General features: G+C 39.7%; 3 protein-coding genes across 6 annotated transcripts in view; 2 read left to right on the top strand and 1 right to left on the bottom strand.

Annotated features, from left to right (window-relative positions):
* LOC125232007 (alanine aminotransferase 1) overlaps window positions 1-8,100 on the top strand; it is a 32,156-nt gene extending 24,056 nt beyond the window's left edge. For all 4 annotated transcript variants that reach the window (XM_048137615.1, XM_048137616.1, XM_048137614.1 and 1 more), the window contains 5 exons: window positions 605-687; window positions 2,377-2,433; window positions 3,095-3,238; window positions 5,515-5,629; window positions 7,753-8,100. In XM_048137615.1, the coding sequence (XP_047993572.1) occupies window positions 605-687; window positions 2,377-2,433; window positions 3,095-3,238; window positions 5,515-5,629; window positions 7,753-7,901 (548 nt within the window). In that variant the 3' untranslated portion in view covers window positions 7,902-8,100. The remainder of the gene's footprint in view (window positions 1-604; window positions 688-2,376; window positions 2,434-3,094; window positions 3,239-5,514; window positions 5,630-7,752) is intronic.
* A 9,746-nt stretch (window positions 8,101-17,846) lies between these two features.
* Window positions 17,847-18,749, bottom strand: LOC125231960. Its single transcript, XM_048137566.1, has 3 exons — window positions 18,503-18,749; window positions 18,124-18,435; window positions 17,847-17,883 (listed from the first exon to the last, which is right to left on the bottom strand). The coding sequence occupies exons 1-2, from the start codon at window positions 18,747-18,749 to the stop codon at window positions 18,146-18,148; spliced, it is 537 nt and encodes a 178-aa protein (XP_047993523.1). The 3' UTR covers window positions 17,847-17,883; window positions 18,124-18,145.
* An 8,188-nt stretch (window positions 18,750-26,937) lies between these two features.
* LOC125231860 (alanine aminotransferase 2-like) lies at window positions 26,938-48,856 on the top strand. The gene is made up of 10 exons (XM_048137441.1): window positions 26,938-27,079; window positions 34,398-34,487; window positions 35,004-35,098; window positions 37,334-37,524; window positions 37,871-38,073; window positions 40,334-40,456; window positions 41,349-41,555; window positions 42,123-42,266; window positions 42,807-42,921; window positions 48,418-48,856. Exons 1-10 carry the CDS (start codon window positions 26,966-26,968, stop codon window positions 48,582-48,584), a joined length of 1,449 nt encoding a protein of 482 aa, XP_047993398.1. The 5' UTR covers window positions 26,938-26,965; the 3' UTR covers window positions 48,585-48,856.
* Window positions 48,857-72,089: the final 23,233 nt, after the last annotated feature.

Here is a 72,089-nt window from a genome sequence, read left to right as displayed (position 1 = left end):
CAACGTCAATGACAACAATAATGGCGTACATTGAAGCTAATATTTATTTTGTATGAAAAATTAAAAATTTAAAATCTTCATAGTTTTTAAAAGTCACTGAACAAATGTTGATCAGTATAAGGAGAATAGCCTACAGTTTAATTCTTCGCCTTTGTTACAGGCCCCACTCTGTATACGTCATACATTGAACGGATTGACTAAGTGAGTAGGGTACTCAGAAAACGATATGAATAATATACAAACACTTATACAGAAAACAGCCGTGACTCAAGAATAAAATAAATATATGTGCTCATCACACAAATAAAATGGCCTTACATAATAAATAAATAAATAATTTTAATTTAATTTCTTAATTTTTTTCCCCGGGCTTTAAGCGCCGCCCACCCCCTCTCGGTTACCTCACAGTTACCGCCTGTCAAAAACGCGAACAGTCAACCTGTCATATCTCACTTATACAAGCATGGTACGCGTTCACCTACACGTGCTTAGAATGTGTGCTAGAAACGCACCTCTTTCATATATTTGATCGCCAGTGTCCGAGATGTGCTATTGGTGGGGCCAGATCCAATAAAATTGTAATTTTTCCTTTTGTTATTTGCAGGTTACATGGGCGAGTGTGGTCTAAGAGGCGGGTGGATGGAGCTTGTCAACTTCGATAAGGGCGTCCAGGCCAACCTATACAAGGTAATATAATCCGTTTCCATAGTTTTACAATCATACAATCATACAATCACGCCTGTATCCCATAAAGGGGAAGGCAGAACACATGAAACTAACTAAAGCTTCAGTGCCACTCTTGGCAAATAAGGGGTTGAAAAAAAACGAAACTGTGACATTGCAGTGACAGGTTGCCAGCCTCTCGCCTACGCCACAAATTAACCCATATCCCATAGTCGCCTTCTACGACACCCACGGGAAGAAAGGGGGTGGTGAAATTCTTAACCCGTCACCACACAGGCAGTTTTATTTCAAAAATAAGTCCTTTTGAAAAGACACTTCTCATATGAAATATGTGGTTACTACACTTATTAAATTTGACGTTTATTATAACAGTCACGAGCGGAATACAAACTCCATATTTCTTATATCCCAATTATCACAAACGTATTCATATGTAAACCACACCTCGGACACTGGCGATCAAATATATGAAAGAGGCGCGTTCCTACGCACACAGTCTAAGCTCGTGTAGGTGAACGCGTACCATGCTTGTATGAGTGACATATGACAGGTCGAATGTTCGCGTTTTTGACAGGCGGTAACTGTGAGGTAACCAGCGGGGAGCGGGAGTGGCCTAACTGTACGATAGTACTCTTATTGTCCCAGATTTGTAAGAACCTCTTTTTGACACATGACAGCGTCCACAATACGTAAACTCGCGCAACCTAATGAAATTTTAAATAAAATCCTGTAATAATATTTAAAAAAATCAAGTACTTAAAAACAATATATAGCTATGGCTAAAAAAGCTTATAATAATAAAAAACATATTTTCACCGCCAAGATATCGCGTAAAATTAGAAAACGGCTCATCAAAACTTATATCTGGAGCATAGCTTTATACGGCTGCGAAACGTGGATTCTGACCAAAAAAGAGAATAAACGGCTAGCCGCATTCGAAATGTGGTGCTGGAGAAGAATGGAGAAAATCAGTTGGACAGAACGAAGAACTAATGAAGAGGTTCTGGAAATTGTGGGAGAAAAAAGAAGACTAATTAAAGAAATAGAAAACAGAAGAGGCAAAATTGGTCACTCGATACGACATGATACCTTCTTTAAAAATATCCTAGAAGGAAAGGTGAAAGGAAGACCCAGGAGGAGTTTTGTTGACCAGCTCAAGGAGAAGGCCGGTGTCATGTCGTATCAAGAACTAAAGAGGAAAGCGGAGAATAGGGAAATATGGCGCATACTCCATCGACAAGAGCTACATTAGCTCTTAAATAAGAAGAAGAAAAACAATATTTAGCTTACTTTAAACATAATCTAGCACATGTTACATTTTTGCGGATCTTCGTTAGTGAGTATTTTACGATATTAATTTATCACGCAGGATTTACTTATTATATCATTTATCATTCATTTTTATTTTTAAACTAGTGCTGTGGCAGTCTGTCATTTCGATTCAAATGACATTTCAGTAAGTTGATAGAAATCGTATATTTGTAAGCGCCTCCTTGTACATAGGGCCTAATCGATTCAACCAATTCGAAATTAATCGTTAGATTTGGCAAACGATACGTCTTAGCCACATCGCAACATACTTCAAAACAAATGTGTCAAAAATGTGAACTTACAAATCCGGGACAATATATACTGTGTCTAAACTGGCATTGATGAATATGAATTTAATTAAATATAATGTTATCTTTTCAGTGCATATCAGCCATGCTGTGTCCCACTGTACTAGGACAGTCGGCGGTAGATTTAGTCGTAAGTATTTATTAGTTTAACCTGCTATTTTGAACGATATCTTTATTCATTTCGAACAATGTCTGTCTGATCCCAGGAGCCACAGATAAAACTAGTTTGAATAATTTTTTCTGGTAATATTTGTTTGAAAGTGGTTGAAAAATATATAGTTTACGTTCTAGTTACAAACACCAATGTTGTCATGACACCTCTGAAACCGATAGCATTATCGCTGACGGAACAGACAAAGAACTAATACCTACCTTTTTTAAATTCGCAAAAAAAGTTCTGTTTAAAGTCACATACAGGTCGAACGCGATTAATTAACATTATTTTACCTTTTTTCCCAACGTTTCGGCCAGGTTGCACTGGCCGTGGTCGCGGAAGACTCCAGTGCAACCTGTCCGAAACGTTGGGAAAAAAGGTAAAATAATGTTAATTAATCGCTTTCGACCTGTATGTGACTTTAAATATGTGTACAAAGCGCGAGAACTTAAAGTGATATAAGTTCTGTTTATATTGAAACAGTAGAAAATCACCCGAAAGTATTATTTTTCCGGGGTCAGTTAATTTTTCGCGCCTTTTCTTGTGAATGGTTGGGTCCATAATGTCCATATCTAATGGGGTCTTAATCTACTGACAAGTTTGGTGTGTCAGAGTGTAATTTATAATCTGTTTTCAGGCCAAGCCGCCAAGCAAAGGCGAGCCCTCTTACGACCTCTGGATCAAGGAAAAGACTGCAGTTTTAGACTCGCTCAATAAGCGAGCTAAGATGATTGCTGACACCTTCAACTCTATGCAGGGATTCAAATGCAACGTCGTTCAGGTTGGTTACCTGTGTAGTTAAATATGAAGTTAACATAAAAGACATCAAAATGGCCTTTACACGTGTCCAGTCTGTCTATCATGAATTGCGTTTTTACCACCAATTTGTGCTAAAACCTTTGGATCAATTTAGATCCCTGACACCTTCAAACCTGCGCAGGGATTTAAATGAAATGTTGTCCAGGTAAATGTCGTAAAAAGATAAAAAATAACTTTATTCATTCATTTTGACGACCGGTCTTGGCGCAGTCGGTAGTGACCCTGCCTGCTGCGCCGCGGTCCCGGGTTCGAATCCCGGCAAGGTCATTTATTTGTGTGATGAGCACAGGTATTTGTTCCTGAGTCATGGATGTTTTCTATGTATATAAGTATTTACATATTATATATATCGTTGTCTGAGTACCCACAACACAAGCCTTCTTGAGCTTACCGTGGGCCTCAGTTAATCTGTGTACGAATGTCCTATAATATTTATTTATTTATGTATTCGAATAAAGTTATTTACTACTCTCCGACTTACTCAAAAAGCCTTCCTTTATGCAGAGATCCAAATGCAATGGTATGTTAGTTAAGTTAAATATAATTACACGGTATCTTCAGAACTAAAATAGCGGACCAAAGTGCGGACTCTCCACGCTTATACTGCCCTTGTTGAGGTGTCTGTATCAATGTACCGTATTGTAACATTAATTTTGAGTAAGATTACATTGAGGCACTTTGTTCGGTCCTTGTTTGTATATTTTCTTTCTGCCTCTTGGAGACCATATACAGATGTATTAATTAAACATTAAACATGATGAAGAAAAAAAATACAGACTAATACAAATAAAAGATAGCTAAAGCAAGTTTAGAGTTGTAAAAGACTCTCGCTGTCAAGAGATCCAAGGAAAAAAAAAGTAGGTACACTTATTTTCTCTAGTGTGACAGCGAGAGTCTTTTACAACTCTAAACTTGCTTTAGCTATCTTTTATTTGTATTAGTCTGTATTTTTTTTCTTCATCATGTTTAATTTTTTTTAGATGTACTTTGACATTTAGAGACTCTTTACATCTCTAACATCTCTTATTAATCATAGTACCTTTATACTTTAGTTGAATTCATACTATTTATTGTAATTGACAACGTTTCAAAATTTTCAATGTCCCTAAATCGAAAACCATTTCGAGATATACGCTTGTAGATCACATAAATCATTTTTTTAATTTTTTTTCCGCATTTTTAGTATAAAAAATCTTATAAATAGTTTAAAGGGGAAGTGACGTCAAATAGCTGATTTAGAGCTGCCACTATATCAAAAAAATCTTCCAGTTGGGATGTCACTTGAGTTTGACAGTGAAACTTATCACAGTTCGTAGCAAAGATATTAAAAAAATCATGGCTTAGTCTATGATTCGTAGTCATTCACTAGTGGTTGACAGTGACACTTGACAGTCAGACATACCAGACTGTTTAAGCTGACTGTTAAAACTTTTTTTTTAGGAATGATTTTGTCGTTTTCTTAGGTGTATGAAACAACACATGTGACGTCACGAAGCTGTGTCTTGACGTTTGTAACTTACGCTCTTTCTGCTCGAAGCAGTAATAAAAAGGGAATTTCTCATTAAAATAGCAGTTTTTGGAAAAATAAAAAAATACGTGTATATTTTAGTATTGAGTTCTTTCAAACCAAACAATAAAAAGTAGTACTCAAAAATATGAAATGTTGTCAATTGTTGACATGTAAAAGTGCCCCTGTAGCCTGCTTGCTGAAGAAATGTTTTTTTTTTTTTTAATAAAAAAGTTATTATTCATAATTCGCCGTTATGTCGTATGATTGTCTTAGATTGCTCAATGTACATACGGAGCGACAGCTGACGTTCACTAGGAATGATATTCTCGTTTAATCTTCTTGACTTCTTGTCGCCAGGAAACCCAAGAATAATATAAAAACGTCAAAAATTGTAAAAAAATCGAAATAAGATGTCATATATTGAAAAAATGACGAGCACCACCAGTGGTGAAGGCCGGATTCGAACCAGCGTCTTAGCAATCCGGGCTAACGCCATGAACCCCTAGGCCGCCTCGCCAAAGCGGAAGCCGTCGAAATTTCTCTTCTATATGTCATCTTTGTAAGACTAGACGTCTTTGACCAACTGGGCAAGCAGTAGGTGCTTGCACCTCCTATACGATTTTGAATTTATACATAGTAGTGTGACTACTTAAAAACACAAATCAAAATATTTCTTAAAATAATTTGATTTGTTCCCATAGTTGTCCAAAATTGTGTTTATTTTTCAGGGTGCCATGTACGCGTTCCCGAGCATCGAGCTGCCGCCCAAAGCTATCGAGGCCGCCAAGGCGGAAGGGAAAGCGCCCGACGTATACTACGCCTTCAAGCTTCTTGAACAGACCGGTAATACCTCTGTCTAACTTCTAACAAAAAAAAAGATAAAAGACATTTATTCATGTCGCTCACAAAGGGTGTGTAATGATTGGTATAACTTTTTTTGGTATAGTAACATTTGATATATCAACATTTGGTATAAATTTAAAGGATATAATCACTCATTTGACATAATTAACATTTGGTATAACCACAAAATATCTACTTTTATTTTGTATAATCATTATTTCGTATAACACTTATTTATAATAACCGTTGTATGGTATAACTATCTATTGATATACGACTAGTATCATATAACTAGCGAACAGTATAAAACATTTCATGAATAAATTTTATTCTTTTTTGAAGGGATCACAGTTCTAACCTAACCTAACCTACTTTTCTGATAGCAGTACATATGTTTAAGGGTCACAGTTCTAACCTAACCTAACCTATTTTTCTCGTGCATGATGGATCTAATTTATTGGCAGCGCGTTGTGTGTAGGGGTCACAGTTCTAACCTAATCTACTTTTTTGGTACATGGTGGATCTAATTTATTGTATAATTTGTTTTTATTCTAACTGTGCTTTAGACAGAATTTGTGTTATACAATTTATTTATTATCGGAAATAAGCATTATACTCAAAGTATGTTATAATAAATGTTATTCGAAAAAATGATCATTATATTAAATAAGTATTATACAATTTGTTAGTATATTATTTGTTGTTATATGATTCAATAATTATATCAAATGATCGTTATAACGACTAAAAATATATAAAAAAAAGTTATATCGATCGATACGCACCCGCTCACAAACACGTACGTACATGTACACACAAGAAAAGAACAAACAAACAGAGAACAGAACATTAAGGTGCGCATCACGAAATGGACCCAATTCAGCATGATCACATGCATGCATGCAGCATGAAATACTCATCATCACCATCATTTCAGCCGTTAATCGCCCACTGCCGACCCTTCGTGTACGCCACTTAGGCACTGGTCCCACCGCGAGCTAGTAAACTATGAGCTATCGGCTATAAAAACGAACAAAAGATACCAACTCCCGTGTAAATAAAGGAGACACGGCGATGTTTATAGCTACTCGCCCAGCGGTGAGCTATCAATATCGCCGTGTCTCTTTTATTTGCACGGGATTGCTTATCTTTTGTTCGTTTTTATAGCCGATAGCTCATAGCTTACTAGCTTGAGGTGGGACCAGTGCCTTATCCCGGTCCTGCACGGTCAGCACATGATTGCCGCGAGAGTATGTCGCCTCGATTATAGATCACCCATCCTTATGTCATTAATACAGTTCAAAGACATATCGTCACTACTTTTAAAAAATCTCGTATCTCACGCTGTTCCTCAAAGTTAAAACGCAGTAAGTCTATGTGCATTCCATACATACTTACTACAATTTTATTTTCATTGACAGACGAAGATACAAGTTTTTTTTAAAGTAGTGACGTTTATTACTCCGTATAGACAGATAGTCTAAGAAAAAAACGTATCTCAGTACCATACATAAAAAAATACGGTGACCAAGATGGCGTTACACCTTTGGGGTACGCTCAGCTAGACGGCGCTAATATTAATATTTGACATTTTAACACATATCAAGCTAAGAATACGGGCCAAATTGTCATAACTGAGGTTCAAAAGTTTTAAGCTTTTGTCGAGAGATGGCAGTCTTATGCACTGTGATTACACATTTTACTTCGACAGTAACTCTCTATAACACTCGATCCTCTTTGATACAGTTAGAAGAAGACGTGTCATCTGTCTCGCGGCGATATACTTTCGCGGCCATCATATGCTAGGCCTACTGGGCTAATCTTGCAGCAGAGGTGCCCCGCCGTTTTTCGAACGTCGTCCACCCATCGAGCCAACACTAATCACTAATCAATTCGTTTTTTCACCAGTACGTTATTATTTCGTTGTCAGGTCGTAACTTCACGGCCATCTGTACTGAAAAATGTCGTGCGATACACGTGCGAAAAGGAACGGTAGTGTTTTAATTTATCGCCACTTGTTTAGAATTTCCTTTTGCCGCACTTTTATCGTAATGTATTATTATCTAGCTAGTGCGGTTTTATAGCGCTATATGTACTGTAAAAAAATATTCTGCTTTCCCCAGGTATCTGCATCGTCCCCGGCTCAGGTTTCGGCCAACGTCCCGGCACCTACCACTTCCGTACCACCATCCTACCACAACCAGCTCTGCTGCAAGAAATGTTGGACATCTTCAAGAATTTCCACGAAAAGTTCGCAAAGGAACACGCTTAAATGTAGCAACATTAGTCAACTAGCGCCATCTTTGGCACTAGTCCCATTAAAAGCGAGTTAGCCATGAGTAATTTCATTTTTGGCACAAGCTTCTAATTACAAGTTTGTACAAGTTTCTAATGGGGTGGCAACGCGCATGTGACACTATTTGAGTTGCAGGCGTCCATAGGTGACCGCTTTACATCAGTCGGGCCGTATGCTTGTTTGCCACCGACGTAGTATTAAAAAAAAAAAAAGCTTTTATCGCCGACTGTACTGTTCAACAGTCATCCACTGCTCTCCGAGACGTTTCTAATAAACCCTTACTCGATGGGGATACGACGTTTCATGACAGTTCCTATGACCACCTTTCTGCTCCATCATCAGATCAGCTCCATGATACCATAATATTGCATTGTCACGTGATTTACATATGTGTGCAAAATTTCAGCTCGATCTGAAGTGGGTCAAATTTTGCTTCTACGTTTTGACACACATTACTAACAAGGCAAGTTGAATAAAAGCTTGTAAAAAAGAGAGAGACAGCGATAGTTCTTTGCTCGGCATTGCTCGCACTATCATCCCGTCTCTTTTATTTACACGGGAGCGACTATCTTTTGTTCTTTTCTATTGCCAATAACTCGTAGCTAACTCGCTTTTGGTATGACTAGTTCCATACCACGGCAACAAAAGTTGATATATTCCTTAAACAAAGGATACTAGACTAGACAGCCAAATAATACCACTACCGAACGAGATGGTCACATACAAATTATAATAAGAGTGACAGAGAACAAAATGTTATTTTTTGTCTTTGTCAGTTTCACTTTTCCGCCGCTGCCACAAACGAGTTTGTGGCAAACAAATAAGTACGTGACTTGTCAAGCTTATTAAGTTATTATCCGCCCAAATTACGTAGGTTGTTTATGGTAAACTGTCAGCCATTTTTAAAGTACTTCTTAAATTCGCTCCATTATTCTATATCTGTCCCTTACGGGTGTACGCTTACGTCAAGTCTATAGTATCCTTCGTCTGAGATTTATTCATATGATTTTTTTTAAGAGACAAGTTCGTTTTTGTCATCTAGTGTGAGTTTGCTGGCGAATTCGAAGGACTTTACTAACTGAATATTATTTAAACTTGGCGGTGATCAAATACTCAGTATCTGAGCAATGATGAGTAGATTTTTGGTAAAGATTAACCCCCTTTCATAAACGTTCACTAAAGTTATCAAGCCGATAAAGTTCGTTTGTCCCTTTCTGACGTATTGGTGTGATAGAAAGGGATAAATGAACTCTATCGGCTTGATAACTTTAGTGTATGTTTATGAATAAGGGGGTAAGCAGATACAAATCTCGTGAAAGTGGAACTTATTTCTGAATCAGGCGGGCAAGTACGGTTGCGTGATAAAGCCTATCACGTCAGGCCGTCCTTTTCGCGCAATTTGTAAGAGCGGGACGCACAGACATCAGTTTTTTATTTATTTAAATGATTATTTTAAAGCGAATTGGGACGGTTGCGATTATTTGAGATGAAAAACGAAAATTATCTTTGCTGCAACCCACACTCAAGCGACGCATGTCCTAAGACGCGGAGCGGACGTCAGTGCCGCGCCGCCTCAGTGTAATTTAAAAAACGTATAAGTATTTTGTATAAGTTTGTTGTTTCGTCGTCTGGGGCGCGTCGCTTGAGGCGCCTCTTACGCCCTTCCTGTACAAAATGTACCGAGAAGACGTTTTTTTAAATTACACTGTGGCGGCGCGGCTCTGACGTCCGTTCCGCGTCTTAGGACATACGTCGCCTGTGTGTCGATAGTCCCTTTGGTTGCCACAATTTTGCATAAACACGCTAATCGAATCATCACCAGACGTCGTAACTTTTCCAGCAATTTTGGTGCAATATAGTAGTAGTAGTAAACACTTTTCTCCTCACTAGCTCGGAAACACGTGTTTTGTCCTTTAATACCAGCGGGTAAAAACGCATTTTATCCACTAGTGGGTAAAGTAATTTGACCTTGAATAAAGTCAAATTAACTGCTTTAAAATTGCTAAAAGTAGGTGAATCTAGTAATAAAGATGGTTTACCACCTGTGCCTGGAAGCAGTGATAAACGCATTTTTTGCGTTGTAGTTTCCTCGCTATAGTGAGGGGAAAAGTTTTGTGTTACACTCGGGTGCAAATGTATTTTACTTCTCGTGTGTTAAAAAACTCGCAAGTTCAGGATTCTATTCTCGAACCACTCGCTTCGCTCGTGGTTCAACTATAAAATCCTTTCACTTGCTCGTTTTTCAATACCAAACTCGGCGTTAAAATACAACTTTGCCCCCTTGTATAACAAATAACTATTATTGTACAGAACAAATTACATGTCCGAAGGCAGCTGAAATAGTGAATTAGGATTAATATTATAACAGTAAAATGAGCCTTAATTGATCATCTACCTAGAAAACACAATACATGTATGATTTCCTTTATTTCTACCATGCTGCACCGAAATTGCTGGAAAAAGAGTGATCGTCAGAATCGTATACATCAAGAAATCCTGGTGCGGTATACTTCAGGAGTTAGTGCTAGCAATGTGCCAAATGTGCGTTAAAATTCGGGCAATGTGCTCTTTAAACTCGCGGGCACTAACTCCTGAAGTATACCGCACCAGGATTGCTTGATGTACACCCGCCATTCTGACGATCACGAAAAATATGTCATATCAAGTGAACATCACCAATTGCATTTTCATACATTTTGTCAGGTCTGGACAGACCTCCGTCTTATGTAAAATATATTATTGAAGTAATTCATATTGTTATTATGAGATGAATGGTCCAGTATTCAATACAATTTGTTACGCTCACATCACAGTTATCTATTTGTATAGATATTCACGTTTATAATCACAAGGTTTGTACATTATGTATAATTATGTATACAATATTTCTATTGTTATTTAATGCTAAAATAAACACATTTTGTTTATGTAAAAGGCATGACGAGATATAAAGATGTCTTAGTGACATTATGTTTAAGTCTATTTGAGATATTGATATTGTATAGTAAATGTATACATTAGATTGCGAGATCTAAGAAGAAAAGGGCATTTTCGTACAATTTGATTTCATAATAGAGATTTGAATAGGCCTCAATGTACAGTGTTACTTTACATGGGTGTTTTATACCAGTGAATTATATAAACTAACATTCATACATACACTCACGCCTGTATACCCAAAAGGGGTAGGCAGAAGATATGACACTGCTCGACTCAGTGCCACAAAAATCGTGTTTTAAACTCTGAGTTACCGTTTTAAGAAATAGTTAAATTGGTTCAAAACACTGAAACCTCAGAAGATGGCCTTGAGAGTATGACCTTGAGTATATGTACAGTCATTAGCAATAACATCGTGCAAAAAAGGCTGCATAAATATCTGACACACTTATGGATCTGGAAATAAAATCGTGTCAAACATTTTTGCGACCTCAGAAGATGACCTTGAGAAACTCAGAAATGAATACTCTACTATGAAGAAGATGCCCATACTCATCATATGGTTGTTTATTAGCAATATATTGAAATAAGTTGCATTTTATTAGTATTTGCTTGTTTCTAAGGCACTGGTTGGTGGGACCAAAGCCGAGTAAGCGATGAGCTATCGGGTACAGAAACGAACAAAAGATAGTCGCTCCCGTGTAGTGATGTGCAAGTTGCGGAAACTTTCCAAAAAAAATCTTAAATTTCTTGAAAAATTCACGAAACTTTCACGAAAAATAAAGGGAATTTAAATTTATGAAATGGAAAGTTTCCATCCATACAATTGTCCATACAAAGTATCGAAAGTTTCCGAAATTTTCCTACGTGAAAATTTCAGAATTTTGGAAACTTTCCGTCGGCACATCAGTACTCCCGTGTAAATAAAAGAGAGAGCAAGCGATTTATTAGTTCATCGCTTGGCGACGAACTATAACTCGCTTGCGCTATCATCGCGTCTCTTTTATTTACACGGGAGCGACTGTCTTTTGTTCGTTTCTATAGCTAATAGCTCATCGCTTACTAGTTTTTGGCGGGACCAGTGCCTAAGACAGCTTATGGTCCAAGCAATGGTCTTTAAAATTAAATCTTATGATGTATTTGTTAAAGTCAATAACGGAATGTTAAAGGGCTGTTATACTTTTCGAAATAGTTGATTTAAATGCTCTTTTTTAATGTTTATATACACAGTATTTTTCTTTATACATTTTGTTTTTAATTATTTTAAAAACTTTAAATCTGGTCAAGTGTTTTTCATTTTGTGAATTGGCAACATTGCATTAGAAATTAAGATTAATATGATTATTCTTAAATATTCTGTTCCTTTATTAAGTTTTCTTAAGTCTAGTCGGTGTGCCATTCGACTGTCTAAAGACAATATTTTGTTATTTCTAAATGTTTTTATTTTGCCCGGTGCATTGAAATTGTAAAGGATATCACAGATTACATACTAGAACAGATACGCTACTTTCATTGCTAAAATTTCCAAGATATGATAATGGATATCATCAAGTGAATTTTTCCATTTTATTTACTTTATATTGGCTAAGTGCCCTGGCTTCGTAGCCAAATGGCATTTCTGCGACGCGAAACGAAATCGAAACGCCGCAGAAAGGTACCTACTCTAGCTCTGTCGCGCCAATACGCAAGAGCGATAAAGATAGATAGCTACGAAAATCGATATTTTCGTGACCGTTTGTGCATTCGGCTACGCACACTGATAGCAGAAAAAAACAATACTTAGAAAAAAACACGCAAGTATATGTACAGTCATTAGCAATAACATCGTACAAAAAGAAGGCTGCATAAATATCTGACACGCTCTTTTATGGCTCTGGAAATAAAATCGTGTTAGACATTTTTGCGACCCTTTTTTTGTTCGATATTTTTGCCACTGACTGTACATAGTACGTGAAATTAAAGCCAAACGTTGCCAATGCGATAGGAAGTTTTTTATGAGCGAATTGCGTATCTGTAGGTATCTATGATCTGTGTATCTGGTGAAAATCGATCAAATCGATAATTAAAGTCAGTTTGTCAAATTTGAGTTTAGACTTAGTTTAGATCTAGCAATAATTGGCTGTAGGTTGACATTCCTGACGCTAAAATGTAGTTAAAGCGACTTGTTACGCGATGTTGAAATTTAATAAAAAATGGCAAATATTATTTGTTTTAATCACATCCAATATCTCTGATTCATCGATGAAACCTATGACACCTACAGGCACTAGTACGACCAAAAGAGTAAGCTATGAGCTAACTGGCTTCGCGTATGTCATCGCGTCTCTTTTCGTCGCGAGGCAATGTACTCGCGCGGCAAACGTTCCGCGTAGATATGCCTCGGTCGAGGCTGTACGCACGTTTTGCTTAGCGGAGCAACCATTTGCCTAACTGATTGATTGACGTTGTTGGCTGGTTTTATGACAGTACGAGAAGGGACTTCGGAAACGTTCGTATTTGTCATGCACTGACTGAAATACCATGACACGTTCGTATGTTTCCGTAACAATACCACACCTCGGACACTGGCGGTCAAATATATGAAAGAGGCGCGTTCCTGGCACACAGTCTAAGCTCGTGTAGGTGAACGAGTACTATGCTTGTATGAGTGACATATGACAGGTCGACTGTTCGCGTTTTTGACAGGCGGTAACTGTGAGGTAACCGAGAGGGGGTGGGCGGCACTTTCAGCGGGGAGCGGGAGTGGCCATCTTATCTTATCTTATCTTAAATCTGCGGGGGCCCTTACGGATACACTTCGACCCATCGGGATCTTTTGTGCAATTACCCCCTACGATCCTAAGATCCTTCAGCTATTCAGGAGCTTCTCGACCATCTCCACGTATCGGATGATGAGGCTCATGGGTAGCTCTCTGAAGTCCTTCGGTGCCAGGTAGCCTGCTCCAAAGTTCTTCATTCTTTGTCTGGCGAGGGCGTGACATTCACACATTAAATGTCTGACGGTCTCTTCCTCTTCGCCACACATGCGACAATCGGTGTTGTCGGCGTGTCCCATCTTGGCCAAAATTCCTTTGACCCCGTAATGGCCTGTGAACACCCCCGTTATAATTTGGAGTTGTCTTTTGCCTAGCTTCCCTAGCTTTTTGCTCCATCCAGAGTCTACCCTCTGCATAAAGAGCTTTGAATGCTTCAGACCAACCAGGGCATCCCACTCTTTTTGGTGACTAGCCTTTGTTTGGTCTTTCATAGCCATTCTGATGGTTCCTTGTGAAAGGCCCACATAAGGTTCCGGACCTATGAAGTTGTCTTCAGATCCGGCCTTGGCAAGTTCATCAGCGTTTTCATTGCCAATGAAGCCTTCGTGCCCCGGTATCCATACCAGTTGCACCTTGTTTTGCCTTCCAAGCTTGTTAAGAGCTTGGATGCCGTTTAATACCAGTCTAGAGGTAACTCTGGGCGATGTGAAGGCTTTGAGTGCCGCTTGACTGTCGCTGAGTATATAGATAGTCTTACCTTGGATTTGTCTAACTATATTCTCATGTACACAGGCAATTATTGCATATGTCTCGGCTTGGAAGACCGTGGCATAATTGCCCATGCTGATACTACCACTGTAGTCATTTGCATAAATGCCTGCGCCCGTACCAGATGCCATCTTGGACCCGTCTGTATACCAGATGATGGTGTTGTCATCAGGGGTGGGTGTCTCCAGACCCTCCTTCCATTCGGCTCTAGTATGGACTTTGGTTTTGAAGTTTTTGTGGAAGATGAATTTCGGTTGCATTTTGTCGCAGCCCATACTCATCAGCCTTCCCATAGAATTGTTGTATTCCATGCTTGTGTGTTTAGTCTTCGGCATGCTATCGCTCCAGAGGCCTGTTAAAGCCAGCCGGTGTAGCGATTTCAGTGCCTCAGACTGTATCACTAGATGTAGCGGCGGGAGATCCAATAGTACCTCCAATGCTGCTGTTGGCGTCGTTCTGAACGCACCCGTTATAGCCATGCATGCTGTCCTTTGTACCTTCATGAGGACATCCTTGCATGTGCTCAGTAATGTCCTTGGCCACCAGGCCAGGCTTCCGTACAGGATTATAGGTCTCACCATCATGGTGTAGATCCACCTTAGTACCTTTGGGTTTAAACCCCATGTTTTGCCGTAAGCTGACCTACACATTCCAAACACTCTAAGTGCCTTGGCTGTGGTCAGTTCGACGTGTCTTTTCCAGTTCAGTTCTTTGTCTAGTGTTACCCCTAGATATTTCACTTCATTGGAAAGTTCAAGTACCCTTCCATAGAGCCTTAGTTGCTCCATGCCAGTAAGGGCCCTTTTCCTGGTAAACGGTACTACCACTGTTTTGCCTGGATTGATGGAGAGTTGTTGGTGGTTACACCACCTCTCCACTTGCCTCAGTGCTGTATTCATGATTTCTGACACCGTTCCCGGGAATTTCCCGTTTATGAGTATCACTAAATCATCTGCATAACCCACTGTATATACTGGGCCCCTATTTAGTTCTTCCAAAAGTGAGTTCACTACCAGGCTCCATAGAGTCGGAGAGAGAACCCCACCTTGTGGACAACCTTTTGTTGCTGTGGCTAGTAATTCTTCCCCCATGAGGGAGGACTTAATTAGCCGGCTGTTCAACATATTACCTATCCAGCGGCAGATGGTAGGTTCTATGCCATGTTTGAGTGCAGCATTATTGATTGCACCATATGTGGTGCGATCAAAGGCACCTTCGACATCCAGAAATGCAGCAAGACATAGTTCTTTGTTTTCTATGGCCTGCTCCGCTCTAGTTGTCACCAGGTGTAGTGCTGTCTCCGTGGACTTGCCCGGCTGGTATGCACATTGCAAGCGGTGTAGTGGATGTCTCTTGAGCGGACCATCCCTGATGTGTCTGTCCACCAGTTTCTCCAAAGTTTTAAGGAGAAATGATGATAGACTTATGGGCCTATATGATTTGGCTTCTGTGTAATCCTCTTTGCCTGGTTTGGGCAAGTATGTTACCTTTACTAACCTCCATGCACGTGGTACATGTCCGAAGGCAATACACGCTTTGTACAGTCTACTCAAGTGGGGTATAAGTACGTTAGCGCCTTCTCGTAGTAGTATGGGGTAGATTCCATCTGGCCCCGGGGCTTTATATGGCTGAAATGTCGATAATGCCCATTGTATTTTGTTGTGGTCTACTACCTTTTTCGACGTGTCCCAATTATGCCTGGTCGTGCGAGTGCACTGTTCCGTAACACTAATTGGTTCATCGTCTGGTACACTCTGATTTATTATCGAGCCTGGAAAATGTGTGGCACACATCACCTTGAGGGTCTCTAGCCCCGTTTCAGTCATTCCACCATCACTCCTTCTAATAGAGGTGAGTGGGACTGACTTCGTTGTGGCTAGTGCCTTCGTGAGTCTCATGCCTTCCGGAATGGAACCGATTTGATCGCAGTGGTTTTTCCACGCTTTCCTTTTCGCTTTCCTCACTGCCTTGCTATACTCTGTGAGTTTTCGCGCGTAGAGCTCAAAATCATTACTTCTTTTGGCATCGTTGAAGACAGCCCTAGTTTCTTTCCTGAGTTTTGCTATCTCCGGATTCCACCAGGGTACCTTCTTCGCCAGGATTTTCTTTTCCGGGCAGTTATTTGTCCAAGCCGTATGGACGGCTTGCCCTATTTTTAACCGACTTCAAAAAAGGAGGAGGTTCTCAATTCGACTGAATTTTTTTTTTTTTTTTTTTTTTTTTGTATGTATGTTACTCGATATCTCCGAGAATCGTAGACCGATTTTCAAAATTTTTTTTTTGATCGAACGGGTATAACCCCGAGATGGTCCCATTGGCACCAAGTCGTGGTCTGATGATGGGATCTTGGAGAAATCGAGGGAACTCTTCAAATGTTATAGGCACATGTAATGTTTTTTGTGTATTTTTTAAAGGTGCACCAGTATTTGCGCCTGATGGTAATAATTTTATGTGGCTGAGCTGATGATGGAAGGTCAACTCCTCAATGGTTAGGAGTTAAAGGACAATTCTTTCACTACTGTACATATATTCGGACTGATACATATAATATCACTAGGAACCACTAAAAATCAACAAATAAATTAACTTTTTAACAAAAAATAAAACCGCCTTCAAAAAAAAACGTGTTACAAAACACGGAGAAACTAAAAAGCCAAAAATAATAAACCTTCGAATTCAGATTTCTTATCGGATTGCAATAATCTAAACATCCAAATTATAAACAAATCAATTATTTTTGGAGTCGGGACCAGCCTGCGTATGGTTGGGTAGGGCAAACAGGAAATAGCAAGGCGACGAACAGGTCTGGTACCGACTACAAAAATAATTGATTTGTTTATAATTTGGATGTTTAGATTATTGCAATCCGATAAGAAATCTGAATTCGAAGGTTTATTATTTTTGGCTTTTTAGTTTCTCCGTGTTTTGTAACACGTTTTTTTTGTCAGCTTCAAGTTCTATGTCAATAATAGAGTTTAGCTTACCATTGGGGTTTCCCAGGTCCGCCTTAAGGTCATCCTTGAACGATAACCAGTTGGTATTCCTGGGATTCCGTTTTAGTATAACTTCTACTTTGATTTTAGTGGTATACCTAAAGCATATATATCTATGGTCCGATAAAGAAATCTCCCCAGAGACATGCCATGAACTAACTTTATTACTTGCGTTGTTGGACGCTAGCGTTATATCAATGACCTCACCTCGCCTAGCATTGACGAATGTCGGCTCATTGCCTTTATTTAAGAGTTGTAGTGAAGAGCTTACCAGGAATTCCAGTACCTTCTCTCCTCTTCTGTTGACATCCGAGCTTCCCCAGATGACGTGGTGTGCGTTCGCATCGCAGCCGATGATCAGGTCAGTGTTCGCCCGGCTGCCGTAGTCAGCAAGATCCCGCAGTTGTGTGGTGATGGGATCCGCCGCCTCGTAGGGAAGGTAGGCTGATGAGATGACTAGTGCCTTACCCCCCTTTATTCAGGATCTTGACCGTGGTCAGATCCCTGGAACAGAAAGCATTTAGAAGCATAGCATCAATGCCGGTTTTAACATAAATACATGTCCTCATATTACTCTCGGGGCAGATATACAGTATCGTCCCGCCAGTACCATTTAAGCCTCTTATCTCTCCCTTGTAAATATATGGTTCTTGAATAAGAGCAATGTCGAACTTGTCGCTTTTTAGCTGCCTAGCCAGAAGGGCAGTGGCGGCCTTATTGTGTTGTAAGTTTATTTGTACACACCTTAGCCCCTCCATTACGGCGGTTAGTGTTTGGCGGTGCTGAGATCAGCGGCCGCCTCCTGGACCGTGTTGTCGCAGGACATGGGCGAAGTGGTGCCCTCCAGGTAGAGTTCCTCCAGACCGCGCAGGTCCTCCGAGCCCGCCACCGATAGGATCGGTGACGACTCTCGGGTCCAGCGCAGCCCGGCGAAACTCTCCCCGACTAGCACCACTTCCCCCGCCTCTGACCGGTCCCGAGCCACCTCCGCAGGAGCGCCAGGCGGCGCGTCCCGCTCCGGGGCCTCCCCGTCGCCGCCCCCGCGGCGCCCGCAGCCTCATTGGCCACCGAGTCCCCCCCCCCCCGTCCGCGCCGGGCTCCACCCCAGCCTCTTCATGCTCACGCTCCTTCCCCGTCTCCAGGAGCTTGAAGTGGCTGGTGTCGAGCCCCGAGTGAAGAACGTAGCCGGCCTCCCTGATGACGTCAGCTGACACCTGGTCCATCAGAACGATGCGCCTGGTGTTCAGCTCCGACATCACGGTGTCGACCACCTTCCACTCGTCGGTGCGGAGTTTAGGGTTGCGCCTCTGCATCACCCGCAGAGCCAGCGACACGTCCTGGCTGCCATCGATCGCCGTACGCCAGGCCATCTTGACCGGCTTCGGCAGATCTTTAGCAGCCACGACTTTCAGGCGCCGCCCGCCGATCTCTCCTCTTCCGATCACCGAGCGGAGCCATCCCACTGCGTCGCTTCCTCCGCAGGTGATGTGAAGCGCACCCCCGTGACAGCACCTAGTGTGATGTCGGGCATAGGATCGGCCGCCTCGTCCAAAGCTACGAGCAGGACGCTCACTATGGCCGACCTATGCTCCAACATCACCTTTTCCCAGGAAAGGCCACTGGGACGATAGCCATCTTCTCGCTCGCCGCTACCTCAGCAAACGTCCCCCCACCCTCGTTCGCTTGTGGTCGCCAGCGAGCAGAGAAGAGTCGCCACTGGCCCCCAGTGACCTCTTGTTAGGCTGCCTCCCCGCCCCACTAGTGGAGGGTCCGGCCCCCACTTGCGCGTCCCTATTCTCCCGCGCCTTCGCACGCCTCTTCTGCCTCCTGGTTGGGGCTACTCCTCCACCCGACTGCGCATCCGCACCCTGGGGTGCAGTAGCGTCGTCTATGGCGCCCGGAGCCGCCCCACCAGAATTTGGAAGCGGTGCGTCCCTCCCGCAGTTGGCCGTTGCTCCGCGGCCAATCCCCCAGCACCAGCGCTAGTCGGCTCCCCGAGGGGTGCTTGCTTTGCGCCCCCACTCTTCAACCCTAAGGGAAGAGACGGGTTGGTGCTGTTGGGATGGCCAGCTCCGCCGTGGCCCCTACGCTTCGCCCCCGTCCTTGCGGACGTCCACGTGTTGCCGCTGCCAACGCTCGTGGATCTGTCACAGACAGCCCCACTATTCGCTGGTGCAGCAACCTTTGCGCTATGCGCCTTCGCCTCATCCCGTACGGGTACGGCGTCCCCTCCCCCGTCGTTATAGGTACATTAGTATCCATACAAACATTGAAAAATTTCAGCAAACTGGCTCCCCACCCACCACGGAGCCACACATTTGGAATGCATTGAAGCATTAGGGCTACCAAGTCTGCTATAGTAATCCAGGATGCGTTGTCTGTGAATCCGCACGGTGCCAAAACCCTGGTCAGCTCCTCAGCCGACGCAGTGAATCGTGCTCCGCCGATTACAGACCCCTACACCCCAGAGAACTAACCTTGTGGCCATCTGACTGGACACGGCAGCCGATTGATCCTAGCTGGCTAGACTAAGACCGCCCGTGTGAGATGAATATGGAGCCAAAGGAGCTTCGCCTAACAGGGATAACGACCGCAGACCCCTGCTTCGCCTAGACTCCCAGGATCTCCTTCTCCACCCGTACGGGTCCCCGCGCACGGCACAAACACGCGGGAGTGGCCATACTGTACGATAGTATTCTTTATTATACTGTGACAATACTAAGGCAATTATTTTCGCACCACATCTGTATGTATGTCTTTGGTTGCCGGTTGCCGGTAAGGTAGGTAAAGGTGAGTGTGTGTGTGCCGCGCGCTGCTCGCGGGCCTGCCGCGATGACGTCGCGATCGCCCGCCGCCCGCGCGTCTCCCGTGCGTATGTCGAGCACTCAACAATGTGCGATACGAGATTTTTTCAAAGTAGTGACGATTTATTATTGTAGGTCGCCAGGCAAACAGCGTTTTTACCTTGGTTTAATGAACGACCTTGACTTAATTGCGAGAAATAGCAACAACATTTTAAATAAAGATTTAGTATTTTAATGTCGACATTTTCCTCAATTCACTAAGGATAGATGGTACCTAAATTTATAGCTCTTAATCTTAACATAGGTTTTCTTACACGGCATTTCGACAAAGGACGTCCATTAATTACGTGTCGAACTCCTCACTAAACTTCCTTATAAACTTATAAGGATTTTTTACCCCCCTTCCCCTCTCATGATGAGATTTGTGTCGACACCCCTCCCACCTCATATCACGTGAGTACATCTAGGTTCATACTTGAATGTGTTTCAATTACGTAAGAGTAGTATATTATCTACCGAAATATGTCGCCAATGAATCCAATGATCGAACTCTTAAAAATAAATAAATATTATAGGACATTCTTTTCTTATACAGATTGACTCAGTCCCACGGTAAGCTCAAGAAGGCTTGTGTTTCAGGTATTCAGACAACGATATATATAATATCAAAGAGGATCGAGTATTATAGAGTGTTACTGTCAAAATAAAATGTGTAATCACTGTGCATAGACTGCCATCTCTCGACACAAGCTAAAACTTTTGAACCTCAGTTTTGACAATTTGGCCAATATTGTTAGCTTGATGTGTTAAAATTTCAAATATTAATAATACCCTTACCGGGATTTGAACCCGGGATCGCGGTGTAGCAGGCAGGGTAAATACGCGCTAGGCCAGACCGGTCGTCAAAGATCAATACATTTATTTTTCCCCTCCTAGCTCTTTAATAACAGCGGGTAAAAACGCATTGTATCCACTAGTGGATAAAGTAATTTGCCCTTGAATATAGCCAAATGTACGTTCTGCTTTAAAATGGATAATAGTTATTTGTTATACAAGGGGGCAAAGTTGTATTTTAACGCCGAGTGTGGAATTGAAAAACGAGCAAGTGAAAGGATTCTATAGTTGAACCACGAGCGAAGCGAGTGGTTCGAGAATAGAATCCTGAACTTGCGAGTTTTTTAACACACGAGAAGTAAAATACATTTGCACCCGAGTGTAACACAAAACTTTTCCCCTCACTATAGCGAGGAAACTACAACGCAAAAAATGCGTTTATCACTGCTTCCAGTATTTCCACAGGTGGTAAATCATCTTTTTTACTAGATTCACCTACCTTTATCAATTTTAAAGCAGCTAATTTGACTTTATTCAAGGTCAAATTACTTTACCCACTAGAGAATAAAATGCGTTTTTACCCGCTGGTATTAAAGGACAAAACACGTGTTTCCGAGCTAGTGAGGGGAAAAAGTGGATTAATTTAGTGATAAAGATGTTTTACCACCTGTGGAACTACTGGAAGCAGTGATAAACGCGTTTGTTTTTGCGTTGTAATTTCCTCGCTATAGTGAGGGGAAAAGATTTGTGTTACACACGGGTGCAAATATATTTTTCACCTCACTAGCTCGGAAACACGTGTTTTGTCCTTTAATACCAGCGGGTAAAAACGCATTTTATCCACTAGTGGGTAAAGTAATTTGACCTTGAATAAAGTCAAATTAACTGCTTTAAAATTGATAAAAGTAGGTGAATCTAGTAATAAAGATGATTTACCACCTGTGGAACTACTGGAAGCAGTGATAAACGCATTTTTTATGTTGTAGTTTCCTCGCTGTAGTGAGGGGAAAAGTTTTGTGTTACACTCGGGTGCAAATGTATTACTATTTTACTTCTCGTGTGTTAAAAAACTTGCAAGTTCAGGATTCTATTCTCGAACCACTCGCTTCGCTCGTGGTTCAACTATAGAATCCTTTCACTTGCTCGTTTTTCAATTCCACACTCGGCGTTAAAATACAACTTTGCCCCCTTGTATAACAAATAACTATTGCTTCTCGTGTGTTGAAAAACTCGCCAAGTTCAGAATTCTATTTTCGAACCACTCGCTTCGTGCGTGGTTCAACTATGGATTCCTTTCACTTGTATATAATATATCACTTATAGCAAAATGTTGTGTATGTGGTTTATTTTTATTTAATCTAATTTTATCTTCATAATTACACAAAAAAAGGGATATTTGTCAAACCCCTCCTCCCTCGCGTGTAATTTTGTGAGATTCCCTCCCTCCCTAAAGCCTTCGCGTAATTAATGGACGTCCCCTAATTAGGATGCAACTACTGTACAGTCACGTCTATAAATATCGTCTAAACTTATTACTGGGGAAGAAGGTTCAAATTTGAATACAGGTGTGTTCATATTTATGTAGTTGACCGTACATGATACATTGCCTAGACGGGGGTGACCCTTGAATAAATATCGTACCGTACAGGAAAATAATTGGGATTCACCGATCTTATACTATGATAAGAAATGTTAAATATGTATGTACTTAAATCGAATGAGGAGAAAAAACTGTAATTTTATCTCGCCAGATGCACTTTATAAACTGTCATTCAATGAATTTATACTCTGTGATTCTATGTGCCTCCTCATTGTGTTCCTGCCGATAAGGTTGCCAAAGCTCAACATGTGGGGTTAGTAACTCATAAGTACCTACCTAATACTTCTGGAGCAGCAGAAATCAGTCCATAGACTACGAAGATTGCTTACGTTTGTGTGGTTAAAAATATAGTGTTTCGACGGTGGCAAAAATTGTTCAACCTAACGTACCTTGAAACCCTCGCAGCGCTTAAGATTCCACATTTTGAACCACTCGCTTCGCTCACTTAAATATTGGAATCTTTCGCTTGCTTGGGTCCCTAACAATCCCTTGTAAAACTAATAAAGTAATAATTACTCTTAAGACAACACCCAATGACCTTGACGCTAGCGTACACTGTCTATTCGCATGGGAGTGAGAGCACGATGTGACGATGTCACTAAAACAGGGCGACTAGGTACGAAAAGTACGGAAAAATATTAAAATAAAATAGAAAGACGCATTATTTGTGCAATATGTTTCGTTAGTGTTTTAGATACGTATATTTTTGTTATTGTAATATGAATTAAAGACAACTAAGTGAATAATTGAACGACATATAACCGTTTAAGGACGAACTCGAGACCAATCTTTGCAATTTTTTTCTATCTAGCCGATTTCGTTAAATCCCGTATCGAGTACGGCTATGTTCGTTGAAATATAATGAATAATAACATATAATTTACTTGCCTTACTAAAACTAATAGTTTATCTTAAAAAACTGCGCAAGTAACATCAATTTTGCGCATTTGGGTGTTGTCAGCCCCTTAATATCTGAAATACCCCGATCCTGTCATACGTAATCGAGTCAAGGTTGTATAATTATCATAATTTCTATAATTATACGTAGCAGTCAATAGATAAGCGTACGTCAAAGACATATATAACTCCGTATAGACAGATAAAGTCTAAGAAAAAAACGTACCTCAGTACCATACAGAAAAAGGAACGGTGGCCTAGATGGCATTATACCTTTGGGGTACGCTCAGCTAGATGGCGCTAATATTAATATTTGACATTTGAACCTAAGGGTTCAATTTGGCCCATATTCATAGTTTGATAAGTCAAGCTATGAATATGGGCCAAATTGTCAAAACTAAGGTTCAAAAGTTTTAAGCGTGTGTCGACACTGTGATTACACATTTTACTTTGACAGTAACTCTATAATACTCGATCCTTTTTGGTCAAGGGTAACGTAAGAAGCATCGGTTCATTGTTGTAGGTTACATTATTACGTAATTTATTTATTATCTATACTCGTATCTATAAGGCCCCCCCCCCTTACTTAGGGTCCCCCATATCTAGCGTCTCGCGAGCGTAAAACGCCGGGCTAACTGTATGGCAAAGCGTATCTTTTTTCATACAGTTGACCCGACGCTACGCTCGCGACTCGCGAGCGTAGGATGTGGGGGGACCCTAAGTACAGTTCCATAGATTTACAGTGTTAGAGTAAGAGCGTTTTTTTATCCGATCCGATATCGGACGTAGACAAGATGTCAAAGGTCAATATCAATGATGGCGCCTTTAATTATATAGGATAGCAGTCCTACATCCGATATCGGATCGGATAGTGTGAAAACGCACTTACGCGAGCAAAACTATCTGAATACGCTTTTATGTCCATAATTTTAAAGTCGTGGTCAGACAGTTTTGTTTAGATACGCAGTACCTAATCAGTACTTTTTTTTCCTACCACGTCGGTGGCAAACAGGTATACGGGCCGCCTGATGGAAAGTGTCACTGTAACCTATGGACGCCTGCAACTCAAGGAGTGTCACATGCGAGTTGCCGACCTGTTAGAAACTTGTACTGTCCTTTTTTGAAGAACCCCATACTGTACTTTATTCTTTTAACTCCAATCACGCCTATAACCCATACAGGGTAGGCAGAGCACACGAAACTACTCAAGTTTCAGTGCCACACTTGGCAAATAAGGGGTTGAAAGGAATCGAAACCACACCTCGGACAATAGCGTTAAAATATATGAAAGACTAGCTTTTGCCCGCGGCTTCGCTCGCGTTAGAAAGAGACAAAAAGTAGCATATGTCACTCTCCATCCCTTCAACTAACTTCACTTAAGAAATCACGACAATTCGTCGCTCCGTTTTGCCGTGAAGGACGGACAAACAAACAGACACACCCACTTTCCCATTTATAATATTAGTATGGATATGCGTTCCTTACGTCTATGCTATGCTTGTGTAGGTGAACGCGTACCATGCTTGTGTGAGTGAGATATGACATGTCGACTGGTCGCGGCTTTGTCTGGCGGCAACTGTGAGGTAACCGAGAGCGGGTGGGCGGTACTTTCAGCGGGGAGCGGGAGTGGTCATGCTGTATGATAGTACTCTTTATTATACTCTGACGAAACTGTGTCTATTACAGGTAAATAACAATGTCACTACGAAATGTGACACGCTCGGCCCCTATACAATAGTACATTACGATACAAGTGCGTAAAAAAGGAAGTTCGAAACGAGTGGCGATAAATTTAAATCGACACGAGTTCATTATATGGCAGGTCGAAACTTCGGAGGCTCATCTTTACTGAAAAACGTCGTACGATACACGTGCGAAAAGGAAATTCGTAACTCGTGTCGATTTAAATTTTAATTTATCGCCTAAACTTACTTCTTCTATTTAAATTTAGTTCTGTTGACACTATCGATACTGACTGTACAATGTACATGCATTATAATTTATCACGTGCATCGACGGATCGTGAGAACACTATATTAAACCATAAATTAAATATAACAAGATCATACCATCCCATACATTAAAATGCGACCGCCTAAGACCGCGCTTACACTCCACCACACATAGATGGCGCCACAAAAAAAATTTCTTGTAGCTTTCGATTATACTTGTAGATGGCGTTAAGTGTCACTTTTGACATAGATTTACGGCTCGGAATTGACACTTAATGCCAATCTACAAATAATCGGTGGCAACAAGGCATTTTTTGTGGCGCCATCTATGTGTGGTGGAGTGTAAGCGCGTTCGTAGGGTTATGATTAAACCCATCGATTTACAGTAAAACAATCTGCATTCAGTCCACGTGTGCTGAGACATGTTTAGCGATGGAAACCTGCAGGTAAATATTATTTTTCTATCTAATATTACTTATTAGATTTTGTGTCTACTTTGGGTGAATAAAAACTACCTACTTACATCCCTAACGTCGTGGCTTGCGTGGGCGACGGTCGCGCGACGGTCGCGCGACGGCGATGCGACGCATACGAATTCAAACCTTATCGATATGGAAGCATGAGACGCGACGGCGACGGTCGCGCGACCGTCGCCCACGCAAGACACGTCGTAAAGCCTGAAATAGTAATAAAATAATAATTATAATGTACTTATTAGTTTTCTGCCTATAAACCCGATCGTCGAAGATCGGCGAATTTCGAATTCCGGTGGCCATTTTTTTGTGTGACAAGCTACTATAATATGTATGTGTATGTATAAGTATATATTATGATTATTACATATATAATTGCTTGAGAACTCACAACACAAGCCTTTTGAGATTACCGTGATGCTTCTGTGTAGGAAAGGTTTTCAGAACTTTATATAAAATGTCATACCTATGATATTAGCCAGTACTTTTCCGGTGAAGGAAAACATCCAATTATAGTGATACGCCATTCCTGAAAATATTGTTATTTATTAGTTATTACAAATCATTAATATAAGTATGTGAATTTTACATATAGAAACTAAGACTAAACCTAAAACTTAAAATCAAGCTTATATCTAAAATAGGCCCTTCAGGCATTGTACTTATGATGCTGGCGATATCTCCTCACTGTATCGCAATGTAATATTGTGAGAGGAAGTCCCCAGCTCTTCGGTCACCTTACGTCAACCAGACTAAATTAACATTAACAAATTCGCGGTACCCAAGATAACCTCAAACATCAATCACAAGGAAAATCTCAGGGAATCACCGAGCCCAGATTCTCATGGCACAATCGAAACTTCATCTCTTCAAATAGACTCTATTGCCTTACTAGCAAACATTATAATGGCTTGTTTTTTGCATAAAAACTAGCAACCAGCTGATCAACGCAGTTTCAATAAATACATAGTACGTCGTTCTAAGAATGCATTGTACAGTTATAGTTGAAAGGGGCAAGTTGGCAATATGAAGTTGGAGTCTACTACGGAATGTGTGAATCAGAATCTTCTGAATATTCAGTATGCAGTGCGGGGTCCAATTGTGGCGAGGGCAGCGCAAATCGAAAAGGAACTAGAAAAGGTACTTTTAACATTTAAAAAGTTTTTTTTTAATAAACGGTCAAAGAAATCATAAAAAAATGTAATTGTAATTTTCTATGGAATATAAACCTTCGCCTCTACATTTTGAAATTTGTAAGAGTAATGGCTCGTCATGATTCCGCCCACGTCAAGGTTAGGGTTAGGGAGGCACGCAAAATGGGCCATTTTTTTTCAAAGTTGTCCACCCCATTTTTTTTGTAACATGGGTATTTTTTACACGATTCATACTCAGAATCGCGAGGTCTTTCGATCCTGATAGTAGAAAAAGAATGTCCCAAGATTTCCATACATTTTTCAAACCTTCCATTCCGTTACCGCCATACAAAATTTATGAAAAAATGGTAACGGAATGGGAAAAAACCTGGGGACAATTTTTCTCCTATTAGGACTGAAAGAGCTGATTCTGAGAGGAAACCACATAAAAAATTCCAAATCCAAAAAAAAGTAAGGTGGACAACTTTGAAAAAAAAAATGGCTCTGATGAAGACAACTGGGCTTGCTCAAAATTTTTGCTTGACCGTTTATATGAGATTTTATGGTATAAAATATAGGTATTTATGAGTGTTTTGATCTTTGAGAAAGTTCCCCTAAAATCCCTTTTTAAAATCCCATTTAGGTAAGGGTAATGTTAGGTATTTTATACGGAGAATGTGCCCTTAAACCGTATCTGTAATTTATCACGGCGCGTATATTCCGACGGTTCCTCTCTCTGCAGCCCTAACCACCGGCAGCTTGGGCCCTGCCCCGCTGCTGGCGGCACCCTAGGTTAGGTTTTTTATAATGTGTTTATATATTTTGTATGTGGTTTTGTATTTTACTTTTATAATCATATTATAAAATAGCCTAACTTAAGAAGAAAGATAAATAAAGAGAATAATAATAATATTCATTTATTGAGGACCAACTTGGATCATTTTTGTTAGTAACATAATACACCGTGTTTTTTTGTTTTCCATTAAATTGGACACGTAGCTAGGTTCATTATCAGGAACCACCCTGTATATAACTTTTATTTGACGGCACATGACAAAAAAATCACATTAGGAATTGGTAAAGGGTGTCACACACGCGTTTAGTAATTATCTTTATTTTTTTAATAACTCGATAACCTTTAGTTAAGACGCTAGTTTCTTAGAGAAATCAATTGTGTTTGATCTGAAGAACCTTCCCTTAAAGTTAACGGAACTCAATAAAAACAGGATGTATATGTAACAACTTAAGACTAGTGTTAGTATACGTAACTATTTACATTTAACTTAAATCTATTTATTCCTACGCACACGGGTCATGCAGAAATTATTTAGATAGAGGCCGCAATCATAGTCAGGATGCTGTTTAAGTTGAAACGCATGTTTTTAAAAAGTGTAACTTCAATATTGTTAAGCTAGTTAATATTATCTAAACTTCGTTATTATTATCGGCGCATGTTCAAATTGTTTTGAAATTCTTTATATCTATTGTCCTCATTAATGTTTAGATGTTCATAATGAACACAGTCTCACTTTGGTTTTCGCTATAAGTAAAGTTAGCTTACACGATATATTATTAAATGAAAAGCAATTTTGTTTTACTGCACAAATTAGCATAATATAACATTAGGTTATGGTTACCGCTTTCCATCAGGCGGACCGTATGCTTGTTTGCCACCGACGTAGTATTAAAAAAAATATAAAATCGTTTTATTTTAACAATCCAATCATTTCTGATTTTCCTCAAACATTCGCCATCTTATATTCACCCAACCTGATCCTGCGAATTCGTTGAATTTCTTTCGAGCCCTTTTCAAATTCAAGCGCATTTTCCCGGAAAGGTACTTGAATTTTAAAAATAAACGTATTGGAAAAACGTTTGTATGTATTAAGTCGTCGATTTTTTTTTCATCGGTTTAGAGCCCTATTCTGGTATTTTAAATTTGTTAAGGGTTTGAACTACGTTTGATATGGCCTTATGAATCATGTTGTTGATTAGCAAGAATTTTTGACACTACTTCTATCGTAAAAAAATCACTGGCTTGATTATCGTTTTGGTTGCTCAGTTGGCAGAGCGGTAATCCAGAGGTCGTGAGTTCAAGTCTTACTCAAGGCACTAATTTTATATTACACATTTTATTCTACGATGCGTTTATGTTAATCAAAAGTATAATAAAAAAAATCTGTCTCTCTTCGAATGTCGCAAAAGTACCTACGATGTAACATGCTCTACAAATAAGTATAATAAGTTTTGGTTTCTACGCCCTATAATTACATAACTATATGGCAACAACATTGTATGGTATTTTTTTGGGTACTATAAACTGGTTATTAAATTTGATTAAAGAAAAAACGACGGATACCACCAGTGGCGAAGAGCGGATTCGAACCGGTGTCTTTAGCAATCCGGGCTAACGTCATTAACCCGTAGCCCACCCCGTCACCCCGTCGTCATCGTTTTTTTTTCTTTAATATATGACATCTTATTTCGATTTTTGATTAATATAGTAGTGAGACTACTTAAAAAAACACAAATCAAAATATTTGTTAAAATAATTTGATTTGTTCCCATAGTTACATAATATAAATACGAACATTTTCGTATCAAATTGGCAAACGAGAATCGGCTGATATTTAAGGTAAAGGCACCCTTTCTGGACCTTTCTGTCCTGCACCCCATTAGGGTAATGGTGCTTTTCGTTAATATGTTATAAGGTTTATTTTCTTAAGGGCCGGTTTAATGTATAGTACCCATTGTGTACCTTTAAGAAAGTCGCTATTTTGTTCAAAGAAAACATCGAAGATCAAATGGCATTATCCTTAACCTCAGAATCGGTTTTATGGAAACCTGGGACAGTTGGGGTAAGTATTGAGTTGGCATGATTAAAAGCCTGTAGTTGACCATTTCTTTTTTTGCCATTTTTTTATATTAATACTAGCTTTTGCCCGCGGCTTCGCTCGCGTTAGAAAGAGACAAAAGTAGCCCAGATTTGCATGTGTATAATCGTTTGGCCCTTAGTGCGTTTTCACATTATCCGATCCGATATCGGATGTCGGACCGCTATCCCATACATTACAGGCGCCATCTTGGATTTTTTCTATTGAAATCCTTCCGACATCCGATATCGGATCGGATAATGTGAAAACGCACTTAGGGTCACATGTAATGTAACTGGCATTGTAACTTGAGTAGTTTCATGTGCTCTGCTTACCCCTTCATGGGATACAGGCGTGATTGTATGTATGTATGTATGTATGTAATGTAACTTTTGGAAATAAAGATTTTTTTTTATTTACTTTCGGCAGCTTTCGGTCATAATCGGGCAAAAATAAACGAGGTACCGTACCGAAGTACCTAATCGCAACTTCGATTGCAAAAGTTGTTCAAATCGGACTGAGTAAAAAAACCTTGACCATAAACTTCTTGTCCTTGAACTAAACTTGAGACATGAATATGTAATAAAACAGCAAACAATATGCTATCGCTGATTAGAATAGTTACTACCTATTTTAAAGAGCAATACATATGAGCACAAATGAGACAGTCACGGTGTTGCCTTTTATGCATATTTCTTGATAAGCTTTAGGTACAGTCAACCAATTGGGACCCTAGGCCACTGTAAAACTATGTCATAGTGACGTTATAAACCAGATTGTAAGAAATCTCTTACTGCTTGTCATTGTGACATGGTTGTAGAGTGGCCTATAGGGTTCCAATTGGGTCACTGTACCTACAGATGTTTTAACCGAATGGAAGGCTAAACTTGCACAGTCAACCAATTGGAACCACTCTACAATCATGTCAAAATGACACGCAGTGAGAGATTTCTCCAAATCTGACTTATAACGTCACTGTGACATAGTTCTACAGTGGCCTAGGGTTCCAATTTGTTGATTGTACACTTTAATGCAAAGAATCATGAAACTGAGCCTCTAAATTTACGTTATACACCGTGTTTTTTTTGTTTTCCGTTAAATTCGACACATTTGTTAGGTTAATTAACATGAACCACACCCGGTATATCACTTTTTTTGTTAAATTGGGAAAAAATATCTTTGTCGTTTTCTTACATAATAAATCTTGAAAAAACCTTCAAACCTGGGCCGAGTTTCATCTCTTAGCCATGCTTAAACTCCCAACTAATTCAGCTTTAAAAAAAAAACAAAATCTAAATATGGTTCATTCGTTTGAAACCTACTGTCACAGACAGACACGTCTTATTACACCCCGTCGTTTCTGTGTCCGGGGGTTAAAAGGAGTAGAGTATCAATTGAATGTATTTTCACCTATAAGGCACTGGTCCCACCGCGAGCTAGTAAGCTATGAGCTATCGGCTATAAAAACAAACAAAAAATAAGCACTCCCGTGCAAATAAAAGAGACACGGCGATATTGATAGCTCACTGCTGCGCGAGTAACTATAAACATCGCCGTGTCTCTTTTATTTACGCGGGAGTGAATGTGTTTTGTTCGTTTTTATAGCCGATAGCTCATAGTTTAGGCTTGGTTTAGGTACTAGCTCGCGATGGGACCCGTGCCTAACATACGGGTGTAATGTAGTATCGTGGGAAGCGGAGAAGTAGCATTACCTCGCGTGATAGGGCATAGCGGAGGAACTTGCGGCCATTCTCGCAGGGAGGCAATAAAAGCATATTTTTGACAGGATTGAGTGGATGGGGCGGCTGCCTCATTGTTTTGCAATAAGGAATTTAATAATAAAATGAAAATTTAAGCATGAGGGTCATTGGTTTACCTGCTTAAGTATATCTGTGTGCGTAGCCGAATGTCAACACGCTTTATTCGCACGATTACGATTCGCTCACGAATCGTAATCGTGCATACTGCATACGCACACTGGTATTATCAGGGTCTTCAAAAAAGAATTGAAAACGCACATTCCCATCCATCGGGGTTGCAGGAACCCATAGGCTTCGGTAGTCGCTTTTGCATGTTTACTAACCAAACCAACAAATACAAAGGTTAGACATTAAGATAACGTGGATCCAAATATAGTGGCCTGCTAAATGAAGATATTATCGAATTATCCTGCATAAGTGGGATTGCAAATGGTAATTTATTACCTCTAATAAATATTTCTCAGTAGTACAAGGTTGAGAGCAGATAACTCAAGTGGCGTTCAAGGAAAGTGGCGATAACTATTCAGGAAGTTTTCTTGGAGTGATTGTTTTGTTTATCAATAAACCGATTAATATCATAAGTATCATAACAAATGATGATGAGATTAAATATAAGAAGATCATATTATTCCATACACTAAAATGCGACCGCATAAGAACGCGCATACACTACACCACACATAGATGGCGCCACAAAAAAAGTCTTGTAGCTTTCGATTATACTTGTAGATGGCGTTAAGTGTCACTTTTGACACGATTTTTCTGTTGCGAGAACTCGATGTCGTTACTCAAAAATCTGTTTAAAACTGCTAATTGAGAAATTGGTAAATGGTAAATTATTTTTTTGAATTTTGTATAACTAGCTTTATTTAGGTATAGTGTGTGAACCTGCATTAGAAATCTATATTATTTATGGTCATGGTTCGTTAATATTTCTTGTATGTGGGTTGCTTTTGCACATTGTTATTTTTCCTCAGTCACCCGTTGACTACGAACGCTGTAAAGTGTTCGAAACGTCAGGATGAATTGTATATTCATTATACGCGATTTAATCCGTTTACATAGTTTTTTTTTCATAGCTTCCCCAAAACTTCTGCCCGATACATTTATGTACCTACCGCCGTGGTAAGACCTAGGTTTATCAAATCAATGTCGTTATAGTCCGAAGTAAACAACAAATATTGGATGCCAATCGGCATCTACTTCGGGCCTTTACGAGTACAGTAATATAATAATACTAGCTTTTGCCCGCGGCTTCGCTCGCGTTAGAAAGAGACAAAAAGTAGCCTATGTCACTCTCTATCCCTTCAACTATCTCCACTTAAAAAAATACGTCAATTCGTCACTACGTTTCGCCGTGAAAAACGGACAAACAAACAGACACACACACTTTCCCATTAATAATATTAGTATAGAAAAAAAAAACTAGATAAGTACCTACATAGAATATATCCTCCACTCAGAAATACAATGCCGTTTAGATCAAGTATTTTGCCGCAGCTTCGCCGCTACGCTATTCCACGCTAGTGCGTAAGTTATGTTAGTTGTTGGCTATAAGGCAGATTTATTGCCCTGTTTGTGCACCCCCCACCCCACAGGAGGGGGGGGGGGTCACGTTCCTGAATTATTACCGTAGGCGCAGGTTGCGACAGTTGTTTCAGTTTTTTAGTGTGCCTTTTGGGGAGCATTTTGTAATGTGTTTGTTTTATATTAAAGGGGGTCAATGATTATAACTGTGCAGGACGGGTTGAAACTTTTATACTCATGTTAAGTCTACTCTAACATACAGTCATTTTTTTATTTATTTCTAATAACAATACTGAGATGCTTACTACTACAATTTCGCCAAACCAAAGTTTAATACAACTAACTACATCTTACGGGCCCATTTAGAAGGTACGAGAACTCGCGTACGAGTTTTATTACATTACGGCATTTGATGGCTGTGCTAAATTGTATGTAACCTCAAAAGCTCGCAATGTAACTAAAATCGCATGCGAGTTCGCACGCCGTCTAAGGCCTGATTTACATACAAACAATTTTGCACAGCCATCAAATACCGCAATATAATAAAACTCGTATGCGAGTTCTCGTACCGTCTAAATGGGCCCTAAATCAGGCCTACGAATACCGGAACCCCACCTCGAACACTGGCGATCAAATATATGAAAGAGGCGCGTTCCTAGCACACAGTCTAAGCTCGTGTAGGTGAACGCGTACTATGCTTGTATGAGTGAAATATGATAGATCGACTTGTTCGCGTTTTTGACAGGCGGTAACTGTGACGTAACCGAGATTGGGTGGCCGCCCACAGCGGGGAGCGGCCAAACTTTCAGCGGGGAGCGGGAGTGGCCATACTGTACGATAGTACTCTTTATTATACTGTGCCGAAACCCAGGGCTAAGATGGACGACTGTCTCTTATTTGTCTGTCACGTTCTAACGAAGTAAGTGCGAAAGTGACGCATGATATGACAAGTGACCAAAACCCGACCATTAGTACGGCCACTGGACTAGAGTACTGGTTGCCGATATCGTAAAGAAAAAAATACGATGCACTAGCAGCATAGATTAAATATAAGAAGATTATACCATCCCATATCTTAAAATGTGACCGCCTAAGAACGCGCATACACTACACCACACATAGATGTCAAAACTTCTACAATACCTTTAAACATTTTTTTTTTCAGGGTGTAAAGAAACCTTTTGACCGCGTAGTACGCGCGAACATAGGAGACTGTCATGCGCTCGGCCAAGCCCCTTTCACCTTCATTCGTCAGGTCAGTAAATCATTCATTCATCTACTATCAGCCTCATTTACACCCCATTAGTTTCGATTCTAGCGGATTTTGGCACAACTAAAGGACATTAAAAAAAATTGTAAATCTAACTCTTTTAACTACACGAATTGGTCTTGTTTATCTACTTGAACATTAACTCTGTATGACTTTAGGCAAAGACATATGTGACTCTGTATAGATAGCTACAGTCTAAGAAAAAAACGTACCTCAAAACGTTACACCTTTGGGGGACGCTCGGCTAGATGGCGCTAATATTAATATTTGACATTTTAACACATATCAAGCTAAGAATATGGGCCAAATTGTCAAAACTGAGGTTTAAAAGTTTTAAACTTGTGTCTAGAGATGGCAGTCTATGCACTGTGATTACATATTTTACTTTGACAGTAACTCTCTATAATACTTGATCCTTTGCTTTAGGTTAGGTCTATCATACAACTTTTAAACAACACTTGCTTGTTGTACCATTTTAATATTTATTTTAATATTTTGCAGGTGCAAGCGCTAGTCGCCTGTCCTCAGCTGCTGTCAAGCCCAGATATCCCTGATGATGTAAAAGCGAGAGCTAAGGAACTGTTGGCAGATTGCACGTAAGTTATACGAATAAAAAATATAAAATTTGATTTTTATAATCTGATAAATAAAATAAAAAATTAAAAGTAGCAATATTGTAGTGTTGCCCCTTTCAAATAAATATTGAAGTCAGAAAGTGGGGACGATACCACTAAGTTTGCCACTTTAATTTTAACAATCTTTTGCCGGGCTGTAAAGTAAATATCGACTTCATTTATTTTATACAATTTTGAGATATTGAGATATTTAGAGTAATGTCTCAAATAAATCATCAATTGTAATACAAATCAAATTATATTTAAATATAATAGGCTTCCCCAAATGAATGGGATAAGGGCAGGCGAATGATGATGTGGCTTCCTCATTATCGCCGCACGAGTACTTTTAGCGAATGTAATATTGTTTCGATACACAAATAACAGTCAAAATATCTTTCTCAAGACACTGCCCTAAAGACACTTTGTAATACAATTTTCCCTAAACCAATTTCGGCTGATGCAAAGATTTCAAAATTTTCAAAGGATAGGGCAATTCAATGTTCCGACTCAGCATTCTCTTTGATGCGACCGTTGACGAGTACAGTTCATTCACAAGAACTGGTACTAATGGAACTAATGAGTGAATGACATGAAGCACACATTTTTTTTTAAATAAATAAATAAACATTATAATAGGACATTATTACACACATTGACCTACAATGCATGTGTGTGACAGATTAAGCAATATTAAAGCCTGGCCAGAGACATGACTAGTCAGGAGGGCGCTGTTATTCTGATGTTTGCGGTGACAGTTCAGTTAAGTATGAAGAAAATAGTTCTAATGAAATTCCGCAACATGGCGCGTAGTCATAATTGGATTTGATTGTTTGTTATTGTTATTGTAGTCATATATTTCTGATCAGGACGGTAGTTAGAATCTCGTGACCGTTACTAACTACTAAGTTACAGATGTAACTCATACAATCAAAGTTTCGTTTATGCCATTATAGTGTCAGCTTTTGTGAAACGATCCGTACGCATTGCGCCCGCGGTTGTCACATAGACTACACTGCACTGTCCAGGATTGTACTGGCAATATTTTCAGTTCCGGTTTGGCACATCCTTACGAAGTAATATATAAATCACTAGGTTGGTTTAGGTGGTTCCGTTTCCTGTTTGGGCATTGTGCGAAACACGTGCGTGCAAAAACGCAATTATAAACGCATTTGTGCAAAAAACGCGAAAATGTGCTTACAAAATCACGCAGCGCTAAACTGGAGCTAAACGATAACGCCATTAAGAACAGTAACAAGCATAACAATGTTTCTTATTGAATATATAAAAAAAATTGTAATTTGTACTGAAGAAAGCGCAATCTGGCTCGATACATATTTAAGCTTAACTAATGACCCACTCTTTCACTCTAAATACTTAAGTGTGATAATGTACAATTCCTCAGCAGCAAATAAGTGTGATAATGTAGGCAGCCCTGTACAATTCCTCAAATTGAATTCTTGTCTTTAATTTTAATCAGGCGATAGCGCTAATCCAAACGACTAAGCTGATAAACTAGCAGGTAAAGTTCTAGCAAGAAAAAGATAACATAAATCTCAGACGCAAGGAGTCACTGCGAAAACAGCTGGGTGATGAATTGATGATGATGCATCAATTTCAGATTCTTTAGCATTATCCGTTGTTTATATTAAGGTCGGATGTGGAGAAGAATAAATAGAAAAATGCTGATATGTTGAAAATTTCAACGTTATTTGTTTTAATATCTCTATCACAATATTCCTTATTCACTATTATTACAGAATATAACAATGATCATGATTTTGATACTTATTCCCATATGAAATTTCGCGACAACGAGCACTAGACGGTCTTGCCTTACTCAGCGCGGGGAGACGGTCAACCCGCCGAGCCTCAAAAAAAGTGATTTTGAACAGCTTTGTAAAGTAGAATATTTCGGGTTCGATCGGCGGGTTATTTATTAGGGTTCGAATCCCGGTAAGGGCCTTTATTTGTGTGATGAGCACAGATATTTGTTCCTGAGTCATGGATGTTTTCTATGTATATAAGTATTTATATATTATATATATCGTTGTCTGAGTACCCACAACACAAGCCTTCTTGAGCTTACTGTGGGGCTCAGTCAACCTGTGTAAGAATGTCCTATAATATTTATTTATTTATTTATATTTGTTGGCCCATAGGACCATGCCGATTACTCCAGACTACTTTCATTGTCTAGTTTTTCTCTCCCATCAGGAAAGGCTCTGTTGGCGCATATTCTCCATCCCAAGGCTTATTAGTCGTCCGTCGTCGAGCAGCTCAATATTTGTCGACAAGGGATGGAGTACCGGCCTACCCTGAACAGATATACTTGGGTTCTGGTGCCAGTGATCTTATTAAGGCAGTGCTATCGCTGTTCGGTGGTGATGTCGATGGAAAACCTTCATGTGAGTATGTTTGTAACAGTGAAACTTATATTTGACTCACTGTCTTTCAGAACACAAAGTTTTCTTGGTTTGTGTTTTGGAAAAACAAGGGGATCTTCGGGTTTTCCCAAAAACTGCTAGGAGACAATGATAGTCTTCATCATGATTTGCATTAACTTATGATTCTTTGAGCTTATCCGTTAGTCACAGTCAAAGCATAAGGAGGACCCAAGATCCAGGCTTGCTTGTTCTTGGCGCAGAATCTCCTATTCTAGAGGAACTTGATCCAAAGCGTTTCTGGTAGTCACGACCATGAGGAAATGACTAGAAATAATCCAATAGTAAAAGTTGTTTATTTTCTTTCCAGCGGTAATGATCCCAATCCCCCAATACCCCGTATTCTCTGGTACCCTCTCAGAGCTGGGCATTGGGCAAGCCCACTATTACCTGGATGAAGCTCACGGCTGGGCTCTGATGGCTGATGAACTGGAGCGGAGCTGGATGGAGGCTAGTGAGACCAGTGCTGTTAGAGCACTGGTTGTTATAAATCCTGGAAATCCTACTGGTCAGGTAAATGCTACTACTTCATCTAGGAGATATTAAAGAGTAGCTTAGGACCTTAGAGGAATAAGTAAGGGAAGAGTTGCGTGAATTATCAGTACCACTACTCGATACTAGGTGGCAACTGCGTCTCGTCTGCCAAAAATTGAATATTAGAACAGTTTATAATTTATATTACAAACCTAAGGAATTGAAACAGAATACTGATTAATACTATTGCAATATTAGCTAAAAAATTGTGAGCATTAGACTTTTCGTTCGTCACGACATCTATTGACAAGTAGCAGTACTGATAAGTTACGCTAGTTGAAGCGTGATTGACGCGTGATTGTCGCTAGATGTCACTTGACTGTGCTTATACAAATAACCCGCATTTACTGATGTATTGGAGTTACAGCTCTTCCCTTACCTATTTCTCTATATTAGGACTAAGAGTAGCTCAGTAAAGATCAGCTTAGTACCTTAGTTCCTCTGCCTTAACTGCTGTTCTCCGACACGTTATCAGAGGTATTGGGCAAACCTACTACTATTTGGATGAAGCCCACGGCTGGGCACTGATGCCTGATGAACTGGGGGGCCTCTGGATGGAGGCTAGCGAGTTATAAATCCTGCTGGACAGGAATATGGTGGTGCCCAAAGACACGTGTCCCTCAAGTTTTTAACTGTTAATTTGGTCCAGATATTCAAAGACCATGCTTTAAATAACCTAACCACAAAATTAAAATTTTGAAAAAACCCCCGACCTCGACATAGTGGACCGATTTTCATGAAACATGGCTAAGAACACTCCTGACTAACTCAGCTTTCAAACAAAAAAAAACTAAATCAAAATCGGTTCATCCGTTCGGGAGCTACGATACCACAGACAGACACACAGACAGATAGACAAACAGACAGACAGACAGACAGACAGACAGAAAGACAAACAGACAGACAGACAGACAGACGGACAGACAGACAGAGAGACAAGTCAAACTTATAACACCCCGTCGTTTTTGCGTCGGGGGTTAAGTAACACTTTTTAGTCCGTTTTGTCAATGAAGCAAATGAATCCTGAACATCGTGACACCGAACGTTGCCTGGCTTAGCAACCTCAAGGCTACACTCTGATTGCTTTTAGATATAATTTGCCATACGATTAAATAAATAAATAAGCAAATGGCAGTCCTAATTGAACTAACACTTATAATATAAAGCCTGGGTGGCTAGCCGAATGGCACAATCGCTCACGAAACGCTCACGAAACGAAGCGCTAGTAGATATCTATCTCTATCGCGCTTGCGTATTGGCGCGACAGAGCCAGCGGCGTATCGCTTTCGTTTGGCGTCGGAGAAATGCCATTCGGCTACGGGGCCTGCAGGCGTAGCACATGATGGCCGCGGGAGTATGTCGCCGCGAGATAGACTACCTGTCCTTATGTCATTAATACAATTAGACAAAGACGTGTCATCTATCTCGCGGCGACATACTCCCGCGGCCATCATGTGCTAGGCCTACTGGACAGAGATGTATGACTATGCGCCATTTTATAAGATTAATTCGTGGATCAATCGCAAATCCGTGGTTGTTGCAATATGTCTCTTTTAAAATACCAACGCCTTTTGTACGAACTACTCTTAGACCTCGCGCCACACTTCTGTTTGTTATCCCCAGCACCAATACTGTAGCTTTAGATTCCAGCCCTTTGTACGTAGCACTGAATCACATTAATAATATTCTTTTGTTTGACCCCCAGACTGACATATTCTCACAGGGGGAACCGAAGCTTCTATAGCCACTATGTAATATTGTGTAGTCCTGTCTAGTTCGTTAATTTTATTCAATTTACCTATATAGTTGTGTATGTATAGTTTAATGTAATGTTACCTATAACTTACATGTTTGGTTTACCTGTTAGTGTAAGTTGGTTGATAATAAATGAAATGAAATGAAATTTGATTAGAACTATTTTCATCATACTGGGCTGGACTTTCTATATACTGGACTGCATGTCCACCGCATACATCAGAATAACACCCTCATGGTCCGGCTTTAGGTAGAATGGAGAGTCTAACGGCCCAGCCACGACATTGGTCTAAGCGCGCCAGCGGTGAGCGGAAGCCATACGTGCGAATGAAAAGTCCCATCGCTGTGCGCCAATGTATGGCTACCGCTCACCGCTGTCGCGCTTAGACCAATGTCGTGGCTGAGCCGTAACGGGAAAGGTAGCCCCTAGTTTAAGATACTACAGTAAGTGTTATTAACTAAGTAACTAAAATGCCTCTTCTAGGTGCTGACACGAGAAAATATGGAGGAGATCATCAAGTTCGCACATCGGCGGCGACTTTTCCTCTTAGCTGATGAAGTCTATCAGGAGAACATCGTCTCGAAGCCATTTTTGTCCTTTAAAAAGGTTTGTAGCTCTGTTATAGATATTATTTCTTTAACTGTGAACAGTTTTGCTCTTCTCTCTCCTGGGGGGTTACCATGACGTGCTAAAGCCGTTCAGTTTAGGTTGAGAGAGAGGGACGGAGCTATGTAACTGCTATAGCTGTGTCCCTTTCTCTCAACCTAAACTGAACGTCTTTACTACGTCATGGTAACCCCCCAGCGGGCGTATCATGCTGCCAATTTTATCACTTATCCACGTGGATAAGACATCTGTCACTCTCACACTGACGTACTTGCTAAAGCGTGACGGATGCTTTATCCACGTGGATAAGTGATAAAATTGGCAGCATGATACGCCGGCTGGTCATACATACAGATGTAGTGCAAAAGGGTTTCCTTCGTATTTTTCCGGAAACGTTCGTATTTGTCATGCTAGTTCAGTCAATGTCAGTACATCTTGCACTGTGACTGCAATAGCATGACGCGTTCGTACGTTTCCGTAACAATACGAAGGCAAATCTTTTCGGACTACATCTGTATAGAATTACATCTGTACGGAACGCCACAATAATTTATTTGATGCTAACTAAATACTTTGAAATCTACATAAGTGCTTGTTTACTAAGGGTCACTTGCACCACCGAAAATGGAGGGTTTAACCTGAGGTTGAGGTTGACATTTTTGTTGGTGCAATTTGCGACAATTTGTGCCGATTCTGGTTCATTTATTTGCGTGTTTGTCTAGAAAGTGGCACCAAAAATAAATCGAATGACTTTTACATCAGACAAAAATGAAATTTCGGAGACCAGTTGCAACTTATAGCTTGTGAAATTAGTCACTTGACATGTATGTACATCGTATTAAAGATACCTTCCTAATGATTTCTAACTGTTACTTCAATGTTCATTCGACAGGTGATGCACGAAATGGGCGCTCCATACTCCTCGATGGAGTTGGCCAGCTTCATAACAGCATCCAAGGGATGGGCAGCAGAGTGCGGAACCCGTGCCGGATTGGCTGAAATTCCCAGGCTGTCAGAAACTGCAAGAAAGGCGTTCGAAGCTTCGAGAGCTGTGGCGCAGTGTCCTAACTTGTTGGGGCAAGTAGCGCTAGATTGTGTTGTAAGTACTTAGTAAGGCTTTACTATCGAGATAATAGCATATGTTTGCCCAGTGAAAGAATGTACCAAGGATCGTACATAAATATCGTTGCGTTGATAGACCGGATGCAGATCTCCGTGAACTCGAAAGGATAGGTACCTAAATATCGGGCAGCCAAAGTGCTTACTTGGGCCGACCAACTGTTTTGGGCTGTCCAGACCCTTTAGCACAACTTGCCTTGTTCATACGTCAAGCGCGACTTCAAATATGGACTCCCGCGCGACAAGGCAAGTTGTGAACAAAACGTCAAAAGCTATGTTATCGCTTTGATGAGGATGACTCATTTTGTCTCATCGTGCTTATCAAATACCTATAGTAACTCACAGCTGCATTCAAGTATTGAGCGACGGATATCAACCAAACCCACCTCGGGTGACTGTCTACAGTCACCCGTGGGTTAGCCAAGTTACCAGAAATCGTAAAAAAAAGCTTGTGAGGTGACGATCAGAATTGTGGCACAATACCCTAGATTGTGTTGTAAGTTAATTATTATTTATTACAAGATGAAACGGGCTTATATATTTTCAGATGGAGCCACCAGCGCCCGGCGAACCGTCCTATGAACAGTTTGTGCGAGAGCTCGCAACCGTTCGACGAACGCTCTGCGAACGCACAGCTACCGCGTATCAGAAGCTCAACGCTATACCTACCTTCTCTTGTAATCCTATTGACGTAAGTAAAGAATAAACAATTGATTAACATTTTACTACCCTATTTTACAAGAAATGACTTGGAGTGGCACTGAAGCTTTAGTAGTTTCATGTGTTCTGCCTACCCCTTTATGGGATACAGGCGTGATTGTATGTATGTATGTATGACTTGGAAATCAAATCATAATGGTTTCCTATAAAGTCTGTTCGGAAAGAGAATTGTTATCAAACACGACGCAAAAACGATGGGGTGTTTATAACCGTTTACCGTCTATCTGTTTGACGTGTTTGTCTATCTGCCTGTCTGTCTGTTTGTCTGTCTGCGTGTGTGTCTGTCTGTGGCATCGTAGCTCCTGAACGGATGAACTGATTTAGATTTCGTTTTTTTTTTGTTTGAAAGCTGAGTTAGTCGGGAGTGTTCTTAGCCATGTTTTATGAAAATCGGTCTACTATGTCGCGGTCGGGGGTTTTTTCAAAATTTTAATATTGTGGTTCGGTTATCTTGAATTGTTGTCATATCGATTACAATTTTCTTAAATGATAATCATCGGCTATTTTCTAGGCGTCAATGTTCGCGTTTCCGAAGTTTTCTGTCCCTGCGCGCGCGACGACGGCAGCGCGAGCGCATGAGATGAAGCCTGATGAATTCTACTGTTTGCGGCTTCTAGAAGAAACAGGTAAAACTTCATATCTGTCTTTTTTTTTCGTCAAAAGGGTCATCAATACAAATCAGGAAGGTCATAACGTTACTAAAACTAATATATTTATCTGTCTTCTCTTCGTCTTATCATTAAGGCAGCAATTCCCGTTAAGTTTGTAGGTACATTTGCATCACGTCTTCGATTTTGATAAAAATTGGTCCATGAGTGAATTGGTGAATTGAGTTCATGATGCTGAGCAATATCCACTAGGTTTCCTACGAGCGTTTCGTTTCGTGAGCGTTATGGCATTCGGCTACGTACCCAGTAATGCCTATTCAATATTTATTCATACCAGTTTGTAAAATGTGACAATGAACTATCAATGACGTTGGAATATAAGCTTCTGCTCGTCATATAAGTACAAGTATCTACGCGTAAAAAGGATTTCAAACCGGTTGGTTCGTCGACAACTATACGCGGCGGTTTATACCATATATAAGTACGCGTAGGTACTTACGGTCACACACAATCGAAAAAGTACGCGTTCTTGGACCCGATTGACAGCAAAGGGACTTGATGACTTTGCGTACTTCCTTCAATTTTGATACATAGCAAAATCCAACCAATTTCTAAAATATTAACATCAGATACGTTTCTGAATTATTTACTTATGATCGTGTTTCTAAGCGCACCAATTGACATATGTACAGATGTAGTACGAAAAGATTTGCCTTCGAATTGTTACGGAAACGTACGAACGTGTCATGCTATTTCAGTCAGTGTCAGTACAAGATGTACTGACATTTACTGAACTAGCATGACATATAGGAATGTTTCCGAAGGAAACCCTTTTTGCGCTACACGCTTAGGTGTACCTAAGGACTAAGGAGCAGTATTACTGTATTAGTCACCAAATTGCATTAGTCATAATTCACCAATAACTTCCTGAATACTTCACTATCAACTATTTAAAACTCTTCTAAAAGATCACTATTTATCTATATCTTAGTTATCATAGATACCTAAACACACATTTATTATCATCGAGATATATAATATATATATATATATATATATATATATATATATATATATATATATATATATATATATATATATATATATATATATATATATATATATATATATTTATATGCTATATGTAGTAGTTTGTGTAGTGTATGTTTTATTGTATATGTGTAGTTTATGTATTAGTGTACTTGGTATGTGTCTAAATTTGTGTTTTTTATTTTCCTATTACTTATCTCTTTTATTTGCACCACCCGTTCACTTATTTTTGTTCGCTGTTTCGCTATTTGAAGGTTGGCTGGTAGAGATCGCTGCTCAGCGATAAGCCCGCCTGTTGTCACCCTAGTTTGTTAATTTCATTGGATCTAACTGTATCTTATGTTTTGTAGTGTGCAATAAAGTATTTTATTATTATACTCTTTATTTATTTTCTTTCTTAGGCTAGGCTGTTTATAATATGAATATAAAAGTAAAATACAAAAACACATACAAAACAATATAAAACACATATAAACACATTATAAAAAACCTAACCTAGGGTGCCGCCAGCAGCGGGGCAGGGCCCAAGCTGCCGGTGGTTAGGGCTGCAGAGAGAGGAACCGTCGAACTATCCGTGCTGTGTCCAAGATCACCGCCTTCTGCATCTGGCCCTTGATCCAGCCACCTAGCGAGAGTCTCTTAAGATGTTGGTCGAGACTCTTCGCTATGAGACCGTTCGCTGAAACGACTATCGGAACAATGATCGTTGATTCAACATCCCACATGGCGGTTATCTCGTGAGCCAAGTCTAGGTACTTACTGGACTTGTCCTTCTCGGCTTTCACGAGATTCTCATCATGGGGGATGGTGATGTCAACGAGCACTGCCCGGCGTTGCAGTCGATCTATTATCACAATGTCAGGTTTATTGGCTACAATAGTCCTGTCAGTGATAATAGATCGATCCCAATAGAGCGTGGCACGACCATTTTCGAGAACTGGCGCAGGTAAGTACTTGTAGTACGGTACTTCGCGGTCCACAAGGCCGTATTGAAGAGCAAGTTGCTGGTGAATAATCCTGGCTACGAGATTATGTCTGTGCAAGTACTCGCCGTTAGCAAGATGAGAACAACCGGAAATAATATGCCTGAGTGACTCTCCGGGACGGCGGCATGCCCGACAAATGTCGACCGTACCGTCCTTCAGGATATATTTCCGGTAGTTGTTCGTCATCATAACTTCGTCCGCAATTGCACAGGCAAAACCCTCGGTTTCTCCGAAGAGGTCCCCGAATCGTAACCAGTTCACCGATGCGAGCAGATCTACATCGGGTCCCGTGAGGGCCTTGTAGAACCGCCCGTGTAGCTGCTTGCTCTCCCATACCGCCTTGCGGTCCGCAGTACTTAGTACCACAGGTTTGCGCCAGTTCTGTTTCGCCAAGGAGAGCGGCGTGAGGTTTCCGTCCACTGCCACCACATCACGATGCATCCCGCACTCGTTGTTAAGGAAGTAATTCCTGAGATTGTACACCTCACGGTTGTGGAGATCTTTGGCGTTTAGGAAGCCTCGACCTCCGCACTTCCGTGGGATGTACAATCTCATAACAGACGAGCGCGGGTGTAACATACGGTGTGTGGTAAGCAGTGAGCGGACCCTCCGATCCAGGGCGTCCAGCTCAGTCTGGGTCCACCGTAGTATGCCAAAGGAGTATATGAGTAGAGGCATTACCCAGGCGTTAAAGGCGCGCACTTTGTTGCCTCCTGACAAAAGACTGTTAAGGACTTTTGTCAGCCGACTGAAAAAGCGCTCCTTCACCGACCGTCTAATGCCAACATCCTCAATACCCAACGACTGTGACATACCAAGGTACTTATAGGTTTCTGATTCAGAGATAGATCTGAACGACATCGTCTCAGAAAGTTGTAAATTTTCTGAATTTACAACCTCCCCCCGCTGTACATGCATGACCGCACACTTATCGACACCAAACTCCATTCTGATGGCGGTACTGAAAACTTCTGTGGTTTTCAATAGCACCATCAGGTCTTGGGTGTTCGGTGCAAATAGTTTGAGATCGTCCATGTACAGAAGGTGAGAGATGACTTCACCCTCTCTCCGAAGCCGGCAACCTAGCCCAGAATCCTTCAGCAGCGTGCTGAGGGGATTCAGAGCTAGGCAGAACCATAATGGACTCAAACTGTCACCCTGGAATATTCCTCGCTCAATTCTTATGAAGTCCTGCGGGCCAGGGGGGCCATCCCTGCCTCCTGGTTGACGAAGGACTGTGGTCCACTGCCTCATACATGCAGCCAGGAAGGATATTAAAGCTGCATCAAGTTTATACAGCTCCAATACCCTTCTCAGCCATGAATGAGGCACCGAATCATAGGCCTTCTTATAGTCAATCCAAGCGGCCGAAATGGCCCCCTTGTTCCGCCGAACTTGTTGGCAGATGGTCATGTCTATGAGGAGGAGCTCTTTAGTACCACGGGACCCAACCCTACATCCATTTTGAGCGGGAGCCAGAATGTTGTTAGCGACAATATGCGCGTTAATTTTTGCTCTCAAAATGGATGTAAGGAGCTTGTAAAGTGTAGGCAAGCACGTGATGGGTCTGTAGTTTTTTGCTTCCGTGGTACTACCGGACTTATAGAGCAGGAAAGTAACACCAGTTGTTAGGGAAGGTGGGAGAGAACCAAGATCGAGGGCTTGTTGAAATTGCGTTGCCAAACGCGAGTGCGAGCATCGAAACCATTTTAGCCAGAAGTTGTGCAATCCGTCCGGTCCAGGACTTTTCCAGTTCTGGGCCGCACGGGTAGCACAACTTACGTCGTCGGGGCTGATGGTGATAGCCCCCATAGGCTCGATGCTCTCGCACTCGCGTTCGACAACGGTCATCCACTCACCCTCCGTGTGTTCGACGGGCACCGACCAGATGCTACGCCAGAAATCAGACATGGCAGTAGCATCCGGCAGCCGCACGTCAGACACACGAGGGTCGGTTTCCTCCCACCTTCGGTATACTTTCCTTTGGTCACTTTGAAAAAGACGATTCTGCTGGAATCGGTCCACACGCTTTCTGTAGCGGCGAATACGGCTTGCCCATGCATAGACTTTCTGCTTCAGGAAGTCGATGCGCTCTGTGACATTGGCCAAATAGTCGCGGGGCCTGATGTCCGTCCCCGCGAACGCCTGGTTCACAAAGCGCATTACTCGGGGGCGATTATTACCCCCTCTGAAGCAGATCAACTTTGCAATGAGAGTCCTAAACGAGTTGATACGACGCTCGATCCGTACTTGCCATGCAGGGACACCTTCGGCGGTCCTAGTTGCACGGTCAGCGTCCGGAAACTTGACTCGAGCAACACGGCACGCCGCGATGGCCCCGCAGTACATGATCGAGTGTGTATCATCTAGATCTTTACTAGTCCGCATATATGGATCTAGTAAAGCATTTAAGGCTCCTATTAGCGCTAGATTGCGTCTATTCATGGGCAGACGTGGTAATCGTGGCCTAGGATTGCTTGTGGAGCGATACTGCGTAATCGCCTCTTCCAAAGACCTCCTCAGTTGCTCATTGGCAGGCTCACTCTCGTTCTGACTCGCGAAGTCCCCGCCGTCGTTACCGGAATCAACCCGCGGCGCCTCCGGTGCCAGGTCGGGTTCGGGCACCGGGTCCGGCGACATGGCGGGCAAATCCCGCCCCGAGGCAGGGTCCGCGCGAGTAGCGAGAGCCTCCTGGCGGAGCCGATCAAGTGTGGCGTCATCCAACCGCTTTGACCGCTGAATGACGCGCACCTGATCCGATAGCCGCTGCTCCGATACGGTGGTGGATGGCTCGAGTGCCTGAAACAGAGGCAGCATTCTCGAACGGTACGCGGATAGCCGGGTTCCCCCCTCTGTGGCCCCGTAATAGGCGCGCATGACATTCTCGTTTATTTCTCGAGTCCATGTCATGCGACGCACTACACCACCGGCAGCGGGAGCCGTGGGCGGGGCAGGATGTCCCGCAGGCCCCAAGCGTGCCGGCAGCGGTGGCCGCCCTCGTCGCGCAGGTGGTGGCGGCGGCGGCGGCGGCGGCCCGCTCTCGTCGCTGGACCCGTCGGTGTCGGGCGCCGTGGCGAACTCGTCGCCCGACGACGATGCGGACGGGGAGCTGGACGAGGCGGGCGGGGATGGTGGGCGTGCGTTTCTTTGTGCCGCTTTGGTGCGTGACCTCGTTAACATTTTCACAAATTTCACAATGCACTTATCGCCGTTTGACAGTTCATGCTGATATCCGTGTATTTAGATAGTATAGTAATTCGTTGGATGTTCTTCATTGTACATGATTTTAATGTAGCGTAAGAAATACACATAAACTGAACCACAAAAACCAAGAACGGCGATAAAAATACTATAAAAATAAATAAAATTGTGAAAATTTATCCAAAGACACGTCCGTCAGTGTCAGCGGTTTTTTTTTTTTTTTTTTTTTTTTTTTTTTTTTTTATTATTATTATTATCAAATGACAAATATTTTCAGGCGTCTGCGTAGTCCCAGGTTCAGGGTTCGGGCAAGCCGAAGGCACACTGCACTTCCGCACCACCATTCTTCATCCTCGTGAGGAGTTCAGCTACATGATGGAGCAGATCGCCAACTTCCACGTCAAGTTCCTTAAGGAGTATGAAGATGAGAGGAGCGAGGGCTAAAGCTTTCTGGATGCCGCAATCTATCTCTATCGCTCTTGCGCATTGGTGCGACAGAGACAGACTATATATTTGCGGCGTTTCGCGTACCAGAAATGCCATTTGGCTACGGAACAGAAAGCAACAGAGATGCATGTATTGTTTGATCGCGAAACAAACAAATTATAATCCGCAATTTAAGTATTCATTATGTATTTGTATTTATTTTTTATTTATTTGTATTGTAACTATTTTAAGTAAATAACCCTACTCGTATACTTGGAAAAGTAAGATTTTTTTTAAATTCTAAATGGGCTTACTCTTGGCCACAGACTAGCCAAAGGCAAAAACGTGGCCTCCGATGGAGTGAGCTCGCCCAGAAGATGCCTGTTCACTCTTGATTTGAAGGTTGCCGGGTTATATGAGCTCGGAAATATAGCCGCCGGCAAGGAATTCCACTCCTTGGCAGTGCGCATAAGAAAAGAAGAAGCAAAGTGCTTATAGTCTAATTAATAATTTAAGTATTAATAATTGTCTATTTGTATTTTTTTTTGTATTAACCATTTTAAGTAACTGTGAAATTGGAAAAATAAGAATAGTTTTATAAAATACTTATTCTTACTTACACCTTATTTTTTTGCGTTGTTTTATATGTCATATTGTAGTTACTGAATACCCTTCTTCATATTGTACTAAAGCCTGACCAAAGGGCGCTAATCTCATGTAGGTATGTGGTGGTGGTTCAATATTGAACAATGAAAAAAATAGTACTCCTGAAAATCCGCAACATGTCGCGTAGCGTAGTCATTTATAGGTTACCAGCTTTTGCCCGCGGCTTCGCTCGCGTTAAAAAGAGACAAAAAGTAGCCTATGTCACTGTCCTTCCCTTCAAAAATCTCCACTTAAAAAATCACGATAAGTCGTCGCTCCGTTTTGACGTGAAAGACGGACAAACAACCGGACATACACACTTTCCCATTTATAATATTACTATGGATACTTTATATTATGTACCTACTTTCTCCTTTCTGGTATAACCATTTTGACGTTTTAACACCAGGGTGGCTAGCCGAATGGCACAATCGCTCACGAAACGCTCACGAAACGAAGCGCTAGTAGATATCTATCTCTATCGCGCTTGCGTATTGGCGCGACAGAGCCAGCGGCGTATCGCTTTCGTTTGGCGTCGGAGAAATGCCATTCGGCTACGGGGCCTGGAACGCCGTTGTCAAAAATTTGCTACTGAATTAATAACCGTTAATTACAGTTTAAATTGCCTGGGACAGATCTGGAACAAGGCGCTTGAGGGGTTAAGCAAACGATTTGTCGAAAGGAAACAATAAAATATATGGAAACGCCTTCACAATTATACAAAATAAAAACCTACATACAAAGTAAAGGCTATAGACATAAAAATATAATAAACAAAATTATTTACCTTTATTTTAATTCCACCATTATTCTTAACAGAACCAAAACCCCACAGACGTAGCGAAATACCCCCAATATATTAAAGGATAAAATCTCAAGGATTTATGGCTCTCAGACTTTACTTAAGAGAGCTGGGGACGGCCGCTTCTACAGACAAACGTGGTCCTTATTTTCCTCTTTAATATTTAACATTTTTTATTTATTATGTGATAAGATATAACAGATAAACTTAACTTATCACAAAAATAATGTAATATCTAAATAGTAACTAAGATTTTTTTTTTGACAAATCAATTAATTTTTATTGAACAAAAGAAATCATTAAAAAATACATACGTTTAGATCCTCTTTAATTCTCTATAATGCTCTTAACCCTCATAGTAAATGAAAACTCGAAAATTAAAACGTATAACTTAAACATGAAACTGTTTAAGTTTCAGTGTCATCCTCAGCAAAGGGTTAAAATAAAACGGAACTGTGATATTACAGACACACAGCATTTTGCTCACACCACAATCGAACCTATACGAGTATCGCATAGTCTACTTCTACGACACCCATGGGAGTAGTAGTAAAACACTTTATTGTAAGTACAATTACACAATACAAAAAGTAAAAAAAAATGCCATTCGTTATCATTAGTGTATCAAATTATTTTTAACCAGCTTTTTTCCGCATCTTCGCACGAGTTAGAAAAAGACAAAAAGTAGCGTATGTCACTCTCTATCCCTTCAACTATCTACACTTAAAAAATTACTTCAATTCGTCGCTCTGTTTTGCCGTGAAAGACGGACAAATAAATAGACACACACTTTCCCATTTACAATATTAGTATGGATGTGACAGACGGACAGACAGACAGACGGGCAGAGCGGCATCATTCAGGGTTCCCTTTGTAGCTTTGTGGTACGGAACCCTAATTACAGTCGTTGACGCTAGACGCCGTCGAAACGCAGTCTGTCTCTGTCGCTTCAATATGAAAGCGCGATAGCTAGCGATATTATCCCTTAATTGGGTATGAGAATGTCAAAATTTTGTCAATTTTGAAACCTGTCAAAGATATATAAAGTTCAAAGTTAGTTGGGAAATATACTCCTTAAGCCCAATTAAGGGTTATCGTAAGCGCTTGGCATTTGGCTCCGTACCTAAGGAGGAAAATAGGGCATCATTTGTATGAACAGCCGGTTTCGTGGTGGTTTTCTCCTTTATTCTTAAGTGGTGGTTTATAACGTAATTAAACATTAAAGACGTCTTTCCGAAGGCAATTATTATTTGAGTGTTTGAAACGTTTTAGGACCGATTCGGTTTGTGACGAATTTGGACTTGTTTGATGTACCTAATTGAAATAAAAATGTAAAAAATCAGCGTTATTTTTAATTGAGTAGGTAGGTACATATAGATTATGTACCAGCATTTATTTAATGACGTCAGATTTGGGAAAGTGTTTTTTTTTAAACGCTGCTCTGTTTAGACTGAACTTATGGCCTTAGTATATGCCATAGTTAAGTATGAATTAAAAAACAGGATAATATTAGAAATTACAATACAAGTGTGAAAATAAGAAAATCTTGTATAAATAATTCCATAGAAACCTATGGAGGAACTCATGTCAATTTAAAACACCTTCCTCCCTTAGGTCATTTTACATTTTATTGCCAATCGTTACGAATTCTCTCTACGCACATGTATTGTACGACGTTTTACAGTACATATGACCCTCTCAAGTTTTCACATTAAGCTAATAAAGTATTATATTTTATCTATGTAAAAAACATTCAAACAATGTCTACTAAGAATTGAGGAATTGTAACTTCATACATCAGTAAGTGCTTTGTGTAGCCATAGTTATAGTGACATCTAGCGACAATAGCGTGAATTATCAGTACCACTACTCGACACTAGGTGTCAGCAGTGTCTCGTCTGCCAAAAATTTAATATAAGAAGTTTACAACTTATATTACAAGCAGAAGGAATTGAAAACAGAATACCTACTGATTAACACTATTGTAATATTATCGTAAAATCGAGCATTAGACTCTTAGTTCGTCGCGACATCTGTTGACAAGTGGCAGTACTGATAATTTACGCTAGTTGACGCGTGATTGACGCCTGATTGTCGCTAGATGTCACTATAACTATGCCTATACAAATAGTTCGCATTTACCATCATTTACTGATATATAGAGTTAGAACTCTTCCCATACTTATTCCTTTACGCTACAAACACAATAGAATATTTTCCGAAACAGAAAATAACATTTGCTCCCTACAATTTGTATGCGAGTAATGTTAGGGAAAACTGTTTCGTCTCGAGTCATAAACGTGATCGGCGCGAGCGTGAGACGTGACATGGAATTATTTAGTGTTTAAGTAATATTTCACCTTTTTACTGAGAATGAGTCGCAAATTCACAGCTTCATGTTATGTACGATTTACCTTGTTTTGGCATAAGTTTACAATCCGGAATTCTTTTTGGCATAATCTACATTGACATAATTCACAGTTCGCATAATCTTTTATAGCACATACATAATCGTTTTTAGTTACCGGACAGAGGTAAGCGTATTATAATGGGAATAACAAATGAACTCAGTATTAGAATACACTGAGTTGCCCGTCTTTAATCATAGCTTGCAGCTTTCGGGCATAAATTTTTGTAAGTTGAAGTCACTTTAAAAATGCCTCGTTACGCAATATTTAATTGCTATAACACAGAAATTATGAACACTCAAGGGCTTGAGACATATTTAAAATCACAGGCAAGTAACAACTTCAGTACAAAATCTGACACGCTCGGCCGCCATACAAATATATGAACGTTTCATATTCATATTAATTTATTTCGTAAATGCACAGATACATTACACGTCAACAGTTACAGTTCATATGTACACATTCGAAATTTGGAATAATAATTAAATTTTAAATTTTTAAATTAAATTAAGAAATCATACAATAATAAAATAATAAGAATAACAATTGGATTTATTTTCTTATATCTAAATCTAATTTTGTGATGTGTACCTATCAATTTATTTTCTCCAAGCCAACAGCTAAATGCGCTTAATTTTATTATTCAAAAACTGATGAGAAAGTTTCATTTTACCCAAAAATAAATTGATCAATTGATCATTCAGCTAAAGGGAATCGTTGGTGACATACAAACGACCGGACCGGACGGAAGAGGAACCGAACCACTGTCAGTGGACAGATTTCCGTTGATGGTAAATTCAAATTGTTATATGATAGCTTGTGACATAGCTGTTTTATTAATAAGCAGGTAAGTGTCAGCTGTAAGTGTCACTATGTGGGAGATTTTATGTGTCAGAATAATCATTTGGATAATTTTGTTTTTATTTGTTTGTTTTAATTTGAAAATTTTTATGTGGTTTCCACTTAGAATCGCGAGCTCTTTCTAATAGGAGAAAAAAAGTGTCTCAAGGTTTTTTTCCCATTCCGTTACCATTTTTTCATAGATTTGTATGGCGGTAACGGAATGGAAGGTTCGAAAAAATGTGTGGAATTCTTGGGACATCTTTTTTCTCCTATCAGGATCGAAAGAGCTCGAGATATCGAGTATTAATCGCGTAAAAAATACCCATGTTACAAAAAAAGTGGGGTGGACAACTTTGAAAAAAATGGCCCAGCTACACTTCTGAAGATTGTAAAGCATTTGAGAGGAGAGTTACTAAGGAGACTAGTGATTGTATTGTATCTTTTACCGTACTTTGTTAGGGTTTTATTCATAAACTTTAAGAAAGTTGCTAAAATTAATCATTTGTCTTTGTCATATTGCATTTTGTACTTGTGAGAAAGGAATTAAGCATGATTTAACGAGGTAGTCGTTCCCGTAAGTTTTTAATGAATTAGGGGAATTTGGAAAACACACGAACTTTTGAAATAAATTACATATATGAAAGAAAAAGTGACCAAAGTCTGTGGTGCCTGAGTGGTGGTTTAATATTGTAGAAAATAGCTATCAAAATAAGAACAATGTGGAATAGCGGCCCTGTCAAATTAGCATTTCGCTGAGCGGACAATAGTGTCACTCGCGCAGGACACAATAGATGGAGCCCTATTTCGGCGGTCGACCCCGTCGCGACTGACAAACACCGCGTTTGAACAGGCTTCTCAATCGTAGGGTTTTGCGTGGTAGCTCGGTATTTGATTGAATCGATTTACTTTTAGGCGGAGTTTCATTTTTTCATGTTTTATGACATAAATAACCTAACCACAAAATTAAAATTGTGAAAAAACCCCCGACCGCGACATAGTGGACCGATTTTCATGAAACATGGCTAAGAACATTCCCGACTAACTCAGCTTTCAGACAAAAATACTAAATCTAAATCGGTTCATCCGTTCGGGAGCTACGATGCCACAGACATACACACACACAGACAGACAGACAAACAGACAGACAGACACGTCAAACTTATAACACCCCGTCGATTTTGCGTCGGGGGTTAAAAAAAACGTTAAAAAAAAACGGATTATTCTAATATACACCATACGTTGAATCGCGTTAGACTGGGTACTATTCCTGTCTCCTGATATTGAAAATTAGTCGGAAGTCGGAAGATGGCCATTTTCCGGCCCAGTTTATGGTGAGTCATCCTGGTATTTTTAGGCTACGACTTAGTGCTGTGTCCGTAGCTTGGCAGTAAAATGTATTTTTTAATTAAAAGAGAAAATTCACACCATCAGGACTCGAACTTGCGAGCCCTTGCATTGCATAGGTTATACGAGTATATAGTATGCTATGTAATCATAATACGTATATATAGTATGCTATGTAATCATAATATGTAGTATCGCTCGCAGGCGTTTCTGCATGATATTTGGCAATAAAATTCTTTAATAATAGGTTTATGTAGTAAATAATTAAACTTTTACAAGCTAATATGGAAAACCTTAACCGATAACTTTGGTAAAGTATAATTTTTGAGTGCTATTAGGAACCGAGAATGATCAAAGAAGTTAAATAACTTCACAAAGCGAAGAACAAGTTTCTGAAGTATTAATCACTTCAAATGGAACTGAAATTTATCTCAAAGAGAAGTATCTCTCATGTACGTTGCTTATTTCTCAACGATATGTTTTGTTAATTCAACGTCAGTAAATGAAATAAGATTTGAGTAAGATATTACTATTACATATATAAATTCAGACCTGTTATTATAGAAGTATTTCCTAAAGAGGTAGACGTAGCATATAAAACTGCTCGTTTCAGTGCCACTCTAGCAATTAAGGGGTTGAAAAGCAAAACGAAATTGTGACATTGCAGTGACAGGTTACCAGCCTCTTGCCTACACCACAATTTAACCCATATCCCACAGTCGACTTCTACGACACTCACGGGAAGAAAATTCTTAAACTGTCACAATACGAACCTTATACGAGTACATATAACGAGTAAGTAAATAAGGGTAAGTGTGTCATCATTTGTATCGTATGGCAAACATCTTTTCTCTACTTTTAAATGTTTAAAAAGTCAGACTGCAGATATTCGATTGCAGTCGTCGACAGGGTCTTAAGCTGAGTTTAGACGTGCAAGTTATTGCTGCAGTTTTGAGACAGAAGTATATGCTAGAAAGAGATGCAGATATTTGCCACTCACTTTTACCTATAGTTGCGTCTCAAAACTTACAGCAATAACTTGCTGGTCTAAGCTCAGCTTTAAAGCTGAAAGCCGAGTGAAACACAATTTTTTCACCACACCAACACGAACAAAGTACTAACTATAAAACATCAAATTAAATCAAATCTATCAATTTATTCAATATTTATGATTCAAAATAATCATTCTACCAGTCAGCTTAAGACATCAAGTTAAAATTTGTATGAAATTACTTTGCACTCTTGTGCATAAAATGCAATTCTGCTATCTGTTTTCGAATAGCAAAGTAAGCCTTTAACAGTTTGTTGGTGTGGTGAAAAAGTATGAACTCTCAGAGTAAACACTGATCATTGGTTTAAATAGTCCTAATGTGAAGGCCAGACACACTTTCTCTTCTGACACCCATATACAGAGTGTAACAAAAATGGTGGTGATCCGTTTAAGGGCGTACTCAGTATCGTATTCTTATCAGGAAAAGCAGAAGAAAATTTTTTTTTCGCTAAAAAAATTTTCACTTTTGTATGAGCCGATAAAAAATTTTTTTGCGAAAAAAATTTTTTATCCTACTTTTTCCTGATGAGAATACGATACTTAATACGCCCTTAAACGAATCACCACCATTTTTGTTACACCCTGTATATTAATCATCACGCTCCTTGCGTTATCCCGGCATTTTCCACGACTCATGGGAGCCTGGTATCCGCTTTGACAACGAATCACAAGATTTCGCGTAGGCACTAGTTTTTACGAAAGCGGCTGCCATCTGACCTTCCAACCCGAAGGATAAACTAGACCTTATTGGAATTAGTCCGGTTTCCTCACGCTGTTTTCCTTCACCGAAAAGCGACTGGCAAATACCAAATGACATTTCGCACATAAATTCCGAAAAACTCATTGGTGCGAGCCGGGGTTCGAACCCGCGACCTCCGGAACGAAAGAACGTACTTACGGAAGGCTATCAGCGCTTCGCCTACACCCATATTAATATTAATATTATTTGAATACAAAAACATACAAAAAACGTCCATTAATAAATACGTATTGTTTGTCAGAACTAACGTCGACCTTATACCAACAGCCCATACATGTTCTACCCCAAAAATTCATCCACTGTCATTAATCATGATGAATATTTAAGCCTTTCTGTGAAACATTCATATTTTGGTTGGTTGATAATAAATGAAATAAATGAAATTAAATTTTAACAGAAAATAAACCTTGTTTTAAGGATAGAAGGTGCAGTGATAGTCAGCTGTTGTTAGTATAGACAGTTACAAAAGTGCCTACTGAAACTCACAAAAAAAAAAATTAGCCTACTTTCAAAACTGAGATTTAACTCGACGACTGTACGCTTAGAAAAATAGTTTAATCGTTTATTTAAATAACGAAGCACGAGCATAGAGAGGTATTCTAAAATATAATCACCCAATGTGGAAATTGTTTTTCACCACACCAACTGGTAAATGCTTACTTTGCTATTCGAAAACAGATAGCAAAATTGCATTTTATCCACACACAATTTTAACTTGATGTCTTAAGCTGACTGGTAGAATTTACATATGGATGATTATTTTGAATCATAAATATTGAATAAATTGATAGATTTGATTTAATTTGATGTTTTATAGTTAGTACTTTGTTCGTGTTGGTGTGGTGAAAAAATTTGTGTTTCACTCGGTGGCAAAGTTTGTTTAACCTTCGTGCCTTGAAACACTCGCAACGCTCAAGATTCCACTTTTTGAACCACTCGCTACGCTCGCGGTTCAATATTGGAATCCTTCGCTTGCTCGGGTATCCATATTGGCACGTGCGGTTAAACAACAGCTTTGCCCCCTTTCAAACAGAAACAAAACTAATCTAAATCTGTTCATCCGTTCGGGAGCTACGATGTCACGTCAAACTTATAACACCCCGTCGTTTTTGAGGGGTGTGTAATGATTGGTATAACTTTTCTTGGTATAGTAACATTTGATATAACATTTGGTATATATTTAAAGGATATAATCACTCATTTGACATAATTAACATTTGGTATAACCACAAAATATCTACTTTTATTTTGTATAATCATTATTTTGTATAACACTTATTTATAATAACCGTTATATGGTATCTATCTATTGATATACGACTAGTATAATATAACTAGCAAACAGTATAAAACATTTCATGAATTAATTTTATTCTTTTTTGAAGGGATCACAGTTCTAACCTAACCTACTTTTCTGATAGCAGTACATATGTTTAAGGGTCACAGTTCTAACCTAACCTAACCTATTTTTCTGGTAGCACCGCGTTGTGTGTAGAGGTCACAGTTCTAACCTAATCTACTTTTCTGGTAAATGATGGATCTAATTTATTGTACATTTTTTTTTATTCTAACTGTGCTTTAGAAAGAATTTGTGTTATACAATTTATTTATTATCGGAAATAAGCATTATACTCGAAGTATGTTATAATAAATGTTATTCGAAAAGATGATCATTATATTAAATAAGAATTATACAATTTGCTAGTATATTATTTGTTGTTATATGATTCAATAATTATATCAAATGATCGTTATAACGACTAAAAATATATCAAAAAAAGTTATATCGATCGATACGCACCCGTTTTTGAGTCGGGGGGGGGGGATGTCCCTTTAAGCAATCCAGACAGGAAAGACTAGTCCCCTTTCCGAATAGGTGATGTGAAAATTACGAATTTCGAACCAAAACAGGCACATTTAACTTCTGACGATGACCGTACTAAATCAGTTAAAGTTTGTCCTTTACATAATAGTACATTACGATACAAGTGCGTAAAAAAGCTTTTCGCACGAGTATCATCGACGTTTTTCAGTACAGATGGCCATCCCAAGTTTCGAACTGACACATAATGAACCACTTGTGCGTAAAAAAAACACCATCTGTAGTGAAATAGTACATTACGATACAAGTGCGTAAAAAAGGAAGTTCGAAACGGGTGGCGATAAATTAAAACACGACCTACTACCTACCTACCTTTTAAATCGACACGAGTTACGAATTTCCTTTTCGCACGTGTATCGTACGACGTTTTTCAGTACAGATGAGCCTCCTTTCGACCTGGCATATAATAAACTACTAAGGCACTAGTAGTTTAAAAAAAACCCCATCTGTACTGAAAATGATATTATAACCTATGTCTACTTCAAACCACCGTGTAATTTATAATGAACATTTACTTACCTGGCTCAAAATAATAATTATGAAATATAAAACAAATATTCGATATTGTACCTACCACATTTTTTAAATGCCACTTTTGACGTTGACCGTACTGTAATCATGTAACCACAAAAGACCCGCAGCGGGGACAGTCCGAAAGGGCCGTCCGCAATTTGCTGACACGCCGCGACACCCTACTTTAATTATTTATTAGCAAGAAAGGGTTTTTGTGAAGTTTAAGTAACTAATTATACGGCAAACTAATTTAAAAGGGTCTGTAACGCGAGACGGCGAATAGCTTTGTAGCTAAAAAGTAGGACTAAAGATTGCAAGCTGTTGTTAAAATGATGTTGATGAGAATACATATTGAAACGAAACAATAATTGCACGACTTAACTAGCTGCTATTAGTAGTTTTAAGATTTATTTCGGCTTTTGTCGATTTACGATTGACATCATGGCTAGCAATAGATGCTTATGTAGATATTTGCTTTATAATTTTGCTTGCTTGATTTATTACATTACTAACTATACAGGGTGGCTCATTCAAATCGGTCAGTATGGGAAAGTCTGAAACTATAAGACATATGAAGATCTGTTCTTAGGAACCATGTCATCGATTTTAATAAAAAGAAAAACTGCATTTATACATTTGAAAAAAAAAAAAACTGTACCCAGCTGGGGGACCCAACCCGGTTGTTTTGAAAAAATAAACTGATTTTTTTTTCTATTCAAATATCGATTGTCTTAAGAAGTACATGTCTCTATGAAACATGTTGTCTAAAATGACTAAAATGCATTTTTTTCACATAATTTAATTTTCACCACACCAACTGGTAAAGATCAATTTTGCTATTCGAAAACGGATAGCAAAATTGCATTTTATCCACAAGAGTGCAAAGTAATTTCATACAAATTTTAACTTGATGTTTGAGCTGGCTGGTAGAATTTACCTACAAATAATTATTTTGAATCATAAATATTGAATAGATTGCTAGATTTGATTTAAATTGATGTTTTATAGTCAGTATTTTGTTCGTGTTGGTGTGGTGAAAAATGTTGTGTTTCACTCGGCGGCAAAGTTTGTTTAACCTACGTGCCTTAAGACCCTCGCAACGCTCAAGATTCCACTTTTTTAACCTCTCGCTACGCTCGCGGTTCAGTATTGGAATCTTTCGCTTGCTCGGGTATCAATATTGGCACGTGCGGCACATGGTTCCTAAGAACAGATCTTCATATCGATACCTTTGGGTTCAATTGGCGTAAAGGACAAAATGCAGGTTTTCAGGAGAAGCAAAAAACAACTTTTTTTTTAGAAAAATGTTTATATCTTTTTTGTTTTTTGACCTATATTTGTGACGTATATAGAAAAATATGTAGATTTTTAGTATCCTTCACCTAGTGTAGCAACCGTAGTGATAAACTAAACGGTTTAGAAGTTAGATGGTTGTAAAGGACACGTCAAAATGCTATGGACGTCCTTTACACCCACGATTTTTTTGAACAATTAGAGTCGATAGGGTCGTAAATGACGGTCTTAGATGATTTATATACAAATTCGGGGCGTAAATGTAACCAGAATGGTACAAATGGCAACTGTTTTTAGCTTAGTTTACAATTGAGAAACTTGAAAAATGTATCAAAACGTAATTAATATGGCGTAGAATAGCCACATTAGTGTTACAGTGTATATTTATCTAAATATTTAGCAAAGACAAAGAACAAGACTATTTTATATCCAGTTATGCAATAAAGAAACAACATTTGCTTAAAAACTAAGTATCTCATATTTTGGAAAGTTATTATTTTAGTACTCGCCGCTGTCTCAATAAGTTACGCATTCAGTATTTAATTCTAGCAGGGAAACGCTTTCGTAGTTTAAGTAAATATAAAAACACTAATGGTAATCACGTAAATCTTTAATCAGCAACTGTGAATATATTAATACGACAGTAATTTTAAGTCTAAAGTAGAAAGAAGTTCTAAGAATAACTAAGAGTTAAGTACTTATTTATAAACGCAAGTTAGGACGCGTATACAAACTGTAGTCAAAACTACCTACTATGTTGATTCATATTTTTGATAATTTAAAACAGAAGATTGTTATTTAGTCTTAAACCTGTTAAATAAGAATAATCTTAATTATGAGTTCAATCCTAGAAATATTACAGTCAATGCTTTAAGTACCTGAGTACATAGCCAAGTCACCAAACGCTAACGCTCATTCGCTAGCGAAACGCACCTGTTATTGTCGCACTAAATGTTAGTATAGTCTACTGTTAAAGTTTACTGCCGGCGTAGCTGAATGGCAATCGTCGACGCCAGACGCCGACAAAAATGCAGTCTGGTGCAATACGCAAGAGCGATAAAGACAAGCGCTCACGATAATATCTACAGAGTGGGGCCTGTAACAAAAGCAAAAAATTAAACTGTAAGCTATTCTCCTTATACTGATAAACATTTGTTCAGCGACTTTTAAAAATAACTTGTATTTTGATTTTTATTACCATTGAAAGTTTTTTCTCAGAGGTAATGTATTGCGAATTCTGTTAAGTCTAAAGTGTGACAGACAACGTCAATGACAACAATAATGGCGTACATTGAAGCTGATATTTATTTTGTATGAAAAATAAAAAAATTAAAGACTGCATAATTTTTAAAAGTCACTGAACAAATGTAGGTCAGTTTAAGGAGTATAGCCTACAGTTTAATTTTTTGCTTTTGTTACAGGCCCCACCCTGTATTTCGTAGCTAAGTATATATACTTAGCTACGAAATAAATATTATCGTGAGCGTTTGTGCATTTGGGCACGTACCCTGATAACCATAATGTTTTTTTTAATTACCTACATCTCGCCGCAGTATAATAATACTACGAAAGCGTTTCCCTGCTAGAATTAAAGACTGAATGCGTAACCTACTAACTATTCAGACAGCGGCGAATACTAAAAAAATAACTTTGAATTTGTTGCCAAAGTATTAGATAGTTTTTAAGCAAATATTGTTTCTTTGTTACAAAACTGGATATAAAATAGTCTTGTTCTTTTTTGTTGCTAAGATAGCATAGATAAATAATACACTGCATTATACTAATGTAGCTATTCTATGCCATATTAAGTACGTTTTGATACATTTTTCCAGTTTTTAATTGTAAACTTAGCACAACATTTGTACCATTTCGGTTACAATTACGCCCCGACTTTGTATAAAAATCATCTAAGACCGTCATTTACGACCCTATCAAATCATGGGTGTAAAGGACGTTATAACATTTGGACGTGTCCTTTACAACCATCTATCTTCTAAATCGTTTAGTTTATCACTACGGTTGCTACACTAGGTTAAAGATACTCGTAATCTACATATTTTTCTTATACACGTCACAAATACAGGTCAAAAAAACAAAAAAAGTGGTTTATCTTTGTCTTGAAAACCTGCATTATTTGTCCTTTACGACAATTGAACCCAAAGATATCGATTACAGTTGCGGATAAAATATTTTTAGTGCTGGGCGTAAAGGACGAAGAAAAAAAAACTTGTCCTTTACGCCCAACTTTATCACACTACTATAGAAAGTGATCCTTAGAAAGTAAGGGCTTAAAGGGCAACAATATATATAAAGGTGACTTACGACTATATTTTTATTTGTAGATTTCCTTTACGACACAAATAATAATTTATAATTAATGACTTGATATTTACGCCCCTTCAGAAAAGCTATTTTTGCAAGTCCATAGTAGAAAATCTTGGTCGTAAAGGCAACTTTTTAAGAGATATCGAAATTTTAACTACACAGATCGATAGCGCTTGAAATTCTGAACAAAACTGTATATATAACTCATTTTGGCCAAAATGTCCTTTACGCCAATTGAACCCAGAGGTATCGATATGTCTTATGGTTTCAGACTTTCCCATACTGACCGACGAATGAGCCACCCTGAATACATACTTAATAAATAACTTAACTATTATACATAATAAATAATTGAACCGGAAATGGCTCAAATGACATTAGAAATAAAACTTTATTTTATGAATAATACTAACATACTAATGGAAGAATTACAAATACAGTAGAACCTCGATAAATCGAGCGTCGATGAGGCGAAGTCTCGTCTATTTCAAAGAAGTTACCTTTCCCTTTGTATGTTGCCAAATGGTGCCTAAATTACATGGTGTCAAATTAGTTGCAGCGGCCGCCGCTAGTATTAACGTTGGACATGCCCGTAAGATGACGCCACTCTGTTGCATAAGATGACGCACCTTGCCAATAAGGCGAAACTGAGGCGAAAACTTGTTTTCCTACTTGATTCTTCTCGTTTCTCTTGAGATTCTAACTTAAGAGGATACGGTAGCGAAAATGCTAAAATGGAAAGGAGCCCCCCTTTCGTCTTGGGAATTTTAGTTAAATATATAAGTGTTATTAACTAGATAAATCGAAAAAAAATTGTCCATTAAGAACAACTCAGTCAAAAGATATTTCAAAAAAATCTTTAAAATCGAGGTTCCGCACTCGACTCTTTCCTCCTTCAAAACTTAATCAATCGGAACGAAATTTGAGAATCTGAATAACAATGAAATAATCTATTTTGGACCGTTTAGCTTTTTTGGTTAATTATTACCAATCTTGAGTATCACACCTTTTTTTGCGCCACAATGAAAAAAGCCGTTTTTGGAAATTTTTGATTGGCTCTAGAATCTTTAAAAAGCAGAATATCAAAAAAATCAAAACGGTCCAACACAGATAAAAATAATAACAATCTGTGTTGAAAAAACCATTGCTTTATCTTCAAAAACCAGGGAGGAAATAGTCGAGAGCGTTTGTATGGAGAATTGACCCCTACCGTATCGTCTTAAGGTATCGAGGTTTCGCTGTCAGTGGCAACGTAATTAAATATGACAACGATTTGCAGAATGCTCTTAAGATAATACAAATGTGCATTATATATCTCTCTGAGTAAAACAGTATTAATTAAACTTTTATACTATATTATGGTTGCAAAATAGTGGATAATAAGTCATCATCATCATCATCTTCCTTGCGTTCTCCCGGCATTTGCCACGGCTCATGGGAGCCTGGGGTCCGCTTGGATAATAAGTATTATAAATATAACCCTTTTTAGTACCAAAACCAAACCAAGGAACCACCTCTGCACCATACTCATGTTGTGAACGTTAACTATTGTCTACTCTAACACTTGTCGGATCGTGGGCGTATCATACCAGAACCGTTGTCAGGACCTTCCGTAGTTGTTTATGGAGCTTTCAATGAAATACCATGTTGATATCACAGAATATACTGCACAAAACCGATTATACATCATAGAATAGGTACATTCCGCCTGTTATTTCGAGCAAACCGCCGGATTAGACCGATGAATCTCCAACAATGCCAGCACTCCTCAACCATTTCCCCTGCAGATCGAATGACAGCCTCCAATCATCTGTTTTTCAATTCTGTCCTTTTTCCGTCTAGAATACTCTACAAAAATAAAATAAAAATTTAATTATGGCAGAAAAATCCTGTTTAATTTTATTTGTGTTTTTCAAATAAGTCTTCACTGTATCTGTCATTTAACGTACATTTTGATGTTAGCAACGCCATAATTAAAGGTGTTTCAGAACGAGAAACACGGAATTCCACAACGCCGTTAATAATTTTATCACCCTACTTTCCCTACCTAATTTCCCCCCTCACCTTCATTCCCATGCAAATCTCTCAACATGAAACTCGCAAAGAAACCCAAGGAAAATATCTCTTTTTATATTCCAAAAAAAATAGTTTTTTCGGAAGACGTTTTCAAATTTCGTACTGGGCTATCTCGTTTCGAGCTCTTCCGTATTGACGTGACAGAGCCAGACTGCGTTCCGATCATTTCGGCTAGCGGCTACATACCCTATGAAAACACTGGTTCTTTCATCGCACCCTCGGGAATATAAAATGAATTCAATGTAGTATTCGAACGTGCCCGTACTTCAGCATCCAAGAACGTTCCTACTGAAAATAAAACCTTGTCTGAATATGATAAAGTTGGATTCAGTTTCGTGGGAGATCAGCAAGCCTATTGATACTTTTGTGGATATAAATAGTTGTATGATTTCTCGTTTTATGTCTCGAATTTGTCACCCCTACGGGATGTGTTTGTAAATATTTGTAAATTTTCTGGTCGATTTTTTATGGAATTTGGCTACTATTTTGTAAAATATTCCATTTATTATTTCTATAAATCAGTTCATTCATCATTCATCTTTGTTCTAACTTTATTAAATAACCCTTGTTACAAAAAAATATGTTTAAAAATAACCAATTAGCCAAGAAATCTGGGTAGGTACCTACTTTCCCCGTAAAATCGGGAACCATATTTTTTTAACGCTAGACGCCTACCAAAACGCACTGGGTCTGTCGTGCCAGTGCGAAGAGGGATGGCTAGCTTATGATAATGATATTATCGTCAGTGTTTGGCTATGTACCCTGATATGAAACAGTTTCTCACGTTTCCAAAATCATCCGTTATTAATGCGTTTTCATATTATCCGATCCGAAATCGGATTTGTGGATGTGCGAAGGTGCCATCTTTGGCCTTTGCCATTGACATCCTTCCTACACACTTTAAGTTCTCGCGATTTGTACACATATTTATATTTTTTATTTCTTCCGCGACCACGGCCAGTGCAACCTGGCCGAAAGGTTGGAAAAAAGGTAAAATAATGTTAATTAATCGCGTTCGACCTGTGTGTGACTTTAAATATCCTTCCTACATCCGATATCGGGTCAGATAATGTGAAAACGCTCTTAGAATGAACAGCCAGCATAGAACTTGTAAAAGTGTGCAAATATTAAACTAAACACATGTTGCCTTAAATAAACTCAATCAGAACTAGACAACAGTATAAGGACGACACAGTAATAATTCTTCTAACAAATTTTGCGCCGCGCGGTTTGTCCTTGAGTAGCGCTCGCACGCAGCGAGGTGCAGAGAGTACATGCGCAACCGGATGATGCCGGTCGTGTCAGTACGCGTGGCGCTGCCAAGGTCGGGCGCGGCGCGTGCGATAGAGCCAAATACCGATCACGGGAGTTTTTTTTATGAGATAGGCAGCAAACGAGCAGATCAGCAGACGAGCCGCCTTATGGGAAGCAGTCACCGCCACCCATGGACATAAGCAACATCAGGGGAGTCACTTATGCGTTGCCGACCTTTGAAAACCCTAAATACCTGCTTCTTGAAGAACCCCATGTCATAGCGCAAGACCTCAGAAGGTAGCTCATTCTGGGCAAAAACGAGCGAGAGGCCCGTTTGTTCTTGGTTTGCCACGTGTCCAGAAAGTGAGGATGAACTTTATTTCTTTGGCGGGAGGTGCGGTGATAAAAGCGCGACGGCGATTAACCACTGAGTCGTCCTTATACTGTGACTAGACGCACAGCACATGCTGGTAAAGTTGTCTGCAACATGGTAAAGTCGAACATTGCCGGCGTCGACAACTAAATAATAACGGGCCCCGTAGCCGAATGGCATTTCTCCGACGCCAAACGAAAGCGATACGCCGCTGGCTCTGTCGCGCCAATACGCAAGCGCGATAGAGATAGATATCTACTAGCGCTTCGTTTCGTGAGCGTTTCGTGAGCGATTGTGCCATTCGGCTAGCCACCCGGGCATTATTGTCGCCTGTCGACACGCCGCACTTTACTAACAAAGCTAGGGTTGTCACTGCGCTGTAGCAAAAAACGGCAGAAAAACATTCTTGGCGCCTACCTATAATATACACGGTATTACATGAAACCGAAAGATTTTAACTACATATTTCTGAGGGCAAACTAAACATAAAATGTCATATGACGTCAAACAAATTTAGCAAAAAAAATTGTGTATTTTTTTTGTTTTCTTGGATGTATGCAACGTGTCACTAGTTAATTTTTGATGTTTATCAACGAGGATAGTTAGATTTTGTCGGATAACGACATCATCGCCATCAAGACAGCGTATTGTTCTGAGAAATAATAAGTATGTAGTTGTTTTTTTTTAACGCTTATTCTGAAAGTAGGTGAAATCCAGAAAAGTTTATTATGACATTTTACTCTTCTAATATGATGTGGAATACGCTGTTAAAATTATTCGATGTCTTCATGTTACACCGTTTATACTTGGTGCAAAAAGAAAGGATTTCCTTCGGAAACGTTCGTCTATGTCATGCTAGTTCAGTTGATATCAGTACATATTATACTGACACTGACTGAAATAGCAAGACACGTTCGTACGTTTCCGTAACAATACGAAGGTAAATCTTTTCGCACTACACCTGTATAGACGATAATGTGCTTTAAAATTGTGAGGAAAATCGTGTTCACATAATTAAATTTGGAAATTTATCGCCACTCGTTTCGAGCTACTTCCTTTCCGCATTTGTATTGTACCTTAGATACATACGATCACGCCTGTATCCCATAAAGGGGTAGGCAGAGCACATGAAACTACTTAAGCTTCAGTGCCACTCTTGGCATATAAGGGGTTGAAAGAAAACGAAACTGTGACATTGCAGTGACAGGTTGCCAGCCTCTCGCCTACGCCACAATTTAACGCATATCCCATAGTCGCCTTCTACGACACCCACGGGAAGAAAGGGGGTGGTGAAATTCTTAACCCGTCACCACACAGTAATAATAACAGTAATATTATTTGAACTGCAGGCAAGTCCCCTATTATATTTTCGCCATCGGTAGCAACCCTGACAACGCAAGTACACCGCAGCAGGCCAACTTCGGATGCGGGCGACACCTCCTGTTGCGGTCGGACGACCTCAAACAATATCCACTAACTATACTTGGCTTCGTACAGCGTGGAAAATATTTCATTGTTACCTAATAGGCTAAGGGCCTTCCGAAACATATCGACGCGGAATTAGCTTTCTCCAAACAAAAATCGCTCGTTAATATGAGCATGCGTACGGATGTGTCGGATGCATTCCGCGATGACGAAACGTAAGTGTCTTCATACTAACTAGCGATTTTTGTTCGGTTAGAGCTGATTCCGCGTTGATAGGTTTGGGGATACCTAATTATACACTAGAATAGGACAAAATCATTACAGGTAATTTTATAGACAGGTACAGGTATTTCCTTGCGACTGTAACGGCGTGGCTTGCGTGGGCGACGGCGATGCGACGTATACGAAATCAAACCTTATCGATATGGAAGTAGACGATGCGATGAGACGCGACGGCGGCGGTCGCGCGGCGGTCGCGCGACCGTCGCCCACGCAAGACACGACGTAAGAGTGTGTCCGCTAGATTATGAAATGTCTTAACATACTTACCTACTACTGAAACGTAAAAGTCATTGTATCTTTCCTTGCAGGGCTAGCACATGATTGACTGATAAGATTGACGCATGATTATGACATGTCGGGTATAATCATGGTCATGTCTTTAAAAGAATTAGAAAAAGACTCATGATAAATCTCACACCGAAATACTGTCGTACCAATCATGGGCTAGGCCTGTTGATAGATACCTACTATTATATTTTCTGTAAAATAAGAAAGAAAGAAAGAAAAAGTTATCTCAAATCCACATTGCCAAAATAAAATCGCTAGTCCCCATTGATCGGCCTACACAATATACCATGGCGAATAAAACAATAAAGCGTAGGTACACGTCCTGCTGAAACAACCCCCCCCCCTTTACCCACCTTTCACCTCTCTCATCTCACTCCCCTTTGGCAGCGGCAAAGAGAATACCACTCCGCATAAGATAAATCACATGATTTTTGAACGAGCCCTAAAGTCTAAGAAAAAAAAGTGCTCAGTCGTCTTTGATTGGTAGTCGGTTAGATGGCGACACTGATTATATTTAACAATTTTAAGACAATATATATTAGGTAAAAACCCCCTGTGTTGACATGTTGAGAATTTCAGCACCCCCTTTCTTCCCGTGGGTGTCTTACGCCGTGTCTTGCGTGGGCGACGCGGCGTCGCGTCTCATACTTCCATATCGATAAGGTTGTGATAAGGTCCGCTTCTTCCGGCAGAGAGTCGAATGAATTTTTTGTAGAAACCTTGACTTCATATTTTTTTGATTTGATGTCGTCCCTACTTCCCAAGGCTGTGGATGGGGACTGTAACTGTATTGCAGGTGACATACTTATTTTTTTATTTTCTAAATTTTCTTTTAATGATGTAATGATATGGTTCATATGGTTCAATTGCGCCAGCAAACCCCTTAATTGCAAGGAGTGGCTTAATTGCAGGCGTGAGACTGCGATATACGTGTTTATGTAAAAGGATATTCTTGTAATCGTCATAGTCTAAAAGCTTGAAGTGTCGAGAGCAGTAAATGTTCCTACAAATTTCTCTTTGTCAATAATCCTCTATATCCATTCTCTTTGGCAGCGGTTTGTTCGAAAAACGAAATTTCCTTTTTTACGCTTCCCCTCTCGCAGTTCGCGATGTGTATTGTGGGATAATAAATGCAGGGCACAGTCGAAGGAAAACGGCCCAGGTGTGCGAAATTACCTGCACATAGAATGGGTTCTATTAGTAATAAAATAACTGGAGTTTTGGGGGTTTCATTCAAGACATTTATTTATCACGCGACTTTTTTATACAAAAATAGCAGCCCTACGGCTTCCTACGAATATTATACATTTGTGCATGCGCGGATCCAGGGGGGGGGGGGGGTCATGGGGGTCATGACCCCCCCCCCTGGAGCCTAAGTTGGCCATACAAATAGACCACGTGACCCCCCCCCCTGGGGCCCCGGGCCTTTACCACGTGACCCCCCCCCTGGGCACGAAGCTGGATCCGCGCTTGTTTGTGACGTTATCTGGGTAAAGGGATCTTATTGTCGATGGCGCTTAAGACCCGCGGCGTCGTATTTTGTACACAAACATCGATCATAACGCCGTAAGCGCCATCGACAATACCTTTACCCAGATATTTAATGGCACATTTAATACTTATTCAAAAACCTAGAAGCGCAGGGTGGCCTAGCGGTAGGAGCATGCGAGTGCTCCTACCGCTGTCAATCCGGAGGTCGCGGGTTCGAACCCCGGCTCGTAACAATGAGTTTTTCAGGGTTTTTCGGAACTTATGTACGAAATGTAATTTTTTCCAATCGCTTTTCGATGAAGAAAAATTCCAATAACGCCTAGTAGTACAAATCCTCAACTAAATATTAACTAAATTGCACACTTCACACTAAAATACAACCTATTCAAACTATTACTCCCGTGGCCAAAATAATGCCAATTGTCGCCCGACAGTGACATTTCGCCATTCATTGCTTGTGCCAATGTCACTTTAGTGAAATAGCCATCTGGCGTAACATTACAATTCATTAAGAGCGCTATGACAAAAAAAGGCGATATATTGTAAAATGCACAATATTTATCGACAAAATTGTACACTTTACTCATACTAAAAGACAGTGAAAGTACTTGTTTCAGTTAGAACATCTTATTAACTGTCGGTTAAATAAAAAACATATGAAAAAAAAAGCTTTTTCAATTAGTAATGATTGTTTTTCTGATGCTCGTTTAGGAAAAACCGCGTGAAGCACAGAATTCGGAGCTCTTATTATGTACAATTTGATAAGATCACTCTCATAAATGAGGTAAATTTAAGTTCCAAATATCTTGTACTTAAGGCCCATTAAACAATATTTATCATTTAATCCTTTGAAATTGAGAAATTGAAAGTAAAACGAACTCAATTTTGTCTTGAAAATACATCGAAACAAGTGATCATTTCTCCAAAAATCTACATGTTATCGAAGTTATTTTAGTATATAAATAATCTGTACAATGTGCTTAAACTGCTGTTATCCATTTGTCGTTATAATATTTTATCATGATTTTTTGCCAAATTTTTGAAAACTAGCCTTCCTGTCGCTATTTTATCGGCGACGGACGCCTGCGATTTCAGTGCCGCGCCGGAGCTCGAGCAGGTAAGACGTATTATGTCGCTTTGGTCTCCGAGTTTTCATCGCAAACGTCGAGAATATTTATTGTTGTGTGGGTCGGACGCCTTGTTTCTACACGGGCTATCCTCGCATTGTGTGTGTGTAAACAGCGACCAACGAATTTGATCCTAGATCCGTAAATATTTGCTTTTATAATACTTTGTTATGTTTGAATGTTAAAGTATTACAACGTTGTGATGATAAAAATGTGAAAATTACAATACGGTCAAGATGATAAGACACATCAAGATGGTACTCGGGATCTGATGATGGAGCCAGAAGGTGGTCACCAGTACCAGTGAACCATGTAAGTAAACGACTTCGTGTTTAGGCTCGTTGGGTTCGTCTCAACAAGACCTTTGACAAGAGGTGGTACTCAGGGTCTGATGATGGAGCCAGATGGTGGTCACCAGTACACTACTGGGTGTCAGATTACTTCTAATGTAATCAAGTGAAACGGTAAATTACCATTACATGTAAAGGAATCACTAATCATCTATACAATCATTACTATTACCAAAAATTCGGAATCATAGTCGATTCAAAATAACTGAAATTATTGACTTGATTACTTTCAGATTACGAATATGTAGTACCTCAGATTGCTGACTGTCACTTTGACACAAAATTAATGACCAATGTGGAATCTGACATTGCTGACTGTCACTTTGACACAAAAGTCGTCATGGGTGTCGTAAAATAGGTTTTAGGGGGTGCTGATACCAAAATTAATGACCAATGTTCAATCTGACATTGCTGACTGTCACTCTGACACAAAAGTCGTCATGGGTGTCGTAAAATAGGTTTTAGGGGGTGCTGATTACAAAATGAATGACCAATTTGGAATCTGACATTGCTGACTGTCACTTTGACACAAAAGTCGTCATGGGTGTCGTAAAATAGGTTTTAGGGGGTGCTGATTCCAAAATTAATGACCAATGTGGAATCTGACATTGCTGACTGTCACTTTGACACAAAAGTCGTCATGGGTGTCGTAAAATAGGTTTTAGGAGGTGCTGATTCCAAAATTAATGACCAATGTTCAATCTGACATTGCTGACTGTCACTCTGACACAAAAGTCGTCGTGGGTGTCGTAAAATAGGTTTTAGGGGGTGCTGATTCCAAAACTAATGACCGATTTGGAATCTGACATTGCTGACTGTCACTTTGACACAAAAGTCGTCATGGGTGTCGTCAAATAGGTTTGCGGGGGTGCTGATTCCAAAATTAATGAACAATGTGGAATCTGACATTGCTGACTGTCACTTTGACACAAAAGTCGTCATGGGTCTCGTAAAATAGGTTTTAGGGGGTGCTGATTCCAAAATTAAT

Source organism: Leguminivora glycinivorella, chromosome 12 (assembly GCF_023078275.1).
Source record: "Leguminivora glycinivorella isolate SPB_JAAS2020 chromosome 12, LegGlyc_1.1, whole genome shotgun sequence".
NCBI classification, from domain to species: domain Eukaryota; kingdom Metazoa; phylum Arthropoda; class Insecta; order Lepidoptera; family Tortricidae; genus Leguminivora; species Leguminivora glycinivorella.
Note: the sequence above shows the minus strand (reverse complement) of the source record. Positions and strands in the feature narration are given on the sequence as shown.

Bases quoted from the DNA above. Each gene is read 5' to 3' on its own strand.
- LOC125231960 (XM_048137566.1), bottom strand. From the start codon at position 18,749: ATGGCCTGGCGTACGGCGATCGATGGCAGCCAGGACGTGTCGCTGGCT. The intron at 18,436-18,502 runs GTGAGCATGAAG...GTGGCCAATGAG, and splicing joins CCTGGAGACGGGGAAGGAGC to GCTGCGGGCGCCGCGGGGGC.
- LOC125231860 (XM_048137441.1), top strand. From the start codon at position 26,966: ATGAAGTTGGAGTCTACTACGGAATGTGTGAATCAGAATCTTCTGAAT. The intron at 34,488-35,003 runs GTCAGTAAATCA...AATATTTTGCAG, and splicing joins CTTTCACCTTCATTCGTCAG to GTGCAAGCGCTAGTCGCCTG. The intron at 35,099-37,333 runs GTAAGTTATACG...CTCTCCCATCAG, and splicing joins GAACTGTTGGCAGATTGCAC to GAAAGGCTCTGTTGGCGCAT.